General features: G+C 40.5%; 1 protein-coding gene and 1 pseudogene across 2 annotated transcripts in view; one reads left to right on the top strand and one right to left on the bottom strand.

Annotated features, from left to right (window-relative positions):
* Positions 1-43,580: 43,580 nt before the first annotated feature.
* On the bottom strand, positions 43,581-48,350 carry LOC306849941 (interferon-induced very large GTPase 1-like; annotated as a pseudogene). The gene has a single exon. The product of its transcript is annotated as an interferon-induced very large GTPase 1-like (transcript).
* A 21,972-nt stretch (positions 48,351-70,322) lies between these two features.
* The window catches only part of LOC306854976 (interferon-induced very large GTPase 1-like), a gene marked incomplete at its 5' end in the record, with an annotated part of 9,411 nt that continues 7,644 nt past the window's right edge, over positions 70,323-72,089 (top strand). Inside the window, one exon of the mRNA XM_079393336.1 lies at positions 70,323-71,651. Coding sequence (XP_079249462.1) covers positions 70,323-71,651 — 1,329 coding nt within the window. The remainder of the gene's footprint in view (positions 71,652-72,089) is intronic.

Here is a 72,089-nt window from a genome sequence, read left to right as displayed (position 1 = left end):
TGTGTTCATGTGTTAGATTAGTTTATGTCTTAGGTTTATATAAATAAAATCTGATTTATATTGAAAAGAGAAGTATCTTGTGTTTTCTGCTCACAAGTTAATGCCTTAATCTGCCGATCTTGTTACTGTGCTATTTAATAGTGTTTTCACTATATTTTGGATTTTAATATCCAGTGCAGAGTTTGTTATACGGATCGGATCGTTCAGTGAATCGCCGTAACACTGATTCTGTTCAAATCCCTATAAAATCATAAATAGTTCCCTTTGAGCTAAATTAAACTATTTCTTTAAATATTAATATCACATTTTCTTATTACGTTACATATTTGATGACTAGACATAATCATTTCACGACTCTAGACACTTCTTTATGAAGACAGTGGCATAATACAGTGAAATAATGTTTTCTTTAGCCATATAAAAACACTTGTCATGTGCGTGGGTAAAATGTACCCGCTGGTGATACTAGTAAAGTCATAATATTTTTGAGAATAAAACAAACATTACGAGAATAAAGTCGTAGATTCATAATTCATGATTCAATTCATAATATTTTGAGATTAACTTTGTAGCGAGATTATGAGATTAAAGTCATAATATTTTTGGAATAAAGGCATTATGTGAATAAAGTAAAAAAAACAAAGTCATAGCAATTTAAGATTAAAGTCATATTTTGAGATTAAAGTCATATCAAGGCAGTATATTGCTTGAATAACGTTAATGTGAAAATTCCACCACCTACTCAGCAAAAAAGGTCTGTGGTGTACAACTTTTCATTCTTCATGTGTATTTAATTAAAAACAGAAATAAAACATTGTTATCTTTTCTGAGGTAAATAACGTTAAGTAACTACTCACAAGCTGTTTTAATCAAGGTATAATAAATGATTAGAAATAATATTTCACAGACAGTTACTGAGGTGCAGAGGATGGATTCGATGATGGCAGAGTAGAACTGTTTCAGTAAGTCCTGTGGCAGGTTGAACTTCCTCAGCTGGCGAAGAAAGTACAACCTCTGCTGGGCCTTTCTGACAATGGAGTCAATGTGAATATCCCACTTCAGGTCTTGAGAGATGGTGGTGCCCAGGAATCTGAACGACTCCACTGTTGTTACAGTGCTGTTCATGATGGTGAGTGGGAGTGCAGGGGGGTTTCTCCTGAGGGTTTTCTCCACGATCATCTCCAGTTTTGAGTGTGTTCAGCTCCAGGTTGTTAAGACTGCACCAGACAGCCAGCTCCTTAACCTCCTGTCTGTAAGCAGACTCGTCACCGTCCTTGATGAGGCCGATCAGTGTGGTGTCGTCTGCAAACTTCAGGAGGATGTAAAAAAAAATATATTTTTTTGCCAAAGCAGCTATTCACCATGGCCTGCTCCAGCTGTTTCCGCAGATCTTCCATCTCTCTCTTCAACTCCTCATTTTCACATAGTGATAAGTCTAGAGCTGCAGGCTCTGGAACTGAACAATAATCGTGTTCGACTATATGTCCACGATCAATTTCCATTTAGTTTTCCTCCAAATCTGATTCCGGTAGCGGTGGTTGCTCTTGTCGTTCCCAAACACTTAACCTCGGCGGCTGCATTTGGCGTTCACGGTTCCACTCAAATACTGAAGGGACAGCACCTTTTTTCAGACGCCTCCTACTTGTTCCTTCCACAAAATCATCTGGTTTGAAATGTACACTGCATACCTTTGTGTGTTTCGTGATTTGGAAGTTGATCCTTCTAATGTTTACAATCCATTTTTTCCTGATCTCTTCCTTCACCGGGAAGGAATGAAAACTAGCACAGGAGTTGTAGCGTGAAGACACAGAGCACAGCGGGACACTACAGTGCTCCGAGGCTGCCTTCATTTGCTTTTGACGTCGGAAAACCGTCTTTTCCATGGTTATGGAGAAGATATAATATTATTATAATAATAATAATAATATATACATATATATAAAATATATAAACTTGATTTAAAACTATAAAACTACGCTGTTTTATTTGTTGTTTTAGTGAGGGGGCGTGACTCTCACACAGCTGATGGTTTCTTAGTTACCATACAAACCGGAAGCGCCCTTGCCGGTATAAAGTATGAGCGGAAATACATCAGAATTCTCGTTGCTTAGAGCCCATTATATTATATTCGAAAATTTAAAAAAAAATAATGTAATAGTAGTAGTAATAGTAAGAAAAAACAGTATAATTCTTTTTTTTTAGTAAATATACTATAGGAAAACATGAAAACACAGCAGCTGTGGAAGAAAATTAAAAGTTATGTAATAATATACAGTCTAATAATATTGCACATGATAAGTGGCTAGAATATTTTATAAAGTTATTATCTGATTCAAACTTTAATATAGATGCTGATTTGGAAAACTTTGTCACAGATTGTGTGAATAGTCATGAAGTTGCATTATTTAATGAAAATTACATTTTAGATAGTAGTATTACTTATAATGATATTTTTGAAGCTATTATGTCAATGAGTAATGGAAAGGCCCCTGGACCAGACAGTAGTATTATCGAGATGCTGAAAGCAGCATCACATATGTTATGTCCTATTATGCTCTCTTTATATAACAAAATATTAGATTGCCAGAGATTTGGTGTGAGGCTGTGATTTGTCTGCTGTACAAGAATTGTGATCAAAATGATGTAGGGGATCTCATTGCTTAATGTGTTTGATACAATTTTTACAAAGGTCTTGAACTGGAGATTAGTATCTTATGTAGAAGTAAATAATATGTTTTATGAGAACAAGCATTTTGTTGAGCAACAAGCATGAAATCTTCATGCTGACCAGTCATCCAAGTTTAGGACATCATCATCAGCCCTCATAATTCTGCTCATCTACAGTTAGGACTGACTTTCCTTATTTTATGAACTGTTTATGATCTCTACTTGCAGTGGACTGTGCTGACCATTTCAACTACACACACACACACACACACACACACACACACACACAGACAGGCAGACACAGAGACTCATACACGGGGCAGATTTGTTGAATTGTCTGTATATATATTTGTATAATGACTTGCAGTATTTGGGGGTTGTATCTCACTAAATGTGTATATTGTTTGAAAACATGATGAAAGAAACACAATTTCTCTCTGTGTGTGTGTGTGTGTGTGTGTGTGTGTGAGTGTGTATGAGTTATTTGCAGAACTTTTTGACATAGGTCCAATTCTGATTTTTGCACATAAGGTGACCCCCCTTTTTTTCTTGTAGCTCAACAACTGTAAAGTAACTGGGACTGTTATAATATTGTAAATGTATTACACTAAGTGCAAATAGCCTGCCTTGTTGGCAGATGCTATTTATACTAACTCCGCCCACCAAAGTGTGATTAGGATAGTCAACACTGAAAAAAGACGCTCATCAATCATCAGTTTCAGTGGAGAACATGGTAAGGCGCGTGCTTTTTGACGCAATCGACCCAAGTTCGAACTCGCCTTTTGCCAAACTTTTTTTTCTCCCTTTTCAAATCTCATATCGCATCAGAAAGGCATTTACTTTCAATACAAATTAAGGAAATAATCAAAAAGTCGCTAAGAAAATATGCTATTTGCACTTAGAATCTAATTGCTAATAGCATATCGTTAAAATTACTGCTATTTTGCAGTATTTGCAAACAGGGGTTTGCAAAATGTTAAAATTTCTGCTGGCCCTTTGGCCAGGCACTCCTCAGATTTTAATAGCCCAAAATGAATTTCACTAGCCTGAATAAATAAGACCATTTTTTTAATGTGGAAAAATATTATATATTCAGAAATGAAAACATTAAAAGTCAAACATATTTTCAAAACTCAAATATCAAGGAAGGTATTTATATCACTAATTACAGGGTATATGAAGATTTATGGCATTTTATGACGCTTAAATGGATAGTTCACCCAAACAATTCTATCATTAAGGATGGGTTTCGTAGTGAGGTTATATGAGCCTGTCTAAATGCTGAGGGAAAAACACCACTGAAGGGATGGGTTTGATGTGAGTGAGAGCAGGTACAACTGTAGGAGAAACTGTCAGTCCTATTAAAATATTTTGTCAAATGGATAGCCTACTTGCCGAAAACGTTATGATGTGAGTAGTTACTAGATTACATTAAGCTACAGTGGTTTGAGCGTGTTTGAACAGAGACTAGAGCACAATTAAAGAGCTGTGCTTATGTGAATTTTGGTGGCCGTCTTGAGAAGCGAGGAAGCTTCGGAAAACGGCTCATAAAAAGCACGAGGACGTGAATGTTATGTGAGTCGTAATGTAAAATTAGGTAATATCGTGTGAATATTTCACATGAAATTCTGTCAGTGTGAAGAGGAGATGTAGGGGCCACGAGGCACGCAAGAAAAATACAGATGCACTACACTAGGCTATGTATTTCTGGTCAGTTTAATAAATAATTAATCAAAAAACATTATTAATCACAAAAATATAATTAAAATAAAAACATAATTAATTAATCACAAAAATTAAGTATCTTGGGGATGATCGAGGGTCACAAGAAAAATCTCAGACCTGGCCCTGCGGCGGGGGGTGCTGCAGCACCCCTAGTTCCCGCGGCCATGAACACACCTGAAGCAAATAATTAATGTCTTCGGAATCGCTTGAAAATTAAAGGCAGGTGTGTTTGATTAGAGTTGGCGCTGAACTTTGCAGGACAGTCCATCGCCAGGAGCAGGATTGGTCACCCCTGATATAAATGAAGCAAGGGTGATCAAACTACAAATAAGTTCATGAAACCGACTTACATGTATTCTTGGAGGATTTCTGACATGTCTTTTTCAGAGTCTGGTCTGAGGATTTCTGGGATAGAGGCAATGACAAAACCAGCATGCAGTGAAGGTTGGTCTTTTTGAGATGTGAGATTTCACATGACATAAACATTATCTTTCAAATGAATCAACTTTTTTGACACTTAAAAAGTTCACATGTAAAGAAACCCTGTAGTGGCTCAATCATACTGCTTACAATACCTTAATGTTAATCCAAGGAATTAAACGAGAGAAAATCACTCGCTGCTCTTTACTGAATTATTTTATCTAAAAAAATGTATTTATATTTAATTTATACAATAAAGACTATGCAATGCTAATTTACATTTGATTATTTTGTTTCTGTACACCTACACACTTGATAAAACCTATACATTGTTTAAATTGTATATTTGTGCTAGTTATTTATTTGCATTATTTACATGATATCAAAGCTACAGCTACAGCTCTGTCTGGAGGTGTATGCATCACTTAAATTCTGACCCTTTGAAAAAAAAATAGAAGCATGAAAGTGGAATTTTTACAAGAAGTGGATGATGGCTGGTTTCTCCACAGTCACATGACCAGTAAAACCAGTCACATTATATAGGGGGGAATTAAACCTTTTGTTATATTAAAGTGGAAACAATGAGGATCTTTGCACTCAGTTTCATATATTTTCATGTCACATCACTCAGATTGTACTAGCTAACATGCAATAGCATGAATTTGCATAGTAAATAAGATTCTGTAATGAGGCAGCAAAACGTCCTTTTGGTGTACCCTTCCCTCAGTCTGTAAAAACCCAACTCTTCCCCAATGCTAACTAACCCAGTGTAACTGAAATCTGTCTAAATCCAAACATAATTGGAGAATAAACACACATTTAAAACTCCTGCTTTTCTGATCTTTCCCAAAAACACATACCTGAAAACAAAAATACTGGATTTCAGCATTCCATACTCTCCCCATTAAGTCACACGCAAAACACAATAGACTGCAATTGCAGTAATGTAAACAGCAAAAAAAACTTGAACATACTTGGTTCATAATCACTCTATATAATTTCATCTACTGTCAGTTTTTCAGTAACTGAAAGGAAAGAAATCAAGTTTCGAAGAAACTGTTTAGTTGTGGAGATCACAAATAATGTAAATCATATTCAGTCCTAATTGTTTCTTTTTTTATGAAGGTCACATTGTAAATTTATAGCATATAAGGCATAGTTCAACCTGATATGATTTACTGGAAACTGCTGTTATTGCAAAAAGTTGTTTGTTTTTATCTGTCGTGTGTCTGTCACCACTCATCCACTTCCTAATTCCTATTTCATTCTTCTCATTTTCTCTGAGGGTCATAACTACACAGGTACACATGACACAAGAATTTTTAAAGATTGACTGTTGTGTAAAAGCATGAAGAGTGTTGACTATGCATACTGGTTTTCTCACATTCTGTCCATATATACTGTAGTGAGCAGGTTAAAATTATGAAATGTCTCATAAGCAGGGCAATAGTATCTGGTCTTGGGTCTTTATAGTAAATACTTTCTTTTTAAAAATTTCAGTGGTTATTGAAATTTGTTAATTGATTGCATTGCACAAACTATTAACTCAATGCAGTACAGTTTCACCCCGTATGTCTGACTTTGAATGGTCAGACAAGGTCAAATCTAAGAAAGAAAGAAAGAAAAATATAATTGATTAATAATCAAATCAGGGAGAAAGGGGGTTGTAATGAGTCCACTGAAGGCGAGCGTAGTGAGAACCCAAGTGCAGTTTATTTTAGGGATGCAACGATACCATTTTTTCAGAATGATACCGAAAATTCGGAGTATCTGCCGATACCGATCCAATCAGCGCAGTAGGGCTGCATGATTAATCGCATGTGATTGTCATGCACATCTCGTCAGTAAAGCCGGTTCTTTGATTAGCGGTAAATCTCCATCACCTGCTTTCAGATGGAGCGGCATTTAATACACGGAGCCGTAGTTCGCTGACAAGCCATGCAAAATCGCGTTCATAATCGAATGCGATTTATCAGTGATTATGAACGCAATTTTGTGTGGCTTGTCAGCGAACTACAGCTCCGTTAGTTTATTGATCCTTTTCTTTTAACAGTTTTAAACCTCAGTTACTGTGCGCTCTTGAAGAGAGTTTGACTGTAGTAACCGAACGTGACACGCAGTTTGAATACTTAATGGAGGATGACAGACAGCAGCGGAGAGAAGAGTTTACCTGAACTTGAATTTAACTACTTAAATATTAATCTGTACCTCCGATTAAACTACGTAACTGCTTCAGAACACTTGAAATATAGTGCACGGAAACTTTATGGTGCTTTACAATGTTTTTTGTGCCTTTCGTGGGGCTCAACAATAAGACAGAATAGTATACACACAATATCGGATTTGGATCGGTCTCGTCTGACCGATACCTGATCCGCAGAAAATGACCGTATCGGAGCCGATACCAATCCTGAGTATCGGATCGATGCACCCCTAGTTTATTAACAAACATGAAATTCAAAATCCAAACATAATCCAAACAGACGAAGACTTGACTTGAAACAGACTTGGCGTGGCATGAACAGACTAGACTCATCGACAGCGGGTTACAACATCAATACACGACAAGAACCAAAGGCATTGACAAGGCTACTTATAACAAACAAAGAGGGTCACATGACAAGAACAAACCAGTGGGAAACAAGACGCATGACTAGGGCAACCAGTAAGAACATGACACAAGGAACAAGGGAACCAATAGTAAGTTTCAATCATGAAACAAACAGGAACTGAGACTAAAGTTCAAAATAGGTGTGTTCGACATGAAGCAACGCTGCGTAGAATGATCAGTGTATGACATCAAAGTACCGTGAGAGCGATTGAAAGCATAAGGATCCATCTGCTCTCTTATCGCTCTCGCGGGACTTTGATGTCATACACTGATCATTCTGTGCAGCGCCACTTCAAGTCGAGCACACCTAATAAGTCCTGAGTTCAAAAATGGGCACCACCACCTTGGGAGGTTCTGCAGCAAAAGCCGCCACCTCTGGAGGCAGTGGAGCAGATCATGGACAGGAGAGGCCTCTGAGGCAGATTCGTGAACAGGAGATGCCTCAGGAGCAGTGTGCAGCCCACACACTCAAAATGGCGACCGCCATTACGGGCAGTGCAGCAGACAGTGGGATGCCTGCTGGGCTTGTGAGTGTAGAGACCACTGGGATGTCAGCCGCTTGCACTGACATCAGTGGTGAGTCCAACACACTAGCTATCAGTCTTTTAAGTCCTGGCCCAAGCTCTGCATCCGCAAGCTCCCCCCAAAAAAAATCCTTTGGGGAAATTTTGGTGATAGCCATGACATGGCGATACTCAGACATGGCAGCCATCTTGGCCGAGGACTCAGACATGGCGGCTATCTTGGCCGGGGACTCACGCGTGGCAGCCATCTTGGCCAGCGAAGCAGGCTTGACGTGAGCAGAGTCTGAAATGGCGGCCATGTCATGATGAGGCTCTGTAATGACAGCTGTGACACAAAGAACAAGCGAACCAATAGCAAGGAGACATGAGGGCAAGAGAAGCATGAAACAAACAGGAACTGAGTCTAAACTTAAAAATAAAAGACATGAAAACAACAACATGAAACAAAACCCCACTTTACAGGGGTGAAATAATTTTAACAGTAAATTATAAATTACAAGGAGATCAAACAGTTTTACTGCATTTGAACTTTTAATTATTCTAAGGGCTTATGAAAAATATTTTTATTAATTTCTGAAGATAACAAACAGAGGAGGGTATTTATAATTGTAATGAGTTTGAAGAGAAAATGCAGGGAGTGAATCCAAATGCATACACAGTTTAAATAATTAAAGACAAAATAGACAGATGCTCCAAACCTAGAAACTGGTTAATAGACCACACAAAGAAACGGGAACATATTTCAAAGACCATGATGGGAGGAACAAGAACATCCAGGCATCACAATGGGAAACTCAAATACATACAACGACTCGTAAACCATGACTAAAACACGAGAGCTTAAATTCATAGGTACCGAAGATGTCACTTCCGCTATTCTCACCATCATATCTGGGTCTGATACAAACACAGCACATCTAAATTTATAAAAATCTAAATTTAAATTTTAAATCTAAATTTAATAAATAATAATATATTGAAATAATATATTTACCTTTTACTACCATTTCACACACTGAGCCTTGGATTTGATTGTATTTTTAGGACAGAAAGTGTTAACCATGTAAGGTCCTGATTAAAGGGGTCCTATTATGCTTTTTCACTTTTTGAATTTTAGTCAGTGTGTATGTTTGGGCATACAAAGTCCAAAGGGAGATATTTAGTTTTTTAAAAATCCCTTTTCAAGAACTAACGAATGGCTCATTTGGACTACAGTGTTGTTTTCTGGTGTTTGTGATATCACTAAAATAAATCCCGCCTACGGAAATTCGAATGGTTGGCGGGTGGGTAGAATGCTTGGTTGAGTACTGCACGTCTCAAAATCGAAACCCGGTGCAGGTGTTTTTATATCACTTTATTTCTGAAGGAAACCGACCGTCTCCAGAAAATTATGGATGTCATTTTCATTTCATCTTGCATGTAATGTCTGATAAAGCAGCGTTTGTGAGTGGAGCTCTGCTTTGTTTACAGCATTACCGGGGAAACCTTGATCTCTCCCGCTCCAGCAGTGCCTCCTGCTGGCAGAGAATGAATTTGCATATATATGCCGCCACAAATAGTGTAACTCGGTGGAACTATGATATAAATAAATTCAAATGTATAACAGTTTCACTGCAATTCATGTTATAATGTTAGAATTAAAGAGCAATACACATAATACATATTACCGTTGCACTTATCTGTAAGTAGTAAGGCTATGTTCACACTCTTTTTTTTTTTGAAGCTGCCGGCATCTGTTTTACATTGTAATCCTATTATCGGTCATTTAAAAAATAAAAATGTATATGCTTTATAAACGCAAATTCTCGCCTGTTCTGCGATACGCGGTCATGATGTAATGACGTTGAAAAGGTCACGCTTGACGTAGCCGAAAGTACGGAGTCAGTGTTTACAAGCTGAACGAGCAAATACTAAGTCAAACGGCGTTTACAAAAAAAGGGAGTTACAACTCAATGACTTTACAAGGTAAAACAATGATGTCGGGCAATGGGCTATATGCACAAGGAGGCGATGACGTACTTCCGCTAAAATCTCAGCCAGCTGAGCCAGTTCCGCTGTCATACCGCTGAGGAGATTTGTGTACCAGTTGAGGATGATGTCTGCTAAAAAAACATTTAAATTTCAGCGAACCAGCAGCACTACAGCTGAACATTGTTGTGTACCGCTGTGTCAGGCTTCCAGTAAGTACAACAGTGTACTTAGTTTTCATACGGATGCGGAAACTAGGCGAAAATGGCTTGGAAGTCGCGACATGGAAGTCGCCGCTCGTCATCCTAACTTGGCCCGCGTCAAGTGGGCGTGGGAGTTCGGCAGGATTGCCGCGAGTCCGCTGGCCACGAACCCTCCAGTCTGCCGATCGCGGGAGAAGTTTGCCGTTGTCCGCGGCTCATCCAACCCGCCGATCGTGGGAGATATCCGCCGCCGTCCGCGGCTCCCAACCTCGCCGCTCACACCGAGCCCGCCGTCCGCGGCTCCCCTGTGCACGCCGCCGACCCGCCTCTGACTCAATGCCCGCCGGATTGCCGCTGACTCAAGCCCGCCGGATTGCCGCTGACTCATGCAAATAACAGGTGTATGCAGAGTACAAAGGCTTTGATGTTCAACAAATCACTTACCAATCAGAATCAAGGACGGTATCAATCTATTTTATAATACTTCCTTTCTTATTAATTGAGATTCAAAAATGCTAATTAAGTTAAATGTACAAAAAATATATTTTATTTTAATATGCTTAAAAAACAAACAACCATATACTAGACTGTATTTGTAATGTTTTATATCTCAAAAAGTTTACGTCATATACATCATATTCTGATTTTTTTTCTTTTATCTCTTGTTATATTATTTCTTTTATTTGTAAGATAATATTATGTTAAAGTCATAAATAGTATAATGGAAATGCATTTTACATACACAATGCTTTATATTTAATCAAAAATATAAACTCTCATTTACATTCATATGGATTTTAACCAAAATATTAATATTGGAAACACATTTAGTAACCTGTAACAGTGTACAGTAGATGTGCACAAATACAGTAACTTTATTGCTGTACTTACCATATATAGCCATCGTTGCTCTTGTGATTGGTCAGCTTCATTTCCTTTCCGCAAACGCGACAAGTTGGTGCACCATGAAGCAGTCTCTTCTTGATTAACCATTTTATTAATGTTTTCCGATGAGATCCTCCTCTGCAGCGATGTAGAAAGTGATGTATTTGCTCGGATAAATTCATTTTAAACACATCACTAAAACACCCTTCGTGATCTCAACCTCTACCCTAAGTGTTTTCTGTATAGACCCTTTTTGTGCGGACGTCACGATTACGTCACAGCGCTAGCTGGAGGCAAAACAAAGGGAGAACTGGAGGCGGCCAATACAAACTTGCACAGAGTCGGCTACACAAGGAACTCAAATGTCATCTTGTTGTGTTGTTGGGTGCCAAAATCGACAGAGTACAGGTTCCAATTTGAAGTTTTATCGCATACCTGCAGCCACTGCCAGACAAAAAAAACGACGACAGCTGTGGTTAAATGCGATAAAACGAGCGGACTGGACAGAAGCAATAATCAAAAATGCTCGCGTTTGCAGCGCACACTTCATATCAGGTAAGTTAAGCTTAATGAAACTATTGTTTTTGTTGCTATGATTTATGGTTTGGTTACGTGTCTACATATTTATTATGCATGCCCACCTAATCAGAAATTGGGGAACAAGTGATTTCTCATGTAACAGTTAGCTAACAGGTAACGTTAGCTAACGACCGGAGACTAAACAATGCAAACAGTTTGTGTCAGCTGTCAAGTGCAGTTGTAGAAGGGGAGTAGTAGCAGTGAACAGACCCATGTTATGTGTCAGGTATTTGCATTTTCTTACGTTTGCAACTGTAATAGCCAACCAAAATGATAGCTCGCGAGTAAGGTAGTAAGCTACACTGACATTAGCTTCAATTACATTTTATTATTTTTTAGGAGAGGCTTCTATGGATAAAGACAGCCCGGACTTCGTCCCCTCTGTGTTTTCTTATAAACGGCAGAGTGACAGGCTTGTGGAAAAACTGGAAAGGTAGGTTAAATACAGTTTTCTAAATTGTGGCTAAGTGAGTGAGACCGTAGGCTTTAATTGATGTGTAATTCGTTCTTTAACTAAAATCTCTGTTTTGTCCTACCTTTCTAAGGCTGGAAAGGAAAAGGGAAAGACTAACAGTGGAGCAAGAGGCTCCTTGCCATGGTAAGAACATTCAAATGATTTTTTTATGTATTGTATAATGTTTTTTTGTCATTTTGTTTATTGTCATTATTTTGAATTATTAAAAGCTTGTCTTTGTCTTGTCTTTCACAATTGTCTTCCAGCTGATGATGATCCAATGACACCAGAGGAACCAGTGGAAGAAGCTGAGCCTGTGGTCCCTCAAGCTGCATACAGCGGTCTCAGTGAGAAGTATGACCAACTCAACACTGAATATGTTAACTTGAGAAAAGACTTTTACCAACTCCAAGAGGAGAATGAAAGACTCAAAGAGGAGCTTCAGCAATCACGCTTTTCATTTCCCACAATCAAAAACAATGCTGCACACTTTCTGTTTCTCAATGGTCTAACTTCAGTCCTCTTCAGTTGGTTAATGTCAAAAATGTTCTGTTATTCCAGTTTCCCAAATTAGCCTCTTGGATGACATAGTGATTGTGTGTGGTCCAGGGTCAAAACTCAGGGAAACAAGGAAACACGGAAAGGGAAACTCAGAAACTAGGTACTAGGAATAGGCTATACAATAATCAGCCCCCAAGAGTGGGTGAGAGCACCTTTTATACAAGACCAGGAGAACACATAACAAAACCAACCAATGAGAACAAGACACATGCAACTAGGGAACCAATAAGAATATGACGCATGCAAATTAGGAAACAATCAGAACATAACACACAGACAGGGGTAGCATATGACATGAACACATGAGGGGCAAGGGGCACATGGGAAATAGAGTCCAGAAACAAATGGCAAGAGTCCTGGGTGGAGTGCCCTCTAATGTTTCCTGTTCTCACACTGTACTCCCAAAGGAGCATAGTCTGGGGGTTATTTTTTTTCTCCTCCCCTTCCTCATGTTATTCTGTATTTCTTCCTCAATTCCCTGTCTTCCTGTCCTGTCTACCCCCTTGTCAAATTGTATGTATGTTGTGTATGTATGGACAGGTTGATGGCTAATTTCGCTGGTACTTGTGACTAGTGACAATAAAGGGCTACTACTACTAATGGAGCTCATGGGCACTGAAATTCGACCAATCAGATGTGAGCAAAGTGACTGTTATACCCCGTCTAGGGAAAAAGGGATAACATGAACGAGTCAACGATGTGCGAGGAATTAGAACAAAAGTTATTTATTTCCTTAATTTGGGACATATGATTCAGGAGCTGACAAAGCCAAAATAACAAACAAAACAACCTTAAATTTAAACCTCTTTCCTAAACCTTAACCCAAAAGAAAAGAAAACAAAAATACAATCGATAAACCTATCTCCCTAACCAAAAACAGAGATTAAACAGTTTACAACAAAGAAAAGACTGGCGTCAAACTCCCTACTTTCCCAAAAATAAACCAGTATTTACAATATGTACAACCAGGCAAACAATCTGTAAGGGCAGTCCAAATCAGTGTCAGTAAAACAGGCAAAGGGGTCAAATGTGCCAACAGGGCCAATGAGATATTTAGGTACAAAACAGCTTCAAATCAAACAAACAAACAAACGGTACTCACAGTCTCAAATCTCTTAACCCTCAAAATACTCTTTTCACACACAAATACTCTTTACACTCGAACAACAAACTCTCTCTTTCTCTCTGCTCAAACACAAAACCCACTCCTTCCTTCTCTCCCCAGGAAGTGATGACGTGTCTTTTTTTTATTTTTATAAACACGCTGCACCAATCAGGATCGAGCAGCAATCATCGTGCAGGAACCAATCAGATGACGTTCCAATCATCCTGCAGGAATCCAACAGATGACGTTCCTAGACAGACGCAGTGAGAGACTGACAAAACAACAGAGAGATAGCAAAATACAAACCAAAGGGTCGTAACACCCCCACACATATGAGTAAACATGGTTACCAGTTTACAAATGACATCTGGGGCTCGTTCTTCGTACGTTGCTTAAAACATCCGAGATCAAATGAGACATCCGAGATGATTTCATCGTGCTAATCATGATCCGGCTAATTGGGTTCTTCGAACACACCTGTTGTTGATGATTAGTATCGCTGGATTGAGTTATCTGAGATAACTGCGCGTTCATGCGCTGGTTTAAAAGGGGATATGTATCGATAGTAGAAACACTGATCAGCAACGCTGTTATTGGTTGCCCACAATGGCCAAAGAGCGCGCCCACTTTTCCTCTGCGGCAGAACAAGAACTCTTGATGGAGGGCTATGGGGAGTTCCAAAATTTAATAAAAACGACAGGGAACACCTCAAAGGCTGCAAAAGCCAGGAGAGAAGGCTGGCAAAAAGTTGCAGACAAATTAAATGCGTAAGTAGTGATTGTGTTAGAGGTTTTCAATCAGTTATTACAGTATATGTACATTAAACAATTTCATACTTTAATCTTTCATATTAGAGCCTCCACAGGACCCACTAGAAATTGGGAACAAGTAAAGGTGAAATACAAGAATATTCTACAAAATGGTAATAATTAACTACATATGTTGTTCTTAGTCTTTTTTTGTTTTAAACGACTGTGAAATTATGTGCTTGTTTATATCAGCAACTAGGAAAAAGAAAAAAAACAGGCGGTGGTCCTGCACCCTGAGTTAAATGTGAACCGACCCAATGTTCAGGGCATCCCTGGGAGCAGCTCTTCCTTAGACCCACAACCAGGAAGCAGTAGCAGCAGCACCTTCATTACTGGTAAAGAGGTTTTTAATTCACTTTGTATAGGCTACTGTAAAATAATTGGTAGCTACCTTGCATTTGGTGTAATCCAAATGTCAGCTACACTCTTCAACTGGTAAATCTTGAGTAGTGCTGAATTGCATTGACATGAAAGGAAGGCAGTTAAACCTACTTTGAGTAAATGGGGGGGGGGGACTAAAGTTTCTATGTTTCTTTTCCTGTGTACCTCATTGTAATGAATTTTTATTTCTTTCTCTATTTCTGTGCAGTTTTACATAACACACCCACACTTTTACCTGTTCCCATGCAAGTGGTGGCTGAAGCATGTGCAGTAAGTGGACTTGTCCTTTTTTTTGTTTTTCTCAATAGTGAAATCAATATCAATAGTGGAGACACCGTATCACTTTGTCATACCATTTATTTTCATTGCACAGGACAGTGAAGAGACCCTCTCGGATGAGTGTCCTTTGGAGGAAGTACCTGTAAGTGCATAACTACACATACAAATGCACTATATAATATACCCTATACACTTATCAACTAATGTCCTTTATATTTTTGACCGCAATATGAGTTGCAGGAGTCTGCACAGAGGCCTGCAGAGAGGGAGTCTGCACAGAGAACTGATACAGAGGTGGACAGTGTTGCATTGTTTTTTTACTTTCAGTTTTTTTTTTTTTGTATGCGTTGAGTCTAATTTATTTTCTCTGTAAATGGCACAGGGTGACATCCGTTCCCTCTATAAACGTAGCCTACAGCAAAAGGTTGAATATTTGCATTTAAAAAAACAAAAACTGAGGGGAGAAATGGAGCTCCAAGAGCTAATGAAGAAGAAAATTGCTCTAGAAATAGAGTTGCTGCAAAAGGAACTTCAGAGTAAGTACTAAAACATTTCACATTTCAGAGCACTACTGTTGACCTTGCATAACTATCTCTACAGGCAAAAGATGACCCTAATTTGTTGTTTTTTTTTCTCAAAGAACAACTAATAAAAATCATTGAATCCATATTTGCCTTGTCTTTTTATTTATTTGTCTTAATTTTTATTAAATTATTCTCAAAAATGGTGTTCCACAATCCTGTCCCGTGCAGCTCTGCCACTAGGTTGATCCAAGTGCACTGGCTGGAGGTCATCATCAGGCTGCACTTCCACCACAGGGGTCCTCTCCTTTCTAATGGTGGCAATGTTGTGTAATACAGCACATGCGACAATAATGTCGCATGCCCTGTCAGGTGCAACCCTCAGACTTTTCAGACACTGAAATCTTCCCTTTAGTTGCCCAAAGGTCATTTCAATGCGTGCCCTTGTCCTGGCTAGAGCTGCATTGTAACTGGTTTGTGGTCCAGGGTTGGGGTCAGGGAATGGAGTTCAAGTTCAAGTTCAAGTCAGCTTTATTGTCAATTCTTCCACATGTACAGTACATACATACAGAGAATTGAAATTGCATTACTCTCAGACCCTTGGTGCATACAGTTAACATTAAACACGTTCATATACAGATAAATACAGTTTAAACATATGTACATACAACTATACAATTATACAAATGAGGATATTGTAGAAAAAAATAAGAATTAGATCGATAAAGTGGCATAAGGCGCATGGCAGATAGAGTGCAAAACCAGTTAAATAAACAACACTGTGTAGATATATTTGTAGTGCAAAAGAGCTTGTCAGAGTCATAAAATACTGCCTACAGGCATAGCCCCTGTCTCCAACCAGGTTCCCATCGTAATCACCTGTACAATGGTAAAATGCAGTTCTGTTAGGCCCACAATAAGTGTGTGTGTGTAATACAGTGAGCATGACATTAATATCCTTACCACGTTCAAATAATGTGCATAACTGTGACTCTCTGAAAATTCTTGAGTCATGCACAGATCCTGGCCATTTGGCTTCCACATTTGTGATATGACACAGAGTCTAAGACATTGTAGTCAATCAACTGCATACTTATGGAATACATTGTATATATTACCAATATAAAATATTAAGAATAGTGATACTTAACTCACCTGCACATTTATACTGTGAACCCCCTTTCGGTTCACAAAATCCCCTTCATTTGGGGCCTGGTGGGGCCTTGATATGAATGTGTGTGCAGTCTATGGCACCAATCACATTAGGGAAGCCTGGGGGACAATCGATTTATATTTACTAGTGTGGTCATATTCATACGATCTTCATTAACAAGAATGTACCTGCAATTGCGAAATAGCTCTGTTTTACAACTTGGGGTCTTAAGTGGCTTGGAAAGACTACAAAAACACCTAAAACTGCTTTAGCGCCAGGTAAACTTTACGAATGGCACGACAGACAGCACTTTTGGCCAAGTTCTCCGCATCCCCAATAGTGTACAGGAAAGTGCCACTCGCAAAGAATCTCAACGCGATGCACACAGTTTATGCTGTGGTTAAAGCCCGACTCCGACGAGTAGAACTTTTAATATGAGGTTCTAACAAGTTTATTATGTAAATGACACCCTCACGTGAAAAACGATATCTTTCAAAAAGTACACTAATCGCGCTGTGCTAATGGATCCTGTCTGTGTCGCAAAACGCGATTAATTCTAAAAGCTCTGCGAATTATCCTCGCACCTTCCGCAACAGGTTGCTCTCGTAAAAACGGGCAAGACATGGCTGCGACAGACTTCCCTATCTCCTCCGCTTATAAAGCCGCGATCTAATCCTGTTTACATGAAATAAGCCTGCTCCCGAGCAGGTTTAAGCTTGCGTACCTGTTGCTATGACAGCAAGTCCAGGATGAGCGTCGAAGAACCAAACAATCCAAGATCATGCCAAATCGTCAACAATCAAATCCAGCTAACTGAGTTAGCGACGTACGAAGAACGAGCCCCTGGACTCCATTTACGCATGAGCACACCGTCATTTAAAAAATAAGCAACAGCGTGATCTTGTAGTTTGGATTTATCAATCACAGCAGAAATAAGTGAAGTCAAAGTATCATGTGTAACGGAGGTCGTCTTGTCCCAAAATATAACAAAGGTTAAACGCACAAAAAAAAAACTATCTGAAGCGGGAATCGAACCCCGATCACACGCATGATGACGCAGAGTCCTAACCGCAAGACCACGTCTCGTTGACAAATAGAGCTGCACTCAGTCTGTATTCGACTCAGACCGAAAGCCTCAAAGGGAGAAAAAAAAACAAACAAACAAAAAAAACACAATCAGTTATTGTTGTTCGGGCGCCAGACAAGTATATTATACCCGTCACATTTTTATATTAATTTCATCCCGGATAGCAACGGACAACCAAACCATCCGCTACATACAAACAAGAGAAAGACAAAACAAAATACAAACTACAGGAAGAATACGTAATTTTCTTTGTTTTAATGAGGTAACATTTTTATATTCTAGACAGGTTTTATTATTATTATTATCCCCAAGCACTACAATTCCATTAAAAAAAAAAGAATAAAAAGAAATTAATCGAGCAAAACCAACAAAATAACACTTTTCAAATATGCATAAATGAGTGCAATGTGTATGTGTGACTAGTGAGTGGAACACTGACCAAGCTGGCAGCACGGATGGCTAAGAGTGACTCGGGAATATTAGCGGCGGCAGCCGGTCTTGGCTCCTTTGATAGGAGTATGGTTCGAACCTCCAGTTCAATCCCAGATGTTAAAAAGAGGCATTCACTGGCCAAGAGAAATGCCCTTTAGCAACAGGCTAAACAGGTAGCACCACCTCCTCTCCACAATCCGCACACTCCGAAAACGACGGATTCACCCGCAAGGACTGCCTCCAAAAAGTACGTAACTGGTCAGACCAACCTCTTTCCGGTCTCTAAACCTCACACTATATACACATAGACTCCTCCTCTTAATTAGTGCTGCTTCCAATCCAGATATAATATCATTTGGAAGGCGGTGATAGAAAAAAAAAAATAAATAAACAAAGGGGCAGTATAGAAAATATCTGTAATGCCACATTCTCCCCCCCAGGATGAAACAACCCATGGTTGTTAGGAGAAAAGAATCAAAAACCTAAGAATTCCTCCTCATCTGAGGTTTCTTGAAAGATGTCTTGAATTACTTTCCTTGCTTGGTCCTCCAACTGCTCAGCTGTGGGAAAACACATTTTAAGATTGCACACATGTGCAGTGCGCACATCTTCTCCAGTTGCCTCCAACGCAATGTGGTAATTCAAAGGTCCCAGTGACTTCAGAACCCGGTAAGGCCCTTTCCATTTTGGTGCCAATTTGGCACTAAACTTGTTTTGTGCACTAGATTGCGGAAAGTTTCGAAGCCATACCCTGTCTTTGATCTTGAAAGTTGTGTCTCGTCTTTTTTTGTTATAGTTCCGGAGTTGTCGATGTTGGGCTTTTCTGCAACTCTCTTTAACTTGAGATTGCAGTTGTTGTATGTGAGAGATTACATCATAGGAGGTGGTGTCAGGAGTGAGATTTGGACCGTGCAGAATTTTATCCATTGGCCCTCTCAGTTTCCTTCCAAGCTGCAATTCTGCTGGAGTAACTCCAGTGGTTTCCTGGATGGCAGAGTTAATGGCGAATCTCATCTCTGGTAAGAACTGGTCCCATTTGTTGTGGTTGTCATCCACATATGACGCAATCATACTTTTGAGAGTTCTATTCACACGTTCAGTCATATTTGTCTGAGGGTGATATGCTGTGGTTAACTTTGGTGTCACTCTCCATTTTTCACATACTTCTCTGAACACAGATGAGACGAACTGGGTGCCTCTATCAGAAAGAATGAAGTCTGGAACCCCCCAACGAGTTAAGATTTCTTTTCTGAAAATTGTTGCAATATTTTGAGCGGTGGCATGACGCATGGGGAAACACTCAACCCATCGTGAGTAATAATCAACAAAAACCAGCAAGTACACATTTTGCTGTGTACTCCGGGGTAGTGGACCCATAATATCAACTCCCAACATTTCGTTTGGTTTAGTGGTGGTAACTGATTGGAGTTTCCCTGCAGGTTTCTGGTTATCGTGCCGAAGGGTTTGGCATTTCACACATTCCCTGACATGATGTTTCACATCAGTCCACATCCCTGGCCAAAACGCTACTTCCTGGAGCCGCTTATAGGTCTTATAAATTCCTCTATGGCTACTCAAGGGATGTGCATGATAGTGCTGAAGGAGAGATTGCCGGAGAGTGCTGGGAACATACACTCTATAGTGTATCTGATTATTCTTCAGGTGAGTTTTGTGATACAATTTGTCCTCTACCACTTCGTATTGTTCCATCTGAGGGCTTTGTTCTTCTGCTACTGCTTGTAATAACTTTGTTATTTCACAGTCTTTATGTTGTTCCTCCCACAAGACAATATCTGTCACCGGAAGCTCTGGATGTTGATCCATTTGTTGCTTGGCATAAATTGCGGTAATGGGAGAATTTGCTGTGACTGATGACCTTGACAAAGCATCAGGAGCGACGTTTAATTTCCCTTTACGGTATTCAATAACGAAGTTGAATTTTTGCAGTCTCAGGACCCATCGAATGAGGCGACTGTTGGTTTTAGTGGATCCCATGACCCATTGCAGAGCAGAATGGTCTGTGACAACCGTGAAAAGTTTGTATTCAAGGTAATGTTGCCACTTTTCTAAGGCCCATATAACTGCCAGACACTCTTTTTCGGTTGCCGTGTAGTTGTTCTCTGCTCCAGTTAATGTTCGACTGCCATATGCAATAACCTCCTCCCTACCTGGATCTTTCCTCTGCGTGAGAATGGCACCCAGTCCAGTATCACTAGCATCTGTATATACGATGAAAGGAACTTGAAGATCGGGGTGGCCAAGAATGGGGGGCGAGGTAAGGCATGCTTTTAACTGGTCAAACGCTTGTTGACACTGTGTCGTCCATTTAAACCTCTGTCCTTTTTTTTTCAAGGAATTTAGGGGCTCAGCAATTTTAGAAAAATTTGGCACGAACCGGTGGTACCAACCGGCTAATCCCAAGAACCTCTGAACTTCCTTCAAGGTGTTGGGAGCAGGAAAGGCACGAATGGCCTCAACTTTACTTGAATCAGCTGTGATGCCCTTATTACTCACCACATGTCCCAAAAAGGTGATTTCTGGAAGAAAGAAATTGCACTTTTTCAAGTTAATAGTCAACCCGGCAGTATCCAGCCTGTGAAGAACAGTTTTCAGGTCACTGAAGTGCTGGGCCACTGAGGGAGAATAAATAATAATGTCGTCAATATAGACAAAGCAGATTTTCTTTCTTAGCTCCCCCAGGACTGTCTCCATCAGCCTCTGGAAGGTGGCAGGTGCATTTTTTAACCCAAAAGGCATAACATTGAAGTGATATAGACCTGCAGACACAATAAATGCAGTCTTGGCTTTACTATCATTGTCCATTATCACTTGCCAATAACCACTGTTGAGGTCTATGGTAGAGAAAATGGATGCCCCGGAGAGTGATTCTAGGATCTCCGTGATGTTTGGGAGAGGGTAAGCATCATTTTCTGTAGTTGCATTGACTTTACGGTAGTCTACACAGAACCTTAACTTTCCATTTTTCTTTGGAACCAGAACTACCGGTGAGGCCCAAGCAGAATGTGATGGCTCCACAATTCCTTCTTTCAACATTACCTCCAATTGTTCCTCCATTGCTGCTTGTTTGACAGGTGATAACCGATATGGCCGTTGCTTGATAGGAACCTGGCAGGTGGTATAGATGCGATGTTGCAGGACATCTGTTCGCCCAGTTCGGTGAGTACATACTCGTGAGTTGCGTTCTAGGATCTGAAATAGTTGTTGCTTTCCTTCCATAGGTAGATGTGCTTTACTTACGGCATCTTTAATTAATGTTGCATCGTCCACGCTGTCAATTTGTAACATGGTCAAGGAAGGTTGAGGAGGAGGAACAGCACTTAACAAGGTCAAATTTAGTTTTCTGGTTCTTTTCTCTTCCTTCATTGTTGACAAAGTCACCAGCGGTTCACTGGCATTTCCAGGTTGAAATGGATGTTCTACAGTAGGTTCAGACTTGAAAGAATATTTGTGTTCACTTACATTAATTTGCAGGCCACTGAAAAAGATGAAGTCCAAACCCAAGATGATGGCATAAGCAAGAGCTTGAGAAGGGAGGACCACAACAGGTACTGTAATGGCTTTATTGTGCAGATGAATATTAATGTTTATCCATCCTAAAGGACTCTCAGCTTTGCCATTTGCCAGGTAGAGAGGACCACCTGACCACGGTTGAAGCTGAACAGGGGTTATAATTTGCTTCATAAGACTTTCGTGAATTAACGTGTAGCTTGCTCCAGTATCCACAATCGCTTTCCCCAACCAGGATTCAATGCGAATTGGAACTACTAATTGTTGTGGTATGGTCATGAATGCATTTGATTGTGAAGGGGTTAAAATCTGAGTTTCAGCTTGTGTCTGAGGTGTTTCAGAGGCTGCCACATTATTATTGGATGGTCGTCCTCCTGACTTTGCAGAGTGATGAGAATATTTTCCTTGTGTGAAATGTTGTTGACCAGAAGACTGCTGGGAAGGTGGATGTCCATACATTGGGCAGTTGCCTGGAGGATGTGGTCCATTACATCTCCAACATTGAACAGACGGTTTCTCAGCAGATCGGTTGGATAAGTGTTTTTGTGAATTGGCTTGTTGTTTAAAGCCCACACGACCTTCATACCGAAGCTGTTCTTCATGGTCTTTTTCCAGTTGGTGTCCGAGTCTAACCAGATCTTCGACAGTGTTAACACGACTGCGCAGCTGGCTTGCAAGGTAAGGCTTAATATTTTTTAGGATCATTTTCACAATCTCGTTTTCTGTTAACGTGGCTTTCCATCTTTTACACAGTGCTCGATAAGTGAATGCAAAATCTCTTACTGATTCCTTCTCCCCTTGAACTCTAGTGCGGACACGTTCAGCCAGCTCGTCCTCATAGTCCTCAGACAAAAAAGCAGAGAGGAAGGCAGCCTCAAACTCCTTCCAAGTGGTTATATTGGAGCGACTTACTTCCCACCAGTCACGTGCAGTGCCATGCAACACTGTGCGGAAGGTAGCCAGGAGATCTGCATCCGTCAAAGGATGAAGAGCTAGAAAATCTTGACACTTAGTCAAGTACAACAGGGGGTCAGCGTCATCAGTAGGACGCCCAAAAGTGGGAAATGTTAATTTAATGTGGTCACTTTTTGCCAGAGGCATTGGTAGAAGAGGTGAAACAGTCTCTATTGGATGTGCACCAGAAATCTTAGTTGTTTTTTCTGTTTGTGCTTCAGCCTTTTCCTCAATGAACACTTGGACATCATTTTGCAGTTCGGCTACACAAGTACGACATTTGTGAATTTGTGTTTCACATTGCTGAAGATTCGTGGTTACATAATCAAGGCTACCCTGAAGTGTGCGTTGAATAGCTTTGATATCCTGTTGTAACTCCACCCGTAGCTGTTCCACCTCATCCCGGACTACCGAGGTGAAGGATTGTTCCATTTTTTGAATTTCCTTTGAGATCATCAGTTGCACAGCCTTAATCAATTGGTCAGTCTCGCCTGCCTCTTGTTGTTTAGCTGCAGTCATTAGGGTGACAACCTGTTGATTGTTGGTCTCCACCTTTGCTGCAAGATCGATGATCTGGTTCTCATGGTGGGAAGATGAGGCCTTCAGTACCTGGGTAAGCTCATTTACAGTTTTCTCCTGCCTTTTCATGAACTCCGTCAGATTGTCCCAGTTACCTTGCAAATGGGCATTATATTGTTGAATTCCCCTCCCAGGGGTTGGAAGAATACCAGGAAGATCATGCTGAGCCATTGAAGAAGATGTACCATCCAAAGACGTACAAATTTGCATGCTGTCATGTTGTGGGGCCCAAGTGAGAGGTTGCACAAGGGTGCTGCCTCCAAGAACAGGGGAGAGCATCCGCACCTGGGTTCCAGGAAAGGCGAAACTGTGTGGAGTGGAAATGTTATACATAGTTGGGTCATGTGGAGGAAGTCCTGAACGGGTCTGAGTTAGTACAGGAGGTGGCCAAATTGGAGTGGAAATACTAGGGGGATCAGGGGCATCAATATCCACATAGGTGGAAGGTGGGGAAGAGGAAGTGGCCATGTCTTGTAATGTGTGGGAATATTTTAAATGTTCGGAAAAAAATAAAAAAAAGTGAAAAATTCAAGGCCTGTGTATGTATTTGGGGCAACAGGGGCGAAATAATAATAAAAAGAAAACAGTTCTTCTCTACAATCAATTACAGCATTTTCCAAACATCAAAAAAATGAAAAAACCCAACAAATACATTTCCCAAATAAAAGTTCCACACATTTCCTTGATAAGAACTTAGTCAACAAGATTTCAATTGACAAAGGTTATTCAAGAACACCACAGTATTTAGATTTTCACTCCGAAATCACAGATAATCACATACATTCCCTCAAGAGCATACAAGTTAATGGATTCAAATATTCACATTCCACACATCTTCCAAAATTTACAGTCACAAAATTTCAAATGGTCATATCCAGTTTGTTTAGTTCAAGTCCCTGTTCGGGCGCCATTTCTGTAACGGAGGTCGTCTTGTCCCAAAATATAACAAAGGTTAAACGCACAAAAAAAAAACTATCTGAAGCGGGAATCGAACCCCGATCACACGCATGATGACGCAGAGTCCTAACCGCAAGACCACGTCTCGTTGACAAATAGAGCTGCACTCAGTCTGTATTCGACTCAGACCGAAAGCCTCAAAGGGAGAAAAAAAAACAAACAAACAAAAAAAACACAATCAGTTATTGTTGTTCGGGCGCCAGACAAGTATATTATACCCGTCACATTTTTATATTAATTTCATCCCGGATAGCAACGGACAACCAAACCATCCGCTACATACAAACAAGAGGAAGACAAAACAAAATACAAACTACAGGAAGAATACGTAATTTTCTTTGTTTTAATGAGGTAACATTTTTATATTCTAGACAGGTTTTATTATTATTATTATCCCCAAGCACTACAATTCCATTCAAAAAAAAAGAATAAAAAGAAATTAATCGAGCAAAACCAACAAAATAACACTTTTCAAATATGCATAAATGAGTGCAATGTGTATGTGTGACTAGTGAGTGGAACACTGACCAAGCTGGCAGCACGGATGGCTAAGAGTGACTCGGGAATATTAGCGGCGGCAGCCGGTCTTGGCTCCTTTGATAGGAGTATGGTTCGAACCTCCAGTTCAATCCCAGATGTTAAAAAGAGGCATTCACTGGCCAAGAGAAATGCCCTTTAGCAACAGGCTAAACAGGTAGCACCACCTCCTCTCCACAATCCGCACACTCCGAAAACGACGGATTCACCCGCAAGGACTGCCTCCAAAAAGTACGTAACTGGTCAGACCAACCTCTTTCCGGTCTCTAAACCTCACACTATATACACATAGACTCCTCCTCTTAATTAGTGCTGCTTCCAATCCAGATATAATATCATTTGGAAGGCGGTGATAGAAAAAAAAAAAAAAATAAACAAAGGGGCAGTATAGAAAATATCTGTAATGCCACACATGTTACACCCCGTCTAGGGAAAAAGGGATAACATGAACGAGTCAACGATGTGCGAGGAATTAGAACAAAAGTTATTTATTTCCTTAATTTGGGACATATGATTCAGGAGCTGAAAAAACCAAAATAACAAACAAAACAACCTTAAATTTAAACCTCTTTCCTAAAACTTAACCCAAAAGAAAAGAAAATGAAAATACAATCGATAAACCTATCTCCCTAACCAAAAACAGAGATTAAACAGTTTACAACAAAAAAAAGACACGTCATCACTTCCTGGGGAGAGAAGGAAGGAGTGGGTTTTGTGTTTGAGCAGAGAGAAAGAGAGAGTTTGTTGTTCGAGTGTAAAGAGTATTTGTGTGTGAAAAGAGTATTTTGAGGGTTAAGAGATTTGAGACTGTGAGTACCGTTTGTTTGTTTGTTTGATTTGAAGCTGTTTTGTACCTAAATATCTCATTGGCCCTGTTGGCACATTTGACCCCTTTGCCTGTTTTACTGACACTGATTTGGACTGCCCTTACAGATTGTTTGCCTGGTTGTACATATTGTAAATACTGGTTTATTTTTGGGAAAGTAGGGAGTTTGACGCCAGTCTTTTCTTTGTTGTAAACTGTTTAATCTCTGTTTTTGGTTAGGGAGATAGGTTTATCGATTGTATTTTCGTTTTCTTTTCTTTTGGGTTAAGGTTTAGGAAAGAGGTTTAAATTTAAGGTTGTTTTGTTTGTTATTTTGGCTTTGTCAGCTCCTGAATCATATGTCCCAAATTAAGGAAATAAATAACTTTTGTTCTAATTCCTCGCACATCGTTGACTCGTTCATGTTATCCCTTTTTCCCTAGACGGGGTGTAACATGAAATTGGGGGCTCGTCCGGGATTGATACGATAAGCGTTTTGCTTAACTGGACGATGATCACCAACATCAATGTCATGTTTCAACACATTAGTCATAGTAGGTACATCTGAGAAAAGTGTAGAGTATCTATCAATTAACTGCAACAGTTCACTTTGGGAAGATCTAGATAGATGTGAAAGTTTAGAACTGAGACTTACAAGAGACTCCGAATTCTGCAAACGAGCACCAGAAAGGCAAGCACTTCCTAAGTGAAGATCATCCATAGAAGGAGAATATTCAGAAGGAACCACATCCACAGAAGTTACAACAGCAGGAGTAGACAATGAAGAGTCGGCAGGATCCAATCAGATGACGTTCCAATCATCCTGCAGGAATCCAACAGATGACGTTCCTAGACAGACGCAGTGAGAGACTGACAAAACAACAGAGAGATAGCAAAATACAAACCAAAGGGTCGTAACAATGACATAAAAAAAGTCACTACCCCAGTTTCTCTTGGTCCAAATTAAAGGTCACTAGTACTAAAAACATTGTCTAGCCAAAACCCAAAATTGAGTTACAGTATTTTTATATAATTACAGTATGATTTATATAATTATATGATTTATGTTATTCTTCCATCTTTATTTGACCCTCTATCTCTAGCAATCTGTATTCTAATTCTATTCTTTTTAAAAAACCTAACAACTAGCTTCTATATTCTTTTTATATTCTATCTATTCCTTTTCTTTTTATTTATTATACAATTAACAAAAGCAAAAAGGCCTCTAACACTAGCTTGCTATTTTATTATGTTTCCTTTTATTATATCATTAAAAAAAAAAAACTTGCTACGTGTACTACGTTAAGTTAACTGAGACTTGTTATAGCATTTGGGTATCATTGCTCTTTTGTTAATTTTGATTGCTTCCATTGTCCTCATTTGTAAGTCGTTTTGGATGAAACCTGCTAAATAACTAAATATAAAAAAAATTATTATTATTAATCCATTACACAAGCAATTTTAGTTTAACAGTTATTATAATTTATTTTAAATAAATTTTAATATATACAGACTGTATGTAAAATAAATAAGATGTAGAATCAATAGATAACATTTTAAAAATGACTATGTGACCTTACATGTTCCAAGTCTCTATCTCTGTATATTTCCAATTCTATAACTTAACAAGTTTCACTTGTGACTACACTGATAAAGCAAGATCATTTATTTTATTTGTCCTCTCATTTAAAGTAATGTATTCATCTGGTTTTAGCCAGGTTTCTGTCAAACAGAGCACATCTAGGTTATGATCAGTTATCAAATCATTTACAAAAAGCGCTTTCGTAGAAAGGGACCTGATATTTAGTAAGCCAAGGCTCAGTACTAGGGCCGTTACTTTTCACGCTTTACATGTTACCCTTAGGAAATATCATCAGAAAACACGGTGTTAGCTTTCACTGTTATGCTGATGATACTCAGCTCTATATTTCTTCGCAGCCTGGCAAAACACACCAAATTGAGAAACTAAAAAACTGAATGACGAGTCATTTCTTACTGCTAAATTCTGAAAAAATTAATTATCGGACCTAAAACCCCCACATGCAATAACTTAGAACACTATCTAACACTTGATGGCTTCTCTGTAAATTCTTTGTCATCACTTAGGAACCTAGGTGTGCTATTTGATAGCAATCTTTCCTTTGACAGCCATGTTTCTAGCATTTGTAAAACTGCATTTTTTCATCTTAAAAATATATCTAAATTTAGATCTATGCTCTCAAAGTCAAATGCAGAAATGTTAATTTGCGCATTTATGACCTCAAGGTTAGATTATTGTAATGCTTTATTGGGTGGTTGTTCTGCACGCTTAATAAATAAACAACAGATGGTCCAAAATGCAGCAGCTAGAGTTATTACTAGAACCAGAGTATGACCACATTAGCCCAGTTCTGTCAACACTGTACTGGCTCCCTATTAAACATAGTATAGATTTTAAAATCTTGTTAATTACTTATAAAGCCCTGAATGGTTTAGCTCCTCAGTACTTGAGCGAGCTCTTATCGCATTATAGTCCTCCACGTCCACTACTGTCACGACAAGAAGGAGGAAGCAGAGATGCAGGTGAAACAATTGTAAGGATTTATTAATAGTCAGATGACACGAACACAGCACAGTCTCTCGGATGGGATGGTGGCGCAGGGACACGATGAACAGCGTGCTGGTGAAGAGTGGCGACGGTGAATCCAGTGCCGGTGAATGTCCAACGAGTGATGACGGTGAATCCAGTGCCGGTGAATGTCCAACGAGTGATGACGGTGAATCCAGTGCCGGTGAATGTCCAACGAGTGATGACGGTGAATCCAGTGCCGGTGAACATCCAAACGAGACGAAACCCACGAAGACTCCAGACAGACGATGAACAGGAACACTGAAGCAGACGGCACACGGGGAACGACACAGAGGACATCAACAACGATCTGACAAGGAGAGGAAAGTGCGGTGAGACTTTATAGGGGAGTAGATTGGCAGCAGCTGGTGCAGGAATTGAGATCAGCTGGCACGCTGATGACTGGAGTGAGCGGTCACGCCCACGCCCACTCACACACACAGAGAACAACAATACACGAGACATGAAGAAACCAGTGAATTCATGAACCGTGACAGTACCCTCCCTTAGACTCCCTTACCTGTCGATTGTAATCATCAATAAGGGAGTGATCCAGAATGTCTCTAGCAGGCACCTAACTTCTCTCCTCCGGACCGTAACCTTCCCAGTCCACCAAGTACTGAAATCCGCGTCCCCTCCGCCTAGTGTCCAGAATACGATTGACCGAATAAGCAGGTTCCCCTTCTACGAGTCGCGGCGGTGGGGGAACCGGGGCTGGCGGATTTATGCGTGCATAAAACATGGGTTTAATTTTGGACACATGGAAAACGGGATGAATCCTCCTGTACACTGGAGGGAGATTGAGGTGGACTGTCATCGGACTAATGATCTTGGTGACAGCGAACGGGCCAATGAATTTAGGAGCAAGTTTATTAGACACGGAGCGGAGAGGAATGTTCTTAGTAGAAAGCCACATTTTGGAACCGACGACGTATACGGGAGGTCTAGACCGGTGGCGATCGGCCTTGGCCTTGGTGCGCGCTCCCACCTGGAGTAGAGTCTCGCGGGCTCTAGTCCAAGTGCGATGACACCTCTGGACAAAGGCGTCGGATTCCAGACTAGGAAAAATTGGTGGCTGGTAACCTATACTGCATTCAAACGGAGACAGGCCCGTAGATGACACTGGTAACGAATTGTGGGCGTACTCCACCATTGACAGTTGTTGGCTCCACGAGGAACGATTCTTGGAGACCAGACATGGCAACGTTCTCTCCAAATCCTGGTTGACTCTCTCAGTTTGACCATTGCTCTGGGGATGAAACCCTGAGGACAGACTAACAGTAGCACCCAGCAATTTACAAAACTCTCGCCAAAATTTGGACACAAATTGGGGTCCTCTGTCGGAAACCACGTCCGTCGGGAGGCCATGTAACCGAAAGACGTGGTCAACGACTGTTACCGCTGTCTCCTTGGCTGAGGGTAATTTGGGCAAGGGAATAAAGTGGGCCGCCTTCGAGAATCGGTCCACCACGGTCAAAACTACCGTGTTACCCTGAGAGGGTGGGAGGGCGGTGACAAAATCTAGAGCGATATGGGACCAGGGTCTCGAAGGGACCGGCAGCGGTTGAAGGAGCCCATCTGGGGGTCTATTGGAAGTCTTACCAGTGGCACAAACTGAGCAAGCCAAAACAAAACTGTGAACATCACGAGCCATAAGTGGCCACCAAAATCGTTGCTTGACTAAAGATGTAGTGCGACTGACTCCTGGATGACAAGCCACATTGGAACAATGACCCCACTGAATAACGTCGGACCGTAATCCCTCCGGCACAAATAACCGGTTCGGTGGGCAGCCGACCGGAGGCGTTACCCCTTGTAAGGCTGTTTTGACCTTCGATTCGACCTCCCATGTGAGTGTGGAGACAATTAGTGTCTCTGGAAAAATGCACTCGGGAGTAGACGGGCGATCGGAACGGTCAAAAATATGTGATAAGGAATCGGGTTTGATGTTCTTGGAACCCGGGCGGTACGAGAGAGTGAAATCAAAACGTCCGAAAAAAAGTGCCCACCGAGCCTGCCTGGAGTTCAATCTTTTGGCAGTTCTAATGTATTCCAAGTTCTTATGATCGGTCCATACGATAAAAGGTACCCCCGACCCTTCTAACCAGTGACGCCATTCCTCCAATGCTAACTTGACTGCCAACAACTCTCGGTTACCAATGTCATAATTACTCTCGGCAGGGGACAAACGATGGGACAAAAACGCGCATGGATGCATTCTGTCGTCCGCCGGAGAGCGCTGGGATAGCACTGCACCTACCCCCACCTCTGACGCATCGACCTCCACCACGAACTGACGTGATGGATCAGGGGTGACTAAGATGGGAGCTGAAACGAAGCGGCCCTTCAGTTTGGCAAACGCAGCCTCAGCTGCGTCTGACCACCTGAACGTAGTCCTGGGGGAGGTCAAGGCGGTCAGAGGCGCGACTAGTTGGCTGAAATTGCGAATAAAACGCCGGTAGAAGTTGGCGAAGCCCAGAAACCTCTGTAGGGCCTTACGGGAATCTGGACTTGGCCACTCCACCACAGCCTTAACCTTGTCAGGATCCATGCGCACTCCCTCGGACGACACAATGTACCCTAGAAAAAGAACCGACTGTGCATGAAAAGCGCATTTCTCCGCCTTGACAAAAAGCCCATTCTCTAGCAACCTCTGAAGCACTCGCCGGACGTGCTGCACATGTTCCTGGAGAGATGAAGAAAAAATCAGTATGTCATCCAGGTAAACATATATGAACTGATCTACCATATCTCGCAGCACATCATTGACGAGTGCCTGGAAGACCGCTGGAGAGTTGGACAGCCCGAAGGGCATGACCAAGTATTCAAAGTGCCCCCTAGGGGTGTTAAAAGCAGTCTTCCACTCATCCCCCTTCCTAATGCGGACCAAATGATAAGCATTACGTAAATCCAATTTTGTGAAAATAGACGCTCCCTGCAATCTCTCGAAGGCTGAAGACATTAACGGCAAAGGATAAGTATTCTTTACCGTGATGTTGTTCAGTCTCCGGTAATCAATACAAGGTCGAATGGATCCGTCCTTCTTACCCACAAAAAAGAACCCCGCCCCCGCTGGAGAAGAGGAGGGGCGGATGAACCCCGCTGCTAGAGAATCAGAAATATATTTCTCCATAGCCTCTCTCTCTGGAACAGAAAGTGAATATAACTTGCCCTTAGGCGGAGACGTACCTGGCAGTAACTCTATAGCACAGTCATAGGGACGATGCGGAGGGAGAGAAGCAGCACGAGACTTACTGAACACCTCCTTCAGGTCGGGATACTCCGTGGGCAAGTTTGACCAATCCACTGCCTCCTCCTGAAACGTAAAAACAGAAACAGACGGACAAGCAGACATAAGACAAGACTCATAACATTTAATGCTCCACTCCGATACTGTTCTCTGCTGCCAATCGATTCTGGGGTTGTGCTTGGTGAGCCAGGGGTGACCTAAAACAATGGGTGCGAGGGGGGAGTCCAGAATGTAGAAGGAGATGGTTTCAGAGTGGTTGCCAGATACAATGAGTGTGACGGGTCCGGTGGTGAAGGAAATGATGGGAAGGGCTTGGCCATTGAGGGCGTGAACTGCGATGGTCTGTGTGAGAGGTCGAAGGGGAACTTGAGTCCTATGTGCAAAAGCAGAGTCCATGAAATTACCCTCAGCCCCAGAATCCAGCAGTGCGTGACAGTCCTGAGTGTGGGCTGACCATCGTAGTCTTACCGGGAGGAGTGTAGATGTTGATGAGGTCTTCTCAGCGGAGATCCCACCCGACAGTAGCCTCAGACTTACTGCCGGGCTTGCCCCTTTTACTGGACAGTTGTAGGCGAAATGTCCTGCCGTGCCACAGTACAGGCACAAGCCCTGGGATCTCCGCCTTTCCTTCTCCTCCCGGGAAAGCCGAGCTCGCCCGACCTGCATGGGCTCGTGATCGTAGACGGGACTGACCGCGTCCCTGCCGCTGGCTCGTGGTGTAGACGTCTCCCCAGGAAGTCGAGCGGGTAACCTCCGCCGCTCGACTCGAGAGAGTCGGGAGTCTACACGCAACGCCAGATCGACAAGCCCATTGAGTGTGGGGGGTAGGTCCAGGGCATAGATCTCCTTCTGGACGCGATCAGCCAGCCCATGCAGGAACATATCCCACTGCGCCTCCTCGTTCCACTGACACTCTGCCGCCAAGGTCCTGAACTCGATGGAGTAGTCAGAGACGGATCTCTCCCCCTGTTTGAGATCCGCCAGAATCCGCGCGGCTTCTCTCCCAGCGACCGCGCGGTCAAACACTCTCTTCATCTCGGCGGAGAGTGTCTGAAACGAGGCGCAGCATGGATCCTGGTTCTCCCACACCGCTGTTCCCCATAGTGCTGCTCTCCCAGTCAGCAGCCTGAGCACGAATGCCACCTTGGTCTGCTCGCTGGCAAAGGTCTTGGGCTGCAGGGAGAAATGCATAGCACAGCGAGTCAGAAAGGCACGGCAAAAGTTCGGCTCACCGCTGTATAGTTCCGGAGTTGGTAGGCGGGGCTCTGACTGGGAGACGCTCTCCAGTGGTATGAAGGGAGCTGGCGGTGTGGGTGGCGCAGCGGGATTTTGCAGATGTTGCATTTGCTGGGTGAGCTCAGACACCTGCGCCACAAGAGCACGAATCGCCTGTCCCGACTCCTTCATGCTCTTTTCCTGGGCATCCATCCGAGAGACGCTGGATCTTAGAAAATCCTCCCGCGAAGAAGTAGTTCCACCTGCTGCTTCCATTGTAGTTCAGATCGTTCTGTCACGACAAGAAGGAGGAAGCAGAGATGCAGGTGAAACAATTGTAAGGATTTATTAATAGTCAGATGACACGAACACAGCACAGTCTCTCGGATGGGATGGTGGCGCAGGGACACGATGAACAGTGTGCTGGTGAAGAGTGGCGACGGTGAATCCAGTGCCGGTGAATGATCAACGAGTGATGACGGTGAATCCAGTGCCGGTGAATGTCCAACGAGTGATGACGGTGAATCCAGTGCCGGTGAACATCCAGACGAGACGAAACCCACGAAGACTCCAGACAGACGATGACCAGGAACACTGAAGCAGACGGCACACGGGGAACGACACAGAGGACATCATCAACAATCTGACAAGGAGAGGAAAATGCGGTGAGACTTTATAGGTGAGTAGATTGGCAGCAGCTGGTGCAGGAATTGAGATCAGCTGGCGCGCTGATGACTGGAGTGAGCGGTCACGCCCACGCCCACTCACACACACCCACACACACAGAGAACAACAATACACGAGACATGAAGAAACCAGTGAATTCATGAACCGTGACAACTACGTTCTCAAAACTCTGGCCACTTGATAATACTTAGAATATCAAAATCAACTGCGGCAGAACCTTTTCCTATTTAGCGGCAGAACTCTGGAACAATCTTCCTAACACTCTTCGGAAGGCAGACACACTCTGTCAGTTTAAATCTAGATTAAAGACCCATCTCTTTAACCTGGCTTACACCTTATACAGTAACACGCTTCTAATATTCAAATCCGTTAACCTGTTAACCTTCACTGCCATTTGTGGCCTCGCAGGTGAAAATAACCTACCTAAATTAAAATGGTAACAGTTTGTGACAAAGTGTGCTTACACAAACAAATTAGGTATCTTTGGAAAGAAGAGACTCTGGGCTTTACTATCTATCATCCAGAGTTGATAATGCTCAAAAAGATAAAAAGTTATAGGCACTGACGTGCCTTGAAAAATATTTTTCCACACTGAATGTTTTTTTTATTTCATATACAAATACATGAAATAAGTCCTGGAGCAATCCAGAAAAGTAATGGATCGAAAGCCACGTGTTTCATGAGTTCATATTTCAAATTTGAAGAAGATACCATGAAAAATGAGATTCCTGCAATATTTTTTCTGAAACTATTTATGGTCCCCCCACCCCCCTGTTTGAGGAAAAATAACCACCAAATGGATTGCAGAATTATACAAGCTATTTTAGTCATTATACATGTTCCTGCATAGTTTTTCAATTATAAAATAATAGACAGATTTATTTGAGCACTAAAAAATACAAAAATAATTATTTGAGTAATAAAAAAGGAAAAAAAATAGAAAAAAAATGCTTTGTATATAGTATGTATACTGAAGTATTCTTCGTTATTCGTTATTACAATGATAAATATCACTGCCAGACGTGAAGTGATATTGCCAGACATGGTCATAGAGTCAGTAAACACACGCTGATGTGCTTCCATTCAGATGATGATCATACAGATGGGCCATATAATCAATAATAGCTGATCAATGAATCACAATGATAGCCGTCATAGAGTCGCTAATAAACACGCTGATGTGCGTCCATACATATTATAATCATGCAGATATGGCCACATTCCCCACACAATACACACACACACATATAAAAAATGTAGAAGAAAAAAAAAACAGTTTTTTATGGATAAAGCAGATCGCTAAGTTACGCCCCGCTCAGATGATAGTGTGCGTCACTGCCGGCAGGAGGGAACGCCAAATTCAAATAATCTATATTCCGCTTTTCTGAGACTTTTTTTTCCGTAGACGGTCTCATTATTTTTGTAAAACCGTATGCTGTAACATCGTTTTGTTTTTTTACCACCAAGACGCTGTTTTTGAGCGTAATTTATTCCATAATGGACGCGAACAATAACTCTCTGAAGAAATGAAACGTAAACAAAGGAATATTCATCCTTATTACAACGTTATTGTTTCGCTGGACTAAAAGTGCTCGCTGGGATGTTGTTCTGTGGACCCTTACCTCTCTAACTAAACTGGGATTTCAGCAGTGGACGCGTTTGTGGCTCGTTATTACAATGATAAAGGTACGTACGGCTTTTTTACTCTGCGTGTTTGGATGTGTACTGCTTACACAAATGTAGCAAATTTGTGCCACTCATTCCTTATAAGCTTTCCATCGAAAAACAGCGATCTGTCGTCGATGCTTGAGGCTTAGACCCTCAGAATGATATATAGTTTGACAAGATTAACTTTGTCCCGTTTCATTTATTCTATTAGAAAACAATGACAAATGCAAACAAAGATCGTTCAGTGCGAGGTCGCTCTGGTGAACGGTAACAGGTTAAAGGATTGTTAGGCTGCATTAATTAGGTCAACCAGAACCGGGAACACTTCCCATAACACCCGATGCACTTGTTACATCGTAAGAAGAATGACATCTATGCTAATATCAGTCTGTTTCTTTCTTATTCCGAGATCACCGTAGCCACCCAATCCAGTCTGTATCCAGATCAGATGGTGGATCAGCACCTAGAGACGACCTCTACTGCCCTGAACGTCAGCAGAGGCCCGTATTTATCAAGCTTCTCAAAGTGCCATTTTAGTCTTAAGTGCTGAGAATTCATGAAAATTACTCCTACTTTCAAACGTAAGTATAAAAGCAAGTTATTAAATTTCGTAAATCTAAGAATCACTCTTACTCTCACAGTTATTTAAGACAGCTCGAGAGGTCTCTCAAGTGGTTAGGAGTTCCCAGTAGGGATTTGTGATGGTGCTGAGGAGACAGAGACGTGTCAAATGGTTAAATGTCATCAGTTATTCAAAACGAGCAAACAACATTTATATTACCAAAGAACATCATAACTGACTTCAGTCTAGCGCGAGTATTACACGATCTACACTGTATGATGAATAAATCTCTTACTCCTTAATTACATTGAACACATCTGCGGCGCATTACAGTTCCACGGAGCTCATCCGCCGTGCCGTGCCAAATTTCTGAAGCGGCTCTCCGTGCTGCATCACTAAAGATAGGCACCTAGTCTGTTTTTGACGGATAATAATAATAATAATCGTCTCGCTGTCATCAAAGGCATCAGCAACAGAAGATATCTTTGACTATCGTCGATACACTATACTATCATCTATCGGCATCCTAAATTGAGTTGTGATGACGCTTTGTTTCCTTGCCATAATGTATTCTCTTGAAAAGTATTTATTGTCAAATGTGTGTTGAATGTAAACTCCTATTAGGAATTTAACCATTCAATGTGAATTTATCTGAGAATATTCTTAATTAAGGAAATCTATTCAGTGATTTGTCCATGCATATGTCGTCATCCAAAATCCCGTTTATGGCACAGCAAAGTGTCGTGAATCATCTCTAAGACTGACACTTAAGATTAAGTCCTACACTTCGCTTAAATTATGAGTGAGATGATTGATAACTAAATTTTCAGCGCAGCTTTGAGCCAAGAATTTTTTTCACTTAAGTAAATTCTTAGCAGTGTCCTTGAGAGTAATTCTTAGAGGCTTGATAAATATGGGCCCTGGACACCTAGATGAGCCCCAGAGACAGATCCCCAGTGAGGACCTCGTCACCTAGACAGCCATCGGGACAAGACCACAGGAACAAAATGAGTCCTTTACACAATCTGACTTTGGCCAGACGAACCAGAAGTTAAATTCTAACTGCAGCAGAGGAGAACTAGCCCCCTGGCTGAGCTTGGTTTCTCCCAAGGTTGTTTTCTTCATTCTGTCACCGATGGAGTTTTGGTTCCTTGCCGCTGTCGCCTCTGTCTTGCTTAGTTGTGGACACTTAATTTCCAGCGATATCGTCGACTTGATTGACGACATGGCGCCGATGATGGCAGCTATTGTGCGTTGCTCTTCAGTGTTTGTATTGTTTTTGTTTGTTTTTCCTGTTTTTTGTTTTTCAAATAAGATCAGTTTTACCAGGGATGATCTGCTGAGCATTCGGCAGAACACACCACAAAATCTTCAACCGGTTTTTGATTTTTCTGACATTTTGCTGGACATTGTAGTTGGCGGAGCCGTAGCTCTGGTCAAACGCTTCAGGAGGACGCGCAGACGGGGGAAGAGAGCCGGCGCGCTCGTGAAACTTCGTCAGTGCGGATTTCGAACGGCGTTACCTAGCATCCATCTGGCGAATCTCCGCTCTCTACCCAACAAAACTGACAAACTCCTTCTGCTCTCCCGGACAAACAAGGATTTTTCTAACACTGCTTATTTATGTTTCACGGAAACCTGGCTGAATGGTGACATACCGGACAACGCGATTCATCTGCCTAATTATCAGCTGATCAGAGCAGATCGGGACGCAGAATCAATGGGGAAATCGCGCGGCGGCGGGATGTGCTTTTACATCAATGAGGTGGTGTACAGAAGTAACTGTGTTAAAGAAGATGATCTAGAAACGCTCTTCATTAACTGCAAGCCGTTCTATTCTAGTTCTGCTCATTCATTCTCGTGAGTGTTTACATTCCACCGCAAGCGCACGTGAGCACAGCTTTACAGAAACTCGCTGATCTGATCACAGAGAGTGAGCAACAACACCCGGACTCTGTTTTAATCATTCTCGGGGACTTTAATAAAGCAAATCTCTCCCGCGAACTGCCAAAATACAGACAGCACATCACATGTCCCACCAGAGACAGTAATATATTGGATCACTGTTACACAACAATAAAGGACGCATATCACTCGGTTCCACGAGCAGCTTTAGGACTCTCTGATCACTGTTTGGTTCATCTTATTCCATCCTACAGGCAGAAACTTAAGACTGCAAAGCCTGTATTAAGATCTGTTAAAAGATGGACTAACGAAACAGAGCAGGATCTACAAGCCTGTTTCGACCTCACTGATTGGACTGTTTTTGAAGCTGCTGCAAATGATCTGGACGAGCTCACAGAGACTGTAACATCTTATATCAGTTTCTGTGAGGATATGTGCATTCCTAACAGGACTCATCTAATCTACAACAATGACAAACCATGGTTCACTGCCAAACTCAGACAGCTCCATCAGGCCAAAGAAGGGAGATAAAGTCTTGTACAAACAGGCCAAATACACACTGGAAAAGGAGATCAGAGTGGCAAAGAGGAATTATTCTGACAAGCTCAGGAACAAATTCTCTTCCAGTGATCCTGCAGCATCTGGACAGACCAGGAACTTATGTGAGGATCCTGTTTGTGGACTTCAGCTCTGCTTTTAACACCATTATCATGGAAACCCTTCAAATTAAACTAACCCAGCTCTCCGTCCCCACCTCCGTCTGCCAGTGGATCAACAGCTTCCTGAGCAGTTAGTAAAGCTTGGTAAATTCACATCCAGCACTCGTACCATCAGCACTGGAGCTCCTCAGGGCTGCGTTCTCTCCCCACTGCTCTTCTCCCTCTACACCAATGACTGCACCTCTAAAGACCCCTCTGTCAAGCTCCTGAAGTTTGCAAACGACACCACACTGATCGGCCTCATCCAGGATGGTGACGAGTCTGCTTACAAGACAGGAGGTTAAGGAGCTGGCTGTCTGGTGCAGTCTCAACAACCTGGAGCTTAACACGCTCAAAACTGTGGAGATGATCGTGGACTTCAGGAGAAACCCCCCTGCTCTCCCCCCACTCACCATCAGGAACAGCACTGTGACTGCAGTGGAGTCATTCAGATTCCTGGGCACCACCATCTTCCAGGACCTGAAGTGGGATATTCACATAGACTCCATTGTCAGTATGTAAATGTAAATGTCAGGAAGGCCCAGCAGAGGTTGTACTTTCTTCGCCAGCTGAGGAAGTTCAACCTGCCACAGGACTTACTGAAACAGTTCTACTCCGCCATCATCGAATCCATCCTCTGCACCTCAATAACTGTCTGGTTCAGCTTAGCTACCAAATCTGACCTCAGAAGACTACGGAGGGTTGTCCGGACTGCTGAGCGAATCATTGATACAACCCTCCCCACTCTCCAAGAGCTGTACTCATCCAGAGTGAGCAAAAGGGCTGGCAAAACCACTCTGGATCCCTCGCATCCAGCACACTCCCTCTTTGAACTGTTACCATCTGGTCGACGTTACAGAGCTCTGAGCACCAGAACGACCAGACACAGAAACAGTTTCTTCCCTCAGTCAATACATCTCATGAACACTCAATAATAAACGTGGAACACACAACTAATACATTATCCACTCACCACACTCACTTATTTTTATTTTTTCTCATTTCTAATTTGCACATACTTGACCTGTACATACATAGTTGTCTATATTATATATTGTTTTTTTTGTTGTTGTTTTTTTTTGGTGCTTGGTACATTGGTTATTGGCTATTTGTTGTTTTTTTGTCTGTCCTGTCCTGTTGCTGTCTTTCTGTTGCACTGTGGAGCTTCTGTCACTACAACAAATTCCTTGTATGTGTAAACATACTTGGCCAATAAAGCTCATTCTGATTCTGATTGCACAGATACTATTTAAACTGAATTGAGCTGGAGGATGAGATCGTTGAATTCAATAATGAAATGCCTTTAACTGAAAATTGAGTGTTCAATCTTGTAATTTAAAATTATTGACACACTATTTTCCTATTTTGATAGTGGAAAGTTGCTTTGACACAATCTGTATTGTTAAAAGCACTATATAAATAAAGTTGACTTGACTTGACTGTGTTCCCAATCAGCTGACATTCACCTCTGAAAGCAAGACCGCATTTATTGTTTAAACTGCTCTCTTGAAGTGCAAGTAATTTATTATATTTGAGAATTATTATAATCAGTAGCTTCTCCTACTTTTCTTAGTGATATGTAGTGCCAGTTTATCAGGAAGTGATGGTTTTGTTCTCTCCAACTCGTTAGATGGAAATTTGCAAATATTTTGTGCAACATTCCAATTTTGCGCACAAGTTAAATTCGCAACTTAGGATGGAAACCTGGCTATAGACGGGCATCTGAGATCGGCTCTATTTGAGAAAGGGGAAAGTATTTAACGAGATTTAAAAAAAAAACACTGGGTGGAACTTTATCATTATAAGGTGGTTGTTTACACACACTGCCAACACACATTTCAGTTCAAACAACTTGTAAAAGTGCATATAGCATCCGATGACCCCTATAAATTATATTTATGGGCTTTTACAGTGGAGACCTGACAGGAAAGCATTGGGGGGAGCGGGATCAGCAAAGGGCCTTGAGGGCGGTATTCGAACTCGGGTCGCCGTGAGCGCAGTTGTGCTATACCGTATGTCGACGCATTAACCACAAGGCTATCGGCGCCAACTGCATTAAAATATCTGAATCTCTTTATTTTTTCATAACTAATTAATTAACACGTTAAACTGAGAGCCCAGCAGATACGAACATGACATAACATGTCATTTGGGGCAGTCGTGGCCTAATGGTTAGAGAGACAGACATGTAACCCAAAGGTTGCGGGTTTGAGTCTCAGGTCCAGAAGAGATTGTAGGTGGGGGAATTGAATGTCCAGTGCTCTCTCCACCATCAATACCACGACTGAGGTGAGACCCTTTAGCAAGGCACCGAACCCCCAACTGCTCCTCAGGCGCTGCAGCATTGGTTGCCCGCTGCTCTGTGTGAGTGTGTATGTTCACTTCTCACTGCTGTGTGTGAGTGAACTTGGATGGGTTAAATGCAGAGCACAAATTCTAAGTATGGGACACCATACTTGGCCACATCTTTTCCTATCCTATATTTTAGCATCCCTTATTCTGAACCATATTCTCCTATAAAGAATCACAATTGTAGTTGTAGTTCGGGTTTTTCTGATGAGTGTTGTTTCAGCTAACAACACAACATATCCTGGGCATATTGTGACCTTGTTGTGAACCTTCTGGGAGTGTTTTGTTGATCTTCCCTTTTTTTTTTTTTTTTTTAATTCTACAATGTTAACTAATTTGAACTTAACTGATAAAATCTAAAACCTAAGAGTTTAAGATCGTTACAACAATGGTTTATAGATTTCAGCTGGAGATCTACCTGCCTGCAGAGTTCAGCTCCATTCCTGACCCAATGCACCTGTCTGTAATTATCAAGAGTTCCTGAAGATCTTAATTAGCTGCTTCAATTGTGTTTGATCAGGGGTGAACTTTGCAGGAAGGATGGTCTCCAGAAACAGGATTCGGCAACCCAGATGTAAAGTATTTATGTAAATTATATTGGTTAGCTGTGTGTAGGTTTTTACATAGGTTGTATAATTATATGTAAGGTTATATAGGTATATGTATATAGGTTTATATTAGTGCTGTCAAAATTAGCGCGTTAACGCAGATGATTAATTTCTTCAGTTTAACGCGTTAAAAATATTTAACGGCGTTAACACAGGGGCGGGGCACATGTACATGAGAGTTGGGCACGGCAGGATATATCAGTTGTTTCATCCACCTGCCATCCAAAAAAGGGAGCATCCTGAATTTCATCTCTGATCTGATCAGAAATGGTGGCTGCAAGAGCAGAGATCAAGTCATTTTGAATAGTATGGGACATACCAGAAAACACAGTTGAGGACTCGAATTGTGTGGACAGGACAGAGTCATATTTAGCTAATGTTTCTGTGAACTCCCTGTAATTCCCCTTGTTGGATGATTCACTACTCTCATCATGTCCCCTAAATGACAGCTCCTGCCGGCCTAGCAAGGATGTCACATCAATAAGGCGGTTTAGGAAGGCCCTGTTTTGTTTGACTGTTTCATTATGTTTAGCCACTTGAATGCGAGCACCTTAATTTATTGCATGCTCAACCCTGATCCTTCCCATGCAACTTAATCTTGCACATGCACTCACATGTTCATTGCTCTTTTCATGTCTTTTATATGCCCTGTCAAAGTTAGACAGATCTCCAAACCCCACCTTTGACCAAACAACACATCCGTGAGATGGTTTCATCAAGAGGCATGGCCAGCAGTACATTTTATTTGTCACAGCACTTCCAGTCAGCCAGCTAACTTTGTCATACCAGGAGAGCTGAAAAGACCTGTTATTTTTCCCTATCTTTTGCACTAAATCAATCTTAGGTGTTGATCTGCCCTGCTGTTTAATTCTAAGTTTTTCCTCGTAAGGAACACTTTCATATGGCTTCGCCAAAATCAGGTCGACAATATTAGCACTGTCTGCCATCGTGTGCAGTTTCACCCACGACGCTAGCCTAGCCTACTATATGAATGAATGAATGAACAATCTAAAAAAAATATTAAACTCTGTAAAAGTGAAACAAGGAATGTGGTGTATAATTGTGTGAAATGTATGATGAAAATCAAGCAATTTCGCCAAGCAAATATAAAGAAATAGGTTGCAGCAGTTTTTATTTCGACTGAACTTGAGAAATCCGCAATGGGACTGAGCGCGAATAGCTTCAGCGATTCCTTATAGTACAAAATCGCTGTCAGTCAAAAGGAGATGCAATCTTTCGACAGACCCTCCAATCATCACGCAGAAGCTCGGAGTCCAGGTCAGCCCACTCCTCATTCACCCCCAGAGACGCTGAGCGGCCGTGGGCGGGACATAATCGCAGCGTTTATCCAATGACCGTCCAGTTTCAAAGCACTGAAAAAAAACGTTCAAAGCAGCCGCATTGAAGTCAATGGACGCTGGGCTTCAACGGGGAAATGCACTGTGACGCTACGGGAATGTATGAGAAGAAAATCAAGTCAGCCGACCTGCTGTATCTAACTGATTCTGAACGAACTCGTCTTTGAGATGAACGTTTTCTAACGCATTTTTAGTCAATAAAATGTTAATACAATAGTACATAATTTGACCATTAATTTTGTGACATTATAGGGGAAGCTGAGCTTCCCTTGCAGTCTTAAAGAAATCGCCACTGGTTTACACATATATCACTGTGGTCCTGTGAGACACAACATTTCATTCCTTTGTATATCTCCACATAGAGCAGCAAAATGACAAAGCTCACTTGACTTGAAACCAGCTTAAGAAGCTCTGGAAAAGGTGATTTAAAAAAAGGGAAAACTTAAAACTAAAAAAGAATGATCACTCATTTTATTCATTTGAATGCGAAACGTTCAAGAGAGATGCCTTTAGGTTATAATGTATTAATACTTGTGGAAACATTTACCACAATTTCAACTACTCATTTCAGACAAAAAAAAAACAACTAAAAGACTTAAATTAAATTATAAGGCCTTTATTGATAAAGATGAACATGTGATTACATAATAACAACATCACTTAGCCTATATGATAGAACTGTGAACACAGTTAAGCATGATTAAGTCAGTCAAATCAAATTATGTTATGTAAAATTACGTAATGTTTAACTTTGGCAGGCACAAATTTAGGAAAATAAAACTTAAACTAAAAGTTTAGTCCAAAATGTCATCAGTTTTTGCAAGAATGTGAGTTATATCGTTGTATGGGAAACGCATCCTAGACTGTCTGTCAAAGATTTGTTGCAGGTTCACCACTATATATTAACTGTTATTTCTTGTTGTTGTTGTTTGTTTGTTTTTTGTAAATTAATTAATTTCAGATTTGAACTTTTCTCTCAAGTATTCTAAGTTTAGATGATTGCAGAGTCAATTAGGAGAAGAACATAGTATTTGAAGCTGTGAGTAAAAGAACTGAAAAAAAAAGTATTATGTTAGTATTGTATTAATGTTTTATTTGTTAAATTAAATATATTTATCCAAACTATCAATAGCTTCCTGTTTTGTGTATTTTTTCCATTCTTCTGGTATCTTCCCCATCCCCTTAAATGTTTTATTGTAGTATTTTTCCAGATCTTTCTGCAATCTGCACACAAACCACTTCCAGTAGGGCAGTTCAGATTTGTCAGGGGTGATGCTCCAGTCTGCAAAAACTCCTCCTGCTGTTCTGTATTGTTTCCAGGGGACTGTAACATCTGATTCATTGGGATAAAAATGTCCATCACTTGATACTGATGATGTGCAGATGTTAATACACAAGTTTGTTGTTCCATTGTAATACCACCCATTCAGTCCAATATTACGATGGAAAGGAACACTGTGATCTCCATCATGTTTTTCTATGGTGTTTGTGCAGATGGCTCCACAGAACGGACACTGAACCCAACAGCACTGACAGAAGTGATCAATCAGAAGCTCATCTGGTCTGAATTTATAATCTAGATTTGCTGGAAAAGTCTTTGTGTTGAATATTTTGCTGACCTCAGACATTATAGCTGGAAGTTCTTGTCTTATCATATCTTCCAGGAGACTGAAATCATCAACGTCATCATGTTTGACTCCACTGAAGTCCTTTTCAGAGAAGATCAGCTCATCTGAGAGCTGCTGTGTGAAACTCTTCAACCACAAACCAACATCTACACTGTTGACTTCTTGAGCCGCTTTCATGATCTTCTGCTGCAGGAGTTCAATGTTGTCCTTCATCTTGGGTAAAACACTTTCATTGAATTTCTCAGCAATGTACTGACAGACTTCATCTCTGATGAAACTCTTGAAGTGATCTCTAGGAGTTTTAATGTAGTTCATGTATTTGTCAAAATCCTGCTTTTCAGTCAGTCTCTTCAGGATGTGTTTCTCCAGATTTGATCTGTTTCCATTCAGTGATGGACAGTTTGATCTAATTTCATCTGCCAAATCTTTGGCAGTCTTCTTGGAGACACTCTGTTCAATGGGCTCTTTGAGTTTCTGACAGATAATCTCACCAAAAATAACAGCTGATGTTGTTCCTTGGCAGTATTTCTGGAAAATACTATAGTACTCTTCTCTTTTCTTCTTAATATATATTTCAGGATCATTGGCATCTCTGAACAGTTTGTGTTGGTCAGCGATCATCTTCTTTGCTCTTTTACAGATGGAATAAACCAAATCTATGAAGAATTCATTCTTTAACTCGTATTCATTCTTCATATTCTTCTCATATTTATCTGTTATTTCCTTGATATAATATGTGAGTTGTTGAATGTAACTGATGTTGTACCCCATCTTTGAAATGTTAAATGACTGAATCATTGTGTCTGAATGCTGAGCAACATCTGTTACTAATGATCGTATTTTGATTTCTTCTACTTGAGACAAAGTTTGAGTAGATCTCTTAAAAGACCATTTATTCCCACTTTTTGTGGGATTTTTGAAAATAACATAATCTGAATAACTCGGCACAGTGAAAATATCTCTGTTGCCCTTCCAGTGACCAACAGGAGCACTTTCATAGATGTTAGTGAGTACTTTTCTGACATCCCTCATTATGTCAATGTCTTTGATTGCAGGAGTGTCTGTGTTGATCTTCTTCATACACTGTTTCCAGAACGAGTCAAACTCTTTCTTGAGTGTTTTTTCATCTTTTGCTTTGTCTTTGAGTTTTAAAGCAAGTTCTTTGCTCTTTTCATAGAGAGTTTTCAAGATGTTTTCTCTGAACATCAATGTTTTTCTTGACGTCTCGCTGCTGAAGAATCTCATTTAATTTCCTCTTTGTTTCTTTCACAATGTTTTCCTCAAGCTCTTTGATTTTAATTTCAAATGATGTTTTCCACTGAATCAGTATATCGGCATATGTGCTTGCCTCAAAGAATTCTGACATTGATTTTTTCACTTCTTCACTTGATTCACTTAGTTCTCTATGAATATCAGTTTCCTCAACCTCATGAATTGTTTCATTTTCTATTTTGTTATGTAGTTTGTTCTCAATTTCCATCATGGCACTGTGAAGACTCCAGGACCACTTGCTGTATTCTGTCTCCAGTTTCCTGTAGGCTGAAATTTCAAGAGTATTTCTGAAGCTGAAGACGAATCCTTCATTCAGTAAAGCCTCCCAGAGAGCTACAATATGATCTTTGAAGTCTTTCAGCATCATTCCATGTGATTCTGAGGCATGAGACATAATAGTTTTCTTTAATTCTTGAATGTTCTCACAGTACTGTGGGTTTGGAGGTGCCATGGGTGGGTTTCCCTCCCAGAGCTGAGCGAAATACTTCACATCTTTCTGAACATTAAATCTAATGACATCACTGAAACATTCTGCATCATAGACTTCCTCTTCAGCAGCGAGTTTTGTCATCTTATCCAGTGTCTCCAGCAGTCGTCTCCTTCCCTCCATGATTTTCTCTCTAGCTGTGATGTCTGAAACATTCTGATGTACAAACACACAGCTGGGATTCAGCCTGACCTCCTTTATCCTCAGAAAGGCCTGAACAACAATCTGAAGAATATCCTGCATCTCAGCTGGATTTTCTCCATAGATATTGATCAATGTAAGATTTGCAAGACCTACAACAAATGTGGCCAATTCATTGTCATGATTTCTTGTGGATCTTCCAGCCATTTCTAGAGCTCGAAGGCCCTCAGTATCAACAACCAGAATATAGTCAAAGTTCATCTGTGTTTTCATCTCATCAGTCACTCTGAGCAGCTGCATGAAAGCTCCTCTGGTGCACCTGCCAGCACTGACGGCAAACTGGAGTCCAAACATGGCATTCAGCATGGTGGATTTCCCAGAACTCTGAATCCCTAAAACTGACAGCACAAAGACTCTCTGGTCTCCCAGTTTCTGGATGAGTTCATCTACAACAGCAGAGATCCAGGTCACAGGAACATGAGCAGCATCTCCATCCATCAGCTCCATAGGAAATCCAGAGATCATCATCTCTGCTGCAAGACTTGGGAGGGAACAGAAGTTAAACAGTTTACCTTTCTTGTTCTTCTTCACAGATTCACATGATTCATAGATCTGACCGATCTCCCTCATGATGTGCTCCAAACCAAAGGTTGCAGCTTGAAGATCCTCAGATGTTTTCTCAAGTTCAGTTTGTTTAGCTCCAAATTGTTCAGAGTTTTTATTTTTCAATTTTAAAACTTCTGACCATGTTTCATTGTACTTGCAATGTAAAATAGAAAGATCTGCTGAAATATATTCATCCAATAAGATTCTGAGCCAGTAAAGGAAAAACACATTATTTACACCATGCATGTTCATTTCTTTAATGAAGAGCTTCATAAACTCACTTAAATCAGATTCATGCTGCTGTTGACGGATATGTTTCATCTCAGTTTGTTTTTTACTGATTTCCATTTCTAGATCATCTCCTTGAGGTCGATGTAATTCTTTGTTCTTCTGACACCACTGATGCCAGAGTTTCCCCTGACAGGGCAAGAATTTTACTTTGATATCTCTCAACTCTTGTTTCTCCAGTAAACTCATCATCTGCTGAGCTGCTGCTCTTCCTCTCCTGCAGTCATCATCATCTTCCTCGTCTACTCTGATGTCTGAGTCTTTGCACATATGGTTGCCCATATCTTCAAGTCTGAAAGTGGAAGATGAATCTGAGAGACAATCATTTATAGCTCTTCTGAGTTCTTCAGACACATCTGACTGATTTCTGTCTTTCAAACCAATTTTGTACTTTCCTTTCCGTGTCTCAATGATAGTAGATTCATCCTCAGTAAAAAGGCAAATGAGTGGCTTTAAGTCCTTGTACAGGTTTTCAAGTTCGATCCTACTGTCATTCCGGTCCAGTCGAGGTAGAAGAACAACATTGACTGAGGCTAAGTCAGTGAGGATCTGCATCTGTTTCTCATGGTGTCCTGCATCACCGTGTAGATTACAGAACGCAACACAGTCAGTGAATTTATCATCATTTGTTCCAGAAGGGCAGAACCAAGCGATCTCCACCACTCCATCCATCAGGACTCTGGTTCTGCTGCTGCCTTGGCAGTTCCTGTGGAAGAATGTGTTGTGTTTCTCATTGATCAGACTGTTCATCAGTTGAGATTTGGATGAAGACACAGAGCCAAACCTGAAGAAAAACACCATTGGAGTTTCTGCCTTGTAGATCGGCTGGGTTTGACTGATGTTTTCATTGTTGGTGTTTCTCATCTTCCAGCTCTTGATGATTTGCCTAAATGTCCAGAGAGGAAACTCAATCTGTTGTGTGAATGGATCAGGAACAAGCAGAGGCAGAGCATACTGGCACTGGGAGAGTTTAGTCACCATCAGCTGCTTCAGGAAAACATCAGCACAATGAAACACGGCCATCTGAACATCCATCAGATCGATTTGTTCTGATTGCGTTTTTCCTTTGTTTGACAAAGAAAGTTCTTTGTACATATCACTAGTGTTCTCAGTTGAGCCATTATCTCTTTGTTTTGTGTGATTCTGTTCGTTGATCTCTTTAGTTGTAATGTATCTTGCTCTGTAGTTCATCATCAGTAGTTTTCTTATGAAAGTGTGAATCAGATCTTCTTCGGCACAAGACTCATGGAGCTGTAATGGATGTTCAGTTATCTGAAGAACATCTGCAGCTCTCATTTTTTTGCTGTGCCAATCTTCAATATTAAGTTTGTGAAATACATTCATTTTTTTAGTCTCTTGACTGACTTCTGTTGTTCCACAGTCCTTGTTGTTTTCCTGTTGAAGAATAACAATTAAAAGATTTTATTTACTTTGATCCATGGCTACATTCCCTTGTAATATATTTAAAATACACATTTCATATTAAAAAGAGCTCAAAACATATTTACCGTCATATCACTTGAGACTTATATATATATATATATATATATATATATATATATAATTCAACTTTATTTGGAGTACTACCTGTGCACAATGCACATTTCTTAATTTTAAGCTTAAAATGTTTTGTTAATGTTACTATTGATGAGGATTTCATGATCTTTGAATAATATCGCTTTTTAAATACAAGATATTTAAAGTGTACCTGAAGTATACTTGCAATAGTTCTACTTTAAGACAACCAAATATACATCAGTATATCTTTAGTTGGACTTCAACACTACTTCCACACAATTAAAGTGCATTAAGTACAAAATTACCGTAGTTGTTCCAGTTCAGCAAGCTCTAAGTATACCAGTTTAGTATTAAAGGTACAATTGCATGGTATTTTTTATTATACTTAGCATGAAATAAATGTGTTTCAAAAACATTTAGGTATATTTATTTTTCACTCAGGTGATATAATGAAATAAAATCAATATTGTGATATGCCTTAATACAGTAGTCAAATCACAAAGGCTGCAGCAAGCCACCAAAATAAAAGCCCTATAGTTTAACTTTTAAAAACAAAGAATTTAAGGTGTAATATTAGTATTGTAATTTCTGTGTACAATTAAATATTTTTTTGTATTATTTTACTGTACACTAGAATTAGTTTGTATTAAATAATATTATTATTTAATGAAAAATATTTTATAGTCATATTTGATTGGGTCTGAAACAATGAAAATGTGGCCTTATTTTTTTTTTTTTTAACTCTTCACTTTATAGTAACTGAAAGTATTATATATCCCCTGTGTTGTCTTGTTTGGACTTTTATGTTAAAGTTGTGTACCAGTTTCCTGTGTTAGGTCTTGTAATCCAAGGCTGCATGCGAAATCACATACTTTCCTAATGTATAGTACAATAAACAGTATGTGAAAAGAGTCCAAATTCACAGTATTCATAAAACAGAATGCAAAAAGTACCCAAATGTCAATATATTTTGTTGTACACTGTTTATTTTTTATATAGCTAGCAGTTGAGGTTCATTAAGCATACATACTATAAATTACAATAATATTGTTTCATGTGGTTAATGATAGCAGTCTTTCTACAGTACAGTTAGTTCATAATTAAGATAATGCATTAAAAATAACATGGTAAGACACACCAGTTTGCAAATCAAAAAACTAAAAATAGCTTGAAGAGAAAGACACCAGAAGCCAGACCCATGAAATTTCCAAATGGCTGTGACTGCTCTTACGGGAAAAATAAGATGGATACTTTTTAAATAGATATGGCAATAAATAAATAAATGAAATCAATGGCAGTTCTAGACCATTTTTAGGGGGCCTTCAGCCCACCTGTCTTTGGTCTCAGCCCTCTAAAACTAACCAAAACTGCTACTTCCTCAAGGTCCATCATCTATCTGAAGATCCAAGACCAAAAAAATTAAAGAATCATGTGATTGTAGCTAAATAATTCCTGAGAGGTTAGTACATCTGACAAGTGATTATAAGCATGCAAATACAGAGAGATTTAAAAAAGAAGTCCACTTAAAGATGATTAACTACTGTAATAATAATCTTAAAAATAATACTAATATAATAATAATGTGGTTGTATATTCATCAACTTTGTTGTGATGTTTCTTGCCCACTCTGTAAATCAAGTCCTTTTAGAATGCCCAAAGTGATTCCACTTGCTAAATTAATAATAATAATAATTTAATGGTTACTATCTGTAGTGCCTGGTGAGAAATCATTCAAAACAAACGTCACCTAAACTATGCTAATAATACCAATAAATATGTCCAATACCAATAAATAAATATGTCTTTAAAATTAAGTTACATATAATAGTTGTCACGTTCTGCCTGTGCTTACTGTAATTTTCATGGACTTTTAGTTTGTTTATTAATTTGATATTAATTTAATTATTACACTTGTTAGTTTTTGGATTCACTATCATTGTGTATAACATTGTAGTATATTACACAAACAAAACAATAATGTTTCTAGTGAAGTCATTAACTCAAACCTGAGTGCTGACGGTTTCCATCTCTGGATCATCACTTCGGTCATGAGCTGCATATGAATCGTCTCTTCCAACTGTCTGCATATATATAGTGTGTGATGTGAAAATGTTTTGCATTCTTATAATCACCTGACAAGTCAAAGAATTTATTTTCTTTTGTGGTGAACTTATTTTGCTGAAGTCAACTGAAATTAAAGTTTCATTTGAGCTGTTCTGACACTTTCACGTTAATAATTCATCTAAGTTCATGGATTTTACAGCACATAATGATTATTTTAATTATATATGAACAGAATGACAGAAAGTTTGGGGGAATTTTTACAACAATGTATTTCTCAGAAGAATGGTGAGGAACTTCTTTTTTTAGACAAGTACTTCCTCATCCATGTTTTTAAAAAAATGTTTTTCTATTCCATCCAGTCAGACTGGTTTTCCAGATATTATACTTTAAGGCAAACTCTGCAGAGGTAATATACTGCTAGAAACCCCAGCTAAAGTGTTAATGGAAAGAACAAACCATAAAAGAAAAGATACTTGCAGGGTTCTTGTATATTTTCTAATACCTTCTGCACACCTTCTTGGCCACAGCCATATCACCCTGCAGCCCAAGACCGGTTGCCCGCTGAAGCTAAGCAGGGTTGAGCCTGGTCAGTACCTGGATGGGAGACCTCCGGTGAAAACTGGGTTGCTGTTGGAAGAGGTGTTACTGAGGCCAGCAGGGGGTGCTCACCCTGCGGTCTGTGTGGGTCCTAACGTCCCGGTATAGTGACGGGGACACTATACTGTCAAAAAGCACAGTCTTTCGGATGAGATGTTAAACCGAGGTCCTGACTCTCTGTGGTCATTAAAAATCCCATGGCACTTCTCGTAAAGAGTAGGGGTGTAACCCCGGTGTCCTGGCCAAATTCACTCTACTGGCCCTTGTCTATCATGGCCTCCTAATAATCCCTATACACCTGATTGGCTCTATGACTCTCTCCTCTCCACCTGTAGCTGGTGTGTGGTGAGCGCACTGGCGCCGTTGTCCTGTGGCTGCCGTCGCATCATCCAAGTGGATGCTGCACACTGGTGGTGGTTGAGGAGAGACCCCCCCCCCACTTGATTGTAAAGCGCTTTGGGTGTACAGCAATACACAATAAAGCGCTATATAAATGCATCATTCATTCATTCATTCACATAAACATAGGGCGTTCCAGAATTTAGCTTTACTTTATGGCTCACCTCATACTCCTCCTGAGATCTTAAAAATCAATAAGGTGAAATGGCCTGTGAAATTGTGGTGGCTTCTGCCACTGCTGTGAGAAATCACTCTCAAAGTCTTGGGGTTTTGATGCCAGAAGATAGACTTTATTATCAGAGACAATGATGTTAAGAAGCTCTGCAGAGCATCTATAGAGTCTGTTTGCACTCTCTTTTATACAGTTTTTCCTGAAGGCACGTTCATGTTCAGTACATTTCATACATTGTCGTTATTGTTTATCCACTCTTTTACCTTTTTTAGCTGTGCCTCCAGTCTGCTTTTAGGAAGTAGACCGGAGGCCTCAACTTATGTTAAGGGAAAATGAAGAGGCCTCATCATATACTTTGTCTAATGTCCAAATAGGATGTGCAGCTTCACCATATACTGCAGTTTTGTAATGTCTGCACATTCCATTCTCATGCAGGCCGCTACACACAGGCAGATACATGATTATAACAGTAGAATAACTTGATATACAAATGGCTATATTCACATTGATTATCCTTAATTCATATTTTGATTAATAAAATTATTCTACAAAATCAACTAAGTTTCAAAATACCCAGGATTAATTGTTACCCATTTTTAATGCCCTGGCCCTGACGGTACATGGTCCCATCCATCGTCCCTTTGCTGCGGTGCAGTTGTCCTGGCCCCTTAGCAGAAAAAACACCCTCAAAGCACAATGTTTCCACCTCCATGTTTGACGGTGGGGATGGTGTCCTCGGGGTCAAAGGCAGCATTCCTCCTCCTCCAAACACTCATCTGACCACAAAACTTTCACCCAGTTCTCCTCTGAATCATTGGCAAACTTCAGATGGGCCTGTACATGTGCTTTCTTGAGCAGGGGGACCTTACGGGCGCTGCAGGATTTCAGTCCTTCATGGCGTAGTGTGTTACCAATTGTTTTATTGGTGACTATAGTCCCAGCTCTCTTCAGGTCATTGACCAGGTCCTCCCGTGTAGTTCTAGGCTGATCCCTCACCTTTCTCAGGATCATTGATACTCCACGAGGCAAGATCTTGCATGGAGCCCCAGTCCGAGGGAGATTGACAGTCATCTTGAATTTCTTCCATTTTCTAATAATTGCACCAACAGTTGTTGCCTTCTCTCCAAGCTGTTTGCCTATTGTCCTGTAGCCCAACCCAGCCTTGTGCAGGTCTACAATTTTGTCCCTAGTGTCCTTAGACAGCTCTTTGGTCTTGCCCATAGTGGAGAGGTTGGAGTCTGATTGATTGTGTGAACAGGTGTCTTTTATACAGGTAACGAGTTCAAACAGGTGCAATTAATACAGGTAATGAATGGAGGATAGGAGGGCTTCTTAAAGACAAACTAACAGGGTCTGTGAGAGCCAGAATTCTTGCTGGTTGGTAGGTGATCAAATACTTATTTCATGCAATAAAATGGTTATGGTTAAAAAAAAAAAAAAAAAAAAAAATAAAAAAAAAAAAATATATATATATATATATATATATATATATATATATAAATGTTTAAAATGGTTAATAAAAAAGTTAATTATTTAAAAATCATACAATGTGATATTGTGGATATTTTGTTTTGATTCTGTCTCTCACAGTTGAGGTGTACCTATGATGAAAATTACAGATCTCTCCATTCTTTTTAAGTGGGAAAACTTGAAAAATCGGCAGTGTATCAAATACTTATTTGCCCCACTTGTACATACATACACATATACAGTACTGCTGGAAAGTTTGTGAATTTTCTATATTTCTGCATAAATATGACCCAAAACATAATCGGATTTTCACACAAGTCCTGAAAGAGAACCCAATCAAACAAATGCAACAAAAATATTTTCTTTGTCATTTATTTATTCAGGAAAATGATCTAATATTGCATATCTGCGAGTGGCAAAAGTATGTGAATCTCTTGGATTAGCAGTTAATTTAAAGTCCATCTGTGCAGAGGTGTTTTGAGTCAGTGCAATGACTATCAAATGTCAGTACGTGACCCGTTTTATTCAAAGAACAGGGATCTATCAATGTCTGATCATGTTTGTGGAAGTGAATCATGTCACGATCAAAGGAGATTACTGAGGACCTCGGAAAAAGAGTTGATGTTGCCCATCAGGCTAGAAAAGTTTACAAAACCATCTCTAAAGAGTTTGGACTCCACAAATCCACAGTCAGACAGATTGTGTACAATTGGAGGAAATTCAAGACCACTGTTACCTTCCTGAGAAGTGGTCGACCAGAAAAGATCACTCCAAAGCAGAACGTGTAATAGTCTGTGAGGTTGCAAAAGTTCCCAGGGTAACTTCTAAGCAACTAAAGGCCTTTCTCACTGTACTGATGAGTGTCACTAGGGGGCACTAATGGTTTGAGTAATGCAAGGCAATTGTGCAGGCGAATAAACTATGCTGATGTGAAACGGTGTTCCTGTGTCGGTGATCTGTACCAAAGATAAATGAAACATGGTACCAGGAGAAATAGATTTGAAAAAATATACAAAATGAGTGCAAATAGCATCTGACAGCCAAACGAGCTGAATTTGAGTGGAAATGTCCACGCTAATTGGAAATCCTTCAAGCAAAGCTTCAAGCTGTAACTGTTACCAACGGGGCTGGAGAGGGATAATGACCGCCAGAAGATTGCGCTGCTTTTCAAGGGGGCGGGCCGATCTGAGATAGATGTCTTCAACACGTTCCAGTTCTCTGAAGAAGAGCAAGATAAGTAGGATGTAATTATGGAAAAGTTTGAGGACTACTGTACACCAAAGAAAAAATAAACATATGAACGCTATGTTTTTCGTAATCGGATGCAGGAGAGACTATTAAGCAATACGTGACAGATTTATGTCTGAAAAGCCAACTGTGCAACTTTGAGATTTTGTCTTGATTCAGTGATCAGGGATCAAATAATCATTGGCATGCTGGATAAGAAACTAAGAAGACAGTTATTTGGGGAAACTGAATTGACTTTGGATAAAGTAATTTGCATATGCCAAGCATCAGAGAGAGCAAATGTACAACTTAAATCCTTCGATGCAGAAAGCGAGCCTGCAGCAGCAATGGATGTCGTGCGTGAACGCACAAAGAAAACAGGCAAAGAAAAACACTACAAACCAAGACAAAAGGACAACAAGGACTGTAACCGATGTGGTACCAGCCATGCACCACAGAAATACCCGGCTTATGGTAAACATTGTCGCAAATGTGGTGGAAAAAATTATTTTGCAAGATGCTGCTTCACTAAAAAAAAAGTTTGAGTTGTAGAAAGTGTCAGTGACACCAGCGACAGCAATGAGGACAAGCACCAAAGACGAGTGGATAGCTCATCTAGATTTCAACGGAGTGAGTGTACCCTTTAAACTGGACACCGGCGCACAAGTGAACCTTTTGCCAAGAAGAGAAGTCAACAGACTGAGAAAAAAGCCAAAAGTGCATGACAGTGGGTAGAGGGTAACAGGCAGCCTATACTTGGGCTAAAGGCTTGTGAAAATGTGGGGCTCATAAAGAGAGTGCATGTGATTAACAGTAAAGCAGTTACACAGAGTGACACAGCGGAGAAACAGAATGAGAGGGTAACTAGTGTTAACAAGATAGTTCAACAGTACCAAGATGTGTTTGAAGTTGTGGGTTGTCTACCAGGCAAACATAAGATACAGCTGAAAGAAAATCCTCAAGCAGTCATACATCCAGCCAGGAAGGTACTAGTTGTCCTCAAAGAAAGGTTGAGATCTGAATTACAATCTTTGATCAGGAAAGGAATAATAAGAAAAATAGAGGAGCCAACAGAGTGGGTAAATTCTCTGGTAACTGTGGAAAAGGAAAACGAAGATCGAAGATGTTGCATAGTGTTACGAATCCTGGCCATGCTCTCCCGGTTAACCACCACTAGAGGTCACCCATTCACCACAGTCCACGTCCTGCCCAGTCACGGCTATGGAAGCTGCCTTTGAATCCTCGTCCTGTCCTGCCACGGCCATTGAGACCGTCTACGAACTCTCGACCTGCCCTGTCACGGCCCCTGGGACCGTGGGGACTCTCTCTGTGTTGTCTGTCTCTGTTCTCCCTGTGGTGTCTGTCTCTGTTTCCCCCAGATCCCTGATCCTGCCATGGCTTCCTGAGCAGTCTGCTCTACCGTGGAGATCCTCTGCCCTGTCTACTCCACACTGGTGGGCTCTGGCTCTGTCTGCTCCGCGGTGGTGGTCAGCTGTCTGGCTCTGGGGGTCTCCTGCTCCACCTAGGTGCGCTCTGGTCCCGTCCTGCCCTGCCATGGCTCCTGAGACCATGAAGGCTCTCTCTGTGTTGTCTGTCTCTGCTCTCTCTGTGTTTTCTGTCCTTGTTCTCCCCAGATCCCAGTCTCTGTCATGGGTTCCTGACCTGTCTGCCTCCCTGTGGCGGTCCTCTGCTCCGGTCTGGTGGGCTCTGGTCTCGCCTGCTCCGCACTGGTGGGCTCTGGTCTCGCCTGCTCCGCCCCGGTGGGCTCCTGTTCCGCCTGCTCCGCCCCGGTGGGCTCCTGTTCTGCCTGCTCCGCCCTGGTGGGCTCCTGTGCCATCTGGCTGCGCCCTGGTTTCCTGCCCTGCCGGCTCTGCCTCGATCCCCGGCCTCTGCACTTCCGCAGGGATCTGGCCCTCCATCCCTCCCCCTGTTCCGCCTCCGCTCCACCGCCCTCCTTGATTGTATCGGAGCGTCTAGAAACCGCTCCTTGGGGGGGGGGGGGGGGGGGGGGGCTATGTTACGAATCCTGGACATGCTCTCCCGGTTAACCACCACTAGAGGTCACCCATTCACCACAGTGACTATTTTCACTCACAAGCACATTGGACTCCATTTCCCACCATCCATTGCTCTCCCTAATCACGCACAGCTGTTCTCAATTATCACACCCACACCTGATCACCATTTCACAATCACCACCACTCACTACTTAAGCCTGGGACTTGCTCTTGCACACCGCCGAGTATTGTTAGCCCGTCTACCTTACAAAGCGTTTCCCTGTTTTCTTAGTTAGTCTGCCTGTGTCTTGATTCCTGCCCGTGTTCCTGGATTATTCTCTCTGCCTTGCCCTGTCTGGATATTGTACGCCGATCGTCGACCCTCGCTTGTTCCACGGATTGCTCTGTCTTGCCTCTGCCATACCTGTTTGCTGTCTCCCGACCCTGCCTGTATGACCAGGTTTTACAATAAAGCTTTGCAAATGGATCCGTACGGCTCACGTCTCGTCAGCCCTGTAACACATAGATCCAAGAGATTTAAATAAGTGGATCAAAAGAGAGCACTACAAGTTGCCAACAAAGACTGACAAAACAAGCACAATGTCAGGTGCACGTTATTTCTCTAAACTGGATGCATCGTCAGATTTCTTCCAAATTGTCCTGGATGAAGAAAGTGCTAAGTTGTGTACTTTCAATACACCCTTCGGGGGGCAATGTTTCCTTCGCTTTCCTTTTGGTATCTGTTCAACGCTAGAGGTATTTCACAGGACAGTGCAACAGCTGTTTGATGGTATGGAAGGTGTGGGAGTGTTCCTGGCTGACATAATAATATGGGGAATATCGCAAAAATGAGCATGACAAAAGCCTCTGTGAAGTGTTAAAACAAGCGCAAAAGTCAGGACTGGAACTAAACAGACAAAAATTACAATTTGGAGTGGCAGAGATCACTTAACTCTGAGATAAAATGTCTGCGGCAGGAATACAGCCAGACCTGGAAAAAACGCGAGCTGTAGCTGACATGCCAGCTCATGTCCAAAGATGGACTTGGAGCGGTATTACTCCAAAAACATGGAACTGAGTGGTTTCCTATAGCGAACACATCACGCACAATGACAGCAGCAGAAAGAAATTACACACAGATTGATTACATGAAAGAGACATGAGGCATAGTTTTCGGCTGCGAGAACGTATTCCATGAAGTACGGCAGGGAAGTGATTGTAGAGACCGACAACAAACCTCTTATTGCGATTTCAAGAAAGGCCCTGGGTGATGCACCACCATGCATCCAGCGTCTTCTGTTGCGCTTGCAGAAGTACCATTTGACATTTGAATTTACTCCAGGCAGTGTACTACAGGAAGTAATTTTTAAAATCAACTCACCTGGAGATGAGATGCTGCCAAGCCCATATCAGCATTTCAGAGATGAGCTTTCTGTCATTGACAGAGTTCTTCTTAAAGGAAGGAGGATTGAAGTCCCCAGTACAGAGAGACAACAAATGACTGAGCTCATACATGAAGACCATATGGGTATTGAGAAATGTAAACGCTGTGCCCAAGATGTGATGTACTGGGCCTATATGAATACAGACATTGAGACAAAAGTACAGCGCTGTGAGATTTGTCAACAACACAGATACAAACAGCAGAAAGAGCCACTCTTACCTCATTATAAACCATGTGAACCGTGGAGGAAAATCAGCTGATTTGTTCCAACTGAATGGGAAAGATTACCTGGTTGTCATGGATTACTATTCCAACTATCCAGAGTTCACATTATTGACAGACACCTCTGCAAAGCATGTGATCTTACATTTGAAAACTATTTTTGCGAGACATGGAATCCAACTTTAGTCAATGACAATGGACCTCAATTCTGCGGGCTGACATTCAAAGAGTTTGCAAGGCAGAATGGATTCGAACACGTAACATCAAGTCCATATTACCCACAGTCAAATGGGTTAGCCAAAAAGGCAGTGCAGATTGTGAAGCATCTGCTGAAGAAAGCAGCTGAAGCAGGAGAAGATCCTCGCCTTGCAATCTTGAACTACAGGTCAACACCTTTAGAAGGTGAGAAGTCTCCAGCAGAATTACTGATGGGTAGGAAGCTGAGGACAAAGCTACCCTCAGCTGAACATCTGCTACAAAACAAAAACCAGTTTGCACCTAGGAAATGCAGCTCTAATGTTGCATACAACAAAACCACAAGACCTTTATGCCCACTGGAATGTAAAGATTTGGTGAGAGTAAAGGTCTCTGCAGACCGAGTCCGAAATTTTCATCTGAAATTTTCACACGTTAAAAAATAAATATGACCTCACGTTGTGTCAATCACGTTTGCACACTGCCTCCGAAACTTTCGTCCATCAAAAAAAAATTTGGATCAGGTTCGATTTTCTGCGTTTTCGCATCCGTAGCATGCATTTTGATAGGAAAGGATGGGGAATACGGAAAAACACATGCAAATATTTCGGACTCAGTGTGCAATGGCCTTAAAATGTGATGGAAAATGTGAACCTAGAGCAAGGGTTCTGAAGGAGATCATGCCTAGATCGTATGAAGTACTCACTGAGTATGGTAATACTCTTCGCAGAAACAGGAGGGATTTGTAGAAAATTCCTAAAACAGAATTCAGCGAGGATGTCAGATTCAATTGTACTGTGGCTCCAAAAGAACACAGTAAAGACAGTGATGTAGGGCAAAGGAGTACCCCAAAGAAATCTCCTACAGACAGTACACTGTCATTATCTCTAAATACAAGAAAGGTCGAGAGGATTAATTAATCCAAAAGATTTATTGTGGAGTGCTGATGTGTTAAATGTGTGTGCAAAATAATCTAGAGGAAAACAAAAAATAATAATAATAATTGAGGAAATGAAACACATTTTTAAATGGTTAAAATGGACTAAAACTCCTACATGTTATTGTGCAGGACTGATCAGTATTTACAATAAACTCTACCTTCAGTTACTGCAGCAAAAGGGGTCACACCAGATACTGAAACCAAAGATTCACATACTTAGTGAAGTGAAGTGACATTCAGCCAAGTATGGTGACCCATACTCGGGATTCGTGCTCTGCATTTAACCCATACGTGCACACACACAGCAGTGAACACACACACACCGTGAACACACACCCGGAGCAGTGGGCAGCCATTTTATGCTGCAGCGCCCGGGGAGCAGTTGGGGGTTCGGTGCCTTGCTCAAGGGCACCTCAGTCGTGGTATTGAGGGTGGAGAGAGCGCTGGACATTCACTCCCCCCACCTACAATCCCTACCGGCCCGAGACTCGAACCCGCAACCTTCGGATTACAAGTCCGACTCTCTAACCATTAGGCCACGACTTCCCTGTACTTTTGCAACACACAGTAGCACTGGATAATTTTTCTCAATAAATAAATGACAAAGAAAATATTTTTCTCTCACTTGTTTGATTCGGTTCTCTTTGTCTACTTTCAGAACTTATATGTAAATCTGATGATGTTTTGGGTCATATTTATTCAGAAATATAGAAAATTCTAAAGCAGTGGTCTCAAACTCAATTCTTGGAGAGCTACAGCTCTGCAGAGTTTAGCTCCAACCATCTCCAAATCACAACTGCTTGGAAGTTTCTAGTAATCCTGCAGACCTTGATTAGCTGGATCAGGTGTGTTTTATTAGGGTTGGAGCTAAACTGTGCAGAGATGTAGCCCTCCAGGAATTGAGTTTGAGACCAATGTTCTAAAGGGTTCACAAAATTTCAAGCAGCACTGTATGTGTGTGTTATAGTTGAGCACAAGTAGGCAATAGGCATCGGGTCCAATGCCTTGTCCAAATACCCACACTTGCGGTCTTTGCACTTGACCACTTGACAACTTATACAACGTATTTCCTGTATTTGGCCCAAGTGTTCAAGACCACAAGTGTGTGTCGAACTTTTTATTACCTGATGGGACACACTTATAGTGTTGTAAAAATGCAAGTGTTTACATAGCTTTATTTAATTTTTTTATTTTAAATACTTTGCATTTTAAAATCAACTTCTAAAGTCTGTTCAGTAGTCCCTATAACATGACATAATTTTAATTTGTGGTGCTTCTAATTAAATGATTAAAAGCAGTTGCAAATTTTGCACAAAATAAATATCACCACTACTCATCTTTGCACCAATAAAACATAAAAACACTGTTTTTCTACCAAATTATTTGTAACATCTAATTATTAGTAATATTTACATTGGAAAGGTTTCCCTTTTCCCTCTCGCGAGATCTCGGCAAAAAGTCTCACGATTTATTTCCAGAACATGATGCATGATGGGATGCACTTAGCCTCGAATACCGCTCTGGAGTAGATAGTGTGGATTTAGTGTGCAGTAACAGTGCGGGCACTGTGCTTTGCCATTTTTAATGCTGCCTTCATGTGCTATCGGAATTGCCATAAATACGAGTTTCCAAATCGGAAATTGAACGTGAACGGCCTCTCAAGTCATATTTGCTACTGGGGAATTCTAAAATAATTTTGATACCTGAGTTTCCGAGTTGGGCGGGTCATAAACTTTAAACATGGTGGAGGGGACAACTATTGCTGCTGTCAATGCTGTTCTCACAACAACTACATCCCTTTGTCTTGTCGCTAAAGTAGTGTATTTATAGGCAAGATATGAACGATCATGTGAAGCATATTGTATGTTTTATAAGCAGTGAAATAAACATGTATTTGACCGAAATTCCAGAATTTTCAATCAATGGGGTGCTACTTTTTATTTTTTCCGACATTAAAGCACTTGAATACGACAAGCTCGTAATCACGACTTCATAAGTGGGAAATAGGAAATTTCCGATAGCACGTGAAGGCAGCGTAAGACCTGGGACAGTCTTGTGCGACCTCCGGAGGATACAGCCTTCCGTTTGAGAAACGGCCAATGACAGACTGGGGCTTTATACAAAAACACAGGACCAAACAGGAAATGGAACACAGTTGAATCAGGTAGACGCTAATAAAAACACAGCATGATGGGAAATGGAGTCCATGACCAGAACAACAAGCAGGAACACAAGACAACACAAGAATGCCCTCTAGTGCCTTACAGTGGTGCAGGCAACCAGGTGTGACATTGTGCTTATGTATGAGTGTATTCAGATGTATAATGTGTGATGTGCATTTGATGGAAATGTAATATTGTTTGAGGAAAAGTAAATAAAAAAGAAAAGAAGAGGAGTGAAGATGCTACACCATGGTGAACATGCCGCCGCCTCAACTTTTTTGAGTAACAGGCATCAAATTGGAAATTAGCTCATTTTGTGCATAAAATGTAAAAATTTCTCAGTTTAAACATTTGTTATTTTATCTATGTTCTATTGTGAATAAAACAGTGGCTCATGGGATTTGAAATTCTTTTAGTTTTTATTTTATTCAAAATTTAAAAAAATGTCCCAACATTTCTGGAATTTGGGTTGTAGAACAACCACAGGTTCAGCAGCCGCCTACTTCGACTCACTCTTAAGAATCTACATTCCCTGCAGAAGTCTGAAATTTACTAGTGAGCGGTGCCTTGAGGTACAAAATCACTTTCCAAAACATTTTCGTTTACCGTTCTTGGCTGGTGCAATGATCTTCCCACCCCTATCCGGAATGCTGACAATTTTCAAGCGACAACTGAAAACTCATCACTTTTGTCACCATTTGACTTCATCCTAAAAACAAAACTAAACTTAACTTAAAAAATAATAATAAAAAAAACTTTGCTACTCTTTACTTAATCCCCAGTCTAGCTTGTAACAAAGCCTGATACTGGGTATTATGAGAAATTCCTGGGTTTATTTGCCTCTTTAAGATGAATCGCTTGATGTATTCCTCAATTGTAAGTCGCTTTAGATAAAAGGGTCTGCTAAATGTAAATGTAAATGTAAATATAGAACAAATGAAATTTTGTGGTGCCACCCTGGACGCTTCAGGCTGTGCCACTGCCCTCTTCTATAAAATAACTATAAAAAAATTATAAAATAAATAAATTACTCTGTAAATATTTATCCAATGGCATTTCATGTTTTGGCATTTATTGCTATCTATATTTTTCTTTCATCAGAAAAAAAACAAAAAAACAAATTGTTAAATTTGAAGCCTGGGAAGTTTCTGAAATTTGGTTGATTTGACAGAGAATGACCCTATTGATTTTCTTTTTTTTAATCTCAGGAGTAAGAGGTGAGCCATGTAGTAATGTGTATTCTGGAATGTGTATATATTCTAGCAAGATATATAATCTGCAGATCTTTCCCTGAAGTATAATATCTGGAGTACTGGATTAACTATCTGACTGGACGGGATGAAAAAAAAGTTCCCTCTGGTGTCCTGTACTGAAGACATGTATGAAAGTCATATTCTGAATTGAAACCTCATCTCGCTTTCCTGTGATATTGACAACAATTTGAAAAGAAGTCTGATTTAAGTAATACTTACAAAATATTACCATATTTCCATAAGCGTGCTAAATTTGATCATTTGGTTAATATCAGTCATATTTGTCAAACCTCCAAACATTTGGTATCTCCAAAAAGCCCTGAATGTGCTCTGTACAGGACATCCGAACTGTAGCATGTACAATGTCTGAGAAATTTGGTGAGAAAATATATATAAAAAAAGACTACACCTGGGTCCCAGGTGGATATTATCTCTACAGATCTTGCCCTGAAGTGCAATACCTGGAGATCCTGTCTGACTGCACGGAATGGAAAAAAAAACATTTTAAAATGATTACTTGTCTAGAAAGACGTTTGATGAAACAAGTTCCTCTACATTTCTTCTGAGTTATACATTCTCGTAAAATTTCAACCCACACTTTCTGTCATTATGTTGACATATAATTAAACAATCATTATGTGCTGTAAAGTCCATTAACTAACTTAGATGAATTATTCACATAAAGTCAGAAACAGCTCAAATTAAACTTTAATTTCAGTTGACTTCAGCTAAATAAGTTCACCACAAAAGAAAATAACTCCCTAAAATTCTTTGACTTGTCAGGTGATCATAAGAATGCAAAACATTTTCACATCACACACTATATATATGCAGACAGTTGGAAGAGACGATTCATATGCAGCTCATGACCGAAGTGATGATCCAGAGATGGAAACCGTCAGCACTCAGGTTTGAGTTAATTGCTTCATAACTAAATATTAGTCACAATTTATTTTAAGCTCCAATTCTCGCTATTAACAAACCATTGACGTTTTCCTCAATAAATTCCTAATTTGATGCTTATTAATATTTTGTAAGGTAGTTGTTAAGTTTAGGTATTGGATAGGATTAGGGATGTAGAATATGTTCATGTAGAATGTGCTTTATAAGTACTAATGAATAGCCAATATTAGGCATGCTAATAAGCATCTAGTTAAAAGTGAGAACTGGTCCCTATACTAAAGTATTACCGAAATATAATTATTGTTTTGTTTGTGTATGTGTGTAATATACTACAATGTTATACACAATGATAGTGAACTCAAAGACTAACAAGTGTGATAGTTAAATGAATATCCATGGTAACTAATAACTAATTAGTGGTGGGATCAAAGGTGTCAGGGAAAACAGAGGACTCAAAGACAGAGGTAAATTTAGACTCTCTCTCTTCATTAACTGAAGAGGCAGTCTGCCATGCACCGGCACTCTTGGTGGATGCAGAACACCAAGGACAGTGCTTTTTTTTTGACAGTATAGTGTATATAGTATATAGTGAACCACCACAGGACGAGCACCCCCTGCTGGCCACTAACACCTCTTTCAGCAGCAACCTAGATTTTCCAAGGAGGTCTCCCATCCAGGTACAGACCAGACTCAACCCTTCTTGGCTTCAGTGGGCAACTAGTCTTGGGCTGCAGGATGATATGGTTGCTGTTTTTCAAATCTGATCATAAGCACATGTCAGATGTATTACCCTGTCAGGAATTATTTAGCCACAGTCACATGATTTTTTCATTTTTAATTTGGTCTTGGATCTTCAGATAGACAATGGTCTCCCAGAACAATTATTAATAATTACTAATTTCCATGAAATTACTGCTGGGCGGGGATGGCATGGGTACTCAAATAAGCAACTGTATTAACTCTGTTCAAATACATAAGAACTCTGTACAGTCTTAGGAATTTATTGATATTTAAATAATATAGGCTATTGGCTTCCTCGCAAACAGAATTATATCAAAATTTGACAATTTGTGTGCACAACTTTTTTCAGAAACAATGTAATCTTCATTGTTCAAAACATGAAGAAATTTGAGGAAAAAGGAAAAGGACATATCGTGTGACCAAGTATGGTGTCCCATAATCTCAGGTTCAGACGTCACGCCCACAGACCATTGGCTAAACGTCTGATGCATATGGCACACAAAAATGGAAACACTTCAGGAGTTTCGATCATATCCTCTGATATGTTGATCTATACAGGATTTCCGGGAGACGTGTATGTCACGTTCTTTAACGTTCCACCTGGAAACAAAGATGCCGTGACGCCAAACATGTCAGTCATCATGGGCGGGCATTGGCCAATGAAAGCTGCCATGGATTCGGTCTGGCTACGTGAGACTAGGTGTCCCATACTCAGAATTTGTGCTCTAATTTCACCCAGTAGTGAACAAACACACACACACACACACACACACACCCGGGGCAGTGGGCAGCCATTTTGCCTGGGCACAGGGAGCTCAGGGGCTTAGGGAGCTTCAAAGGTTTCTAACGTACTTACAACATGTTTTTGCAACATTGAGTACTGTATCACAGATATATCCTCTCATTATAATAAAGTGTAGACGGTGTAAATAAGAGATTCATTGTGCAGTGTAGAGAGCTTCGTTGATTATAATGGAACTTTGTGAGAGTGACAGCTTTTAAATGATTATTAAGGGAGTTTGCAAATGTGATCTTTAGGTAAGGTTATGTTGTATTGCAAACATGATACTTGACTCTGAACTGCTACTAATCATTATTCTTTTGTCTGTAATATTCTGACCATTGGTATCTGTCTCACACCTAGATACATTTATTTGTTGCATCGTTGTTGTGTTTAGGGCATACGCGTGAGCGGGACGACACATAATAATCTACACCAATACAATAATCTTCAGCAGCGTGGGGGTGTTGGAATGTTCTAAAACAGTGTACCGTTGCTCAGCCTTTTTGACCTTCTTTTTGCCCCAATACGAAGAACGAAAATGAACTTCGTTTAAAGTATATTGGGGCCTTAAGGCTATTCCCTATGGGCCCCTGGCCGTGGAATGCAATTTCTACTGAGGGGGATCTGCTCTTCTTGACTCTCCTTGATGCGATTTATAACCCCCATCCACGTCTCAGCGATTTAAAAAACAAAAATTATCAAGGGGCTCCCCCCTTGTATTTTATGTGATTTCTGTGACTTCTATGTATTTTCTGTGTATTTTCTACACCCCCTCCCACAACCACCAAGGGGGAACGCCAAACCCCTCATAACACCCCACCCCACCCCCTCACACACACCACCACATACCACCCCAGAATTCACAATAATGAAATAACCAGAACTAGGGGCACAATTTGCCATTCATTGTCAGTATTGAGGATAATCCTTTTTTTATACCCTAAACAGGCAAAATATCTCAGGAGATACACATATTCAGAATCAGAATCAGAATGAGCTTTATTGCCAGGTATGTTTTGTTTTCGTGACGGAAGCTTCCACAGTGCAACAGAATGACAGTGACCAAACAAAAACACAGATAATAAAAGACGAATAAAAAATAGATAGTAAATAGGTAAATATGGAATAACAATATACAACTTGACAATTGTATGTACAGGTATATTACAATAGACAGTTTTATATGTACAGGTATATTATGTGCAATTTGAAATGTAGATTAAGTATGTGTGTGTTAGATAAATAAGTGTATAAATAGTGTGTTCCACAAATATTGTCAAGTGTTCATGAGATGGATTGCCTGAGGGAAGAAACTGTTCAGAGGTCAGGGGTCCAGAGTGATTTTACCAGCCCTTTTGCTTACTCTGGATAAGTACAGTTCTTGGAGAGTGGGGAGGGTTGTACACCAATGATTCGGTCAACAGTCCGGACTACCCTCCGTAGTCTTCTGAGGTCAGATTTGGTAGCTGAGCTGAACCAGACAGTTATTGAGGTGCAGAGGATGAATTCAATGATGGCAGAGTAGAACTGTTTCAGCAGCTCCTGTGGCAGGTTGAACTTCCTCAGCTGGGGAAGGAAGTACAACCTCTGCTGGGCCTTTTTCACAATGGAGTCAATGTGAGTATTTTAAAATGTGATTAAAAAAAAACAACACAAACAGCTCCTTATGCTTTTGAATCGCTCTCGCAGTACTTTTGTGTCATACGATGATCGGTGCACAGCTTTGGCCACATGGCAAAACTGCGAGGGGAATTTATGATCATTCACACTTTGATAAGAGTAAGGGAGAACAAAGCAATTCCTGGGTGGTGCTTACGGTATGATCATTTGAACCCCTCTCTACAAGGTAAAACCAGTTTCGTCAGTCTGAGGTAGCAAGTGATTGTTCACACTTAGGTCTCAAGAATGAAGAACTGTGATCAGTGAAAGACCACATGGTGATTGGCTCAGTCTTTGATCCATGAAATGCTGACATCCTTATCCTTCCACAAATTATGATAATAATAATAATAATAATTCATTACATTTATATAGCGCTTTTCTGCTTTTCTAAGCACTCAAAGCGCTCTACATTGTGAGGGGTGGTGTCTCCTCGTCCACCACCAGTGTGCAGCATCCACCTGGATGATGCGACGGCAGCCATAGTGCGCCAGAACGCCCACCACACACCAGCTTACTGGTGGAGAGGAGACAGAGTGATGAAGCCAATCAGTGTAAGGGGATGATTAGGAAGTTTGATAAGTTTGAGGAAGACTAAAGGCCCGGGTATACTTCACATTCTGTTCCGTCTCGCACACAGCCGAAAGCTTTCAAATTATACTCAACCGTGGATGAGCGCAGACGGACAAGCTCGACACATGCGCAGTACCACCTACTTGACTTGCGCTCTGTCAACATTCACCTCGGTGCATGCACTGTTGTACGCAGAACCTGATAACATCAAAATATAACTTTCCACACGTTGGATGAAAAGGAGTCTTGTCTGCTGTCCACTACATGGTTTAGAATGCATAGCATCTACACCCTTTTACCTAAGTATTTCAAAGAATACTTACAGCAAAGCAATCATGTGTTTTAAAGAATAAACTTGGCTAGTCTATGTGCACATGTAGTAGCACAGACACTTATAAAGTGTGGGCCTCATTTACAAAACGAACGTACGACCGAAAATTTATTTGGTCGCTTCTATCAATATGGACGTGAGCGGTGGCTACGATCAAATCTCACGTCAGGTCTGAGCTTGTGTACGCAAGTTTTTGAGTTAGCCTGAACTTGCGTGCAGCATAGAGAATTTCGGAGAATTGTATAATGACAGCATTTTGTTCATTTAGATTATTTTCCTAAACTGACAAAGCTTTTTTTTTCCCCCCTTTCAGGTTTATATGCGCAAATAGCAGCATAAACAAAAGACTATGAGGAATCACACATCGTCGCATCACGCACCTGAATGGAGAAAAACAGAAATGATAAAAGGAACAAAATAAACAGGGCTAGACAAAATATTTTTATGTTAATTAACACTTTCTTTTTTGTGACACTCTTAATGCCTTTTATTTGTTTTCTTTATATCTTTATTTTTAAAAATGTAACTGATTGGTGTTCACGCAGGTGCCTCACACGCACAACATTTCAGCGTTACTAACTTGACATTTCAACCATTAATCAAACTAAAATGCAGTCAACCAAACATAAAAGTTACACTGCACAATTTACAAGGTCAACTCCAAAGTAAAAATCAGTGTGCAGCACCGAAACAAACATTTATTGCGCATGTGAAGGGTGATATTTTATGTGGATATTGGAGCACAAGTGAAGTACAAAGCCTTGTTTACATCATAGATAATTATAATTAATAATTTAGCAACCAAATGTTACATGGCAAAAATGGAAACATTTGGATGTCGCATGAGAGAGGCTTGTGAACCCAGTGCCGTTTAGTTTCACTTTAATAAATTCATTTTAGCTTGACATTGTATTCTGTTTATAATGAATGCCAATATAGCCTAATTTGTAATTTACTTCATAGTTTGACATAAAATTGTATAGCTACTCATTTGTTTCATTCTTGTTCTGTAATTGTAAAATAAAGTTAAAGGGTTTGTTGTGGATTAAGGAGAACTAAATCTATATAGTGTTTATAAATGTTCCGTTATATTTAATTTATATGTATATTAAATGTTTTTGGAGTAAGATCAATTTCTCTTTCATGAGATTGCTTCCTCTTTTTGGCCAGGTTTCATTTCTCCATGTCGTAAACTCTAGGGACGAGGCTTCTAAATCGGGATGTTTTTAGGGGCGTAATATTCAAATGACGATTGTTTTCAGCCGCTGTATTTATCAACGTACGATCTTTCGTACGATGGGATTGGCGGCATACGAATGTTTCATAAATCACACGTGAGCTCTGTCGTAAGTTGATTTGTGCGCTCTGATCTGCGCTCGTTTCTACGTTAGATTGATAAATGAGGCCCAGTATGTTTAATACAATTACACATTTGAAAATAAAAAGAAGTCTATACCTCACAGCAGGGACACAGCAGCATGTAAGAGACTTGGATGTAAAGCTCCAGAGACTCTCACACACAGTGTGGGTGTCTTCTTGTTACAGAGTCCCAAATGACTATAATGCCACTTCGCTTATATACCCAGACCAAAAACAAAGAAATCTTAAAATTAGTTGTAAAAATATAAAATACCTTTTGGTTTGTTTAGGATCTCACGACCCAGGAAAACATTCTCACAGATCTTGAAGGAGACGCACCCCTCATCAGCAGAACAGAATTCCTTCTTTTTCAGTCTTCGATCTTCGTTTTCAATCTTTCTCATAATATAAGTGACTGCTGTGAAATTGAGACCATTTTACCAATCGCACAAAGACCTTTAGAATGACGCTAAAAATGGGAAAAATAACAATTCACAAGATATAACATATGTGGTACATGGATATTCTTAGTGAACTTTCAGTGTGGTCTGGAGAGGGAAGAAGGGAGAGAGGGGGTCATAAATGAGCAAGAAGATAGGTTTAGTCAGGGTGGTGTCATTTATTCTCTTTGGAGATCACTTCTCCAGATTAGTTTTATTGTTTTGTTGCATGGCATCTGTTTTTGTGGGAGTTCTTAGACTTTGATTTCATGGGGAGATCTATTTGGCTCTTACAGTGGGTGGAGTTAGTGTAAATAGGACATAGACACTTCGTTAAAGAATTGAGCTTTTATTCTAGCAGCTTGCCACAGCCTTCACAGTTTGATTAAAATAATTACATTTCAATTTATCATGCAATGCTAGTTCAAAGTAAATATACCTTTTTTAATCCAGTATTTCATCAACAGGGAATAAGCAGTCAAGATCAACACCTACATCAGGCAAAGACTGACAAAATTAATCTATTTCACAAACTTAATACTGAAGACCACAATACCCTGAGAGCTGCAGATGTTCTTCAGATAACTGAACATTCATTACAGTTCCATGAGTCTTGTGCCGAAGAAGAGCTGATTCACACTTTCATAAGAAAACTACTGATGATGAACTACAGAGCAAGATACATTACAACTAAAGAGACCAATATACAGGATGACACACAACAAAGAGAGAGTAACTCATCTGAAGATGAGAGTGATATTTACAGTGAACTTTCTTTCTCAAACAAAGGAAAAAGTCAATCTGAACGAATTCATCTAATGGATATTCAGATGGTTGCTTTTCATTGTGCTGATGTTTTCCTGAAGCAGCTGATGGTGACTAAACTCTCCCAGTGCCAGTATGCTCTGCCTCTGCTTGTTCCTGATCCATTCACACAACAGATTGAGTTTCCTCTCTGGACATTTAGGCAAATCATCAAGAGCTGGAAGATCAAAAATGCCAACAAGGAAATCATCAGTCAAACCCAGCCGATCTACAAGGCAGAAACTCCAATGGTGTTTTTCTTCAGGTTTGGCTCTGTGTCTTCATCCAAATCTCAACTGATGAACAGTCTGATCAGTGAGAAACACAACACATTCTTCCACAGGAACTGCCAAGGCAGCAGCAGAACCAGAGTCCTGATGGATGGAGTGGTGGAGATCGCTTGGTTCTGCCCTTCTGGAACAAATGATGATGATAAATTCACTGACTGTGTTGCGTTCTGTAATCTACACGGTGATGCAGGACACCATGAGAAACAGATGCAGATCCTCACTGACTTAGCCTCAGTCAATGTTGTTCTTCTAACACAACTGGACCAGAATGACAGAAGGATCAAATTTGAAAACCTGTACAAGGACTTAAAGCCACTCATTTGCCTTTTTACTGAGGATGAATCTACTATCATTGAGACACGGAAAGGAAAATATAAAATTGGTATGAAAAACAGAAATCAATCAGAAGTATCTGAAGAACTCAGAGGAGCTATAAAAGGTTGTCTTTCAGATTCATCTTCCACTTTCCGACTTAAAGATTTGGCCAAATACTCAGACATCAGAGTAGACGAGGAAGATGATGATGATTGCAGGAGAGGAAGAGAAGCAGCACAGCAGATGATAAGTTTACTGGAGAAGAAAGATCTGACAGAAATCAAAGAATCATTTATGCCTCATCAAGGGAAACTGTGGCATCAGTGGAGTCAGAAGAACAGAGAACTACACCGACCTACAGCAGATGAGACAGAAATAAACATCAGTAGAAAACATTCAGAACTGAGGAACATCCGTCAACAGCAGCATGAATCTGACATTAGTGAGTTTGTCAAGTTCTTTATTAAAGAAATTAGCTCACATGCTGAACATAAGAAGCTTTTCATAAAATGGCTCAGTATCCTCCTGAATGAACACACATCAGCACATCTTTCTTCTCTACATCACAAGTACAATGAAAAATGGTCAACAGTCTTAAAATTAAAAGGGAATTATGAAAATTCTGAACAATTGTCAGCTGAACAAATGAAACTTGAGAAGATATCTGAGGAACTTGAAGCTGCCACCTTTGGTTTGGAGCATATCATGAGGGAGCTCGGTCAGATCTATGAATCATGTCCATATGTAAAGAATGAGAACAAGAAGGAGGAGAACATGATCAAGAAGGAGGAGAACAAGATCAAGAATGATGATGACAAGGATAACAAGAACGAGAATAAGAGCAAGGAGAAAAAGAATGTGGAGAAAAATGAGACTGGGAATAATATGAATAAGAAGGAGAATGAGATCAAGAAAAATGAGAATGAGAACAAGGAAGAGAATGAGAACAAGAAAAAGGAGAATGAGAATGAGGAGGAAAAAGAGAAAAAGAGAAAGGAGGAAAATGAGGAAGAGAATGAAATCAAGAAAAATGGGGAGAATGAGGAGGAGAATGAGATGAAGAAAAAGGAGGAGAATGAGAACAAGAAAAAGGAGAATGGGAACGAGGAGGAGAATGAGATCAAGAAAAAAGAAGAGAATGGGAACGAGGAGAAGAATGAGATCCAGAAAAAGGAG

The sequence above is a fragment of the Barbus barbus genome, assembly GCF_936440315.1.
Source record: "Barbus barbus genome assembly, chromosome: 3".
Classification (NCBI taxonomy): Eukaryota; Metazoa; Chordata; class Actinopteri; order Cypriniformes; family Cyprinidae; genus Barbus; species Barbus barbus.
This window is presented reverse-complemented; position numbering and strand designations above follow the sequence as displayed.